A 72,089-nucleotide genomic window follows, 5' to 3' on the forward strand; every position below is an offset into this window, starting at 1 on the left:
ACGGTCCCCATGTGCTGTTTTTGTCTTTCCCTCGCGGTCCCCATGTGCTGTTTTTGTCTTTCCCTCGTGGTCCCCATGTGCTGTTTTTGTCTTTCCCTCGCGGTCCCCATGTGCTGTTTTTGTCTTTCCCTCGTGGTCCCCATGTGCTGTCTTTGTTTTTCCCTCGTGGTCCCCATGTGCTGTCTTTGTCTTTCCCTCGCGGTCCCCATGTGCTGTCTTTGTCTTTCCCTCGCGGTCCCCATGTGCTGTTTTTGTCTTTCCCTCGCGGTCCCCATGTGCTGTTTTTGTCTTTTCCTCGCGGTCCCCATGTGCTGTCTTTGTCTTTCCCTCGCGGTCCCCATGTGCTGTCTTTGTCTTTCCCTCACGGTCCCCATGTGCTGTCTTTGTCTTTCCCTCGTGGTCCCCCTGTACTGTGTTTCCCTCGTGGTTCCCGTGTGCTGTCTTTGTCTTTCCCTCGCGGTTGTCAGCTCTTTCACGAGCCTCGATTCAGTATAGAAAAAAAAAAGAAGAAAAAAAAAAAAGAAGCTGATTGGTAACTGAACATACCTAGATGAGCTCGACAGACCGAAGACCCTTTTCTGATTCCGCCGCTTGTGTAATGAAAAAAGTTAATTTCGGGTGATTTCAGCCCTTTTTTCTTGTTTACTTACCATTGAGCTTCAGTGGTCTGTCAAGGCCATAACTTGTTTTTTTTATCATCTGCGCTTTTGTCATCAAACTTCAACAAAACTTCATTATGAGAGTGTGAGAACAAATTCATAAAAATATACAATTTTTTTTAACCTATTATTTTAAATCACGTTTCGTTTGAGTAAAAAGCAGATGCAGATGGGCTTTGCATTTTGGGATACTTTCTAGTTCCCCTTGTATTACGACTGGGAATGGGGGATTTGCTGCACTTTGAAGCAAGCAGTCCCTTTACCCACTTATTAATTTTTATTTATTAAATAAACTCTTCAACTGCTTGTGATATTTCGTTTCTGCTTCATTTTATTTACAGTTATCAATAGAATGTTTTTCCTTTTCTGATTAAGTTAATATTTACCTCTGCCACCAAAGGTGGATGGAGGTTATATTTTCACCCCTGTTTGTCCGTTTGTCTGTTTGTGAACAAAAATCTCAAAGTTGTGGACGGATTCGGACGAAATTTGGCAGAGATGTAGCGTATGTAACAAGAACGAAATGATACGATTTTGGTGAAGATCCGGATTCGGATCCGGCTACTAGAATTTTAAAGTGATTCTTCACCATTGGGAGATAGAGCCAAAAACGATACATAGCAGGATATCTCAAAAAGTTGTGGAAGGATTTGGACGAAACTTGTTGGACAGGTTGTCTGCGTGACAAGAAAAAATCGATTCAATTTTGGTAAAGATCTGGATGCAGCTAGTGTAAATTTTTAAGTGATTCTTCACTATTGAGTGATATGGGTAACCAGGTGGAGGTATGCTCTCTACTGAGTGCGTTCTAGGTATTTAGTTCTCGGTATTTAGTTCCAAAATAGGTATTTGCTTTCTGCTCAGAAATTACACACGCAATTTCGATGAAACTTCACCACAACCTTCATCACCCGTAATGTACCAATGTTTGTTTCTGGCATTTAAAAAATTGGGGTCTGAGGAGGTATACGTGGTAAGGGGTGAGTGTGGGGGTGCCCCCCAAAATTGGTATTTGTTTGTTTGTTTAAAGTCTTATGATTATGTGAGTATGATTCGACATGCTGTCCTGTCTTCTAGCAACCATTCAAATTGTCCCAATTTCTGTTATTATTAATTTATATAATTAGCTTATTTTATGCACCCTCCCCTACCACTCACTAATCATATTCCCAGACTGTTCTAACCCACTGAAAAACTCACAACTACACCCCACCTTTATTCAGTATTTCGTCAATTTATGTGCATCTTGCAATCTGTGTTGCACTCCGCAAGGTGGGTGACTCCATACCTAACAATGGTTAATAATCAGTTTATTCACCAGCATGCAATAAACCATGTGGCCCACTGCTTGATACCCCGATTAGTTCAGGAGCCAAATCTCAAAAAGGGGGCAAGAAATAGGGTTTAGTAGCACAGCCAGTACACAGAAGGTTTGACTTCATATTCTGAAAGGCTGATGTCGAAGGAATATTTTCAGGTTATGATGTACAGTTAGATTGTGGTATAAAAAATTCTACACCTTGGTTTATGAAGGGAGGGCATGTTCAGAAAACGCCATTTTCATGAATAAGATGATACATGTGTTCAAGTGACCTCAAAAACGTTATTATCTTTCCGATTACACAGTCATGGCCACAAATATTGGCACCCTTTAACTTTTTTCAAATAATTCACCATTTCCTCCAGGAAATTGTTGAAATAAAAAAATATTTTAGTGTCCACATATGTATTTCTTTGGTTTGAAGTGGAACAAAACAAAAAAATCTGAAAAGATTACTAAATGTTAGCTTATTCCACACAGAAATACTAAAATGGCCTGGAGAATATTATTGGCACCTTATAGAAGTTATTAGAAACAATTATATTTCAAGCAGGTGATTCTCCTTTACTTTGGAATTAAACTCACCTGTGGTGAGTTGCAGGTGCCTGCGATATAAAAATCACTCATTCAACCAGTTTGAATAGAGAAAAGGAGTCGTTCTGCTGTTTTGTGTCACTGTGTGTACCGCAATGAGCATGGAGAAAAGAAAGAAAACCAAAGAATTGTCTGAGGAGGTCAGACACAAGATTGTAGCCAAGCATGGACAATCTCAAGGCTACAAGTCCATCTCCAGGGACCTTGATGTTCCTGTGCCCACCGTACGCAATGTTATCATGAAGTTTAAGGCCCATGGCACTGTAGCAAACCTCCCTGGATGTGGCAGCAAGAGAAAACTTGATCGAAGATTGCAGCGAAGGATTGTTCGAATGGTGGAGAAAGCACCTCGATCACCTGCCAAACAGATTCAAACAGTAAGGACGTTAATGGGACGTCAACTCACAAAGCATGCATAACGCATTATTACCAGTGACTATAATATAGGTTAAATGAGTGTACAGTAAATAATTTAACCTTTCTTTCCTGTGTGGCCTTTAAAAATTTAATGGTCACACCTCATTTATCAAATCTATTCTTTTTAATTTTCTCTTTTTGTGATGATATGCTTAGAAGACTCCAATTAATACTATGAATTAAGAAATTGACAACTGATCCGCTTTATATATTGGGTCATTTAACCTTTTCACTTTTGCCCTCCCCTCTACCCTGTCCTCTTTTTCTCCGCCCCACCCCCTTTCCCTCCACCCAACCCCTTTCCCTCCGCCCCACCTCCTTCCCCTCAACCCATCCCCTTTCCCTATGCCCCACCCCCTTTCCCTCCAACCAACCCCTTTCCCCTCCGCCCCACCTCCTTCCCCTCAACCCATCCCCTTTCCCTATGTCCCACCCCCTTTCCCTCCACTCACCCCCTTTTCCCTCCACCCCACCCCCTTTCCCTCCGCCCATACCATTTCCCTCTGCCCATCCCCTTTCCTACCACCCCCCTCCAATAATTGTTTTCTGGCTGGGTTTGTGACTAGTTTTCATCTCACAATCACCGATGTTATTACTAAGCTTTAAATAGCTTGTTATTGCCCATAATAACTTTTTGTTTCTGAAAAGACACAATGGTAAAAAGCCGATAAGACAGGAAATGCATAGTTATTTGTATAACAAGCTGCTGTCACCTTCCCCATATGTGCTCATCTAAAACTGTTTTACCCTGAAAAACTGCTTAAAGAATATAATAATTAATAAACGAGGAGTGAGCGTGAAAGTTTGTTAAGGGCACACATATTTAATATAGTAGGAGAGGCTTAATTATTTACTCTACAATTATTCAACCGATATTGTAGTCGGTGGTTTCATCTTATGCTTTGCGAGTTGACATCCCATTAGAGAAGCTCAGCAGAGATGTGTTGGTCAACAAGCGGATGATGAGAGGACATCAAGGCAGACACAAATTCGTCTCGACCATTTCGGGAGGTGACATTCAGCTCTACACAGACTCTCTGCAATATCTACCATATAAAACACGTCAGTTTGTGTGTTTGTACAGATCTCTGCCCCCCTTCATAATGTAGGTTTTAAAGACCAATCTTTTAACGCAAATGTGTGTTCACTACGGTCTATTTTTGAGGATGTAACAAACTCGAAAATCATTTCCATAAGAGTAATTATATCTCTTCTATTGGAATTGTAGACGGTGACTTGCAAACCGAGCCTCAATGGCGGTGTACAGAAGTGTTTTTTAAATAATAAATAAAAGGCGCAGGAGGTGAAATTTGCTGCACGTGATGTGCATGCACAGTAAAACGAGTGTCCATTCACGTCCATAGGATGTCTAATAAATAAAAAAGATATAAGCGTATTTGGCACGAGGCCTCGGCTTCAGACTTTGGCACGCTCACGAGGCTGCACCATCAATTAAACTGTTCCAACCCGTCATTTTTGATCGGCTTTTTACCAGTAGGATTACAAAGCATTACAGGAGTTCAGCACAGATTCGGCTCTGCATAGGAGATGGCATTCAGTTGTGTGGCGGGCCCATACCTCTTTAAAGCTGGCCTCCAAAGCCAGACACCGACTGGGCATCCTCCGTCATGCAAAGTCACCTGGACATCTGAACTTGGCACACCTGAATGCAACCACCTCCATGGCTTTCATCTGCAGCTTGATTGAGTGCTGCTGTCCTATTTGAGTGGGCACCGCTGCCTCACACGTTGCTCAGGTTGACAGCATGGAAACCAAACCTTTCAAGATAATTGGAATCTCTCACTATTAAACTCAGTCTATGGGCCTACCACTTCACCATTGCTGACAAGTCGGTAGTCGATCTGTCTTCTTCCGCCTCCTTTGTGGTCTTGCACCCTCGGCCTTCTCCGTGCTTTATCTCCACCAGGTATCTGCAGGACGCACGAGGTCCACCAGCAACCCCCTCCGAGTGAAACTGTCAAAATCCAGAACCAGTGCTCACCTCCACCCATTTGTTCCTCTTTTTTTTCACCACCTGTGGCACGACCTTACACACTCTCTTCAATCTCATTCTTCTCTCCAGGTCTTCAAGACAGCTGTTCACCACTATCTCAAATCAACCCCATCCAAAACCATGATCTTTTCCACATCCATTAAACCACCCCAATCCCTCTCAATTTTTTTTTATCTGCTTCCATCTTGTCGACCCCTTGCGTTCTTCCCTTCCCCTCATCGTTACCTGCATCCATTGTTTGTCCGTCTCCATCTATTTATCCGCCCTGCTGTTGACATTTTCCCCTTACCCTGCTGTTCCTTTTGTTATGTTTTGTCCTTATCTGTTCTGAGTTCTAGCTCTTCCATGAGCTTTGACTATGTACACAAAAAAACAGAAAGGACTTGATATTTTTTATTATGGTGTAACTTTTTTATTTGACATCAGAATGACATAAAACGGGCTTAATATTGTGTAGAGTAAGAGAATAACTTTTCATTTGAACACAAATTAAAAAAAGTTTTCAATAAAAAAAAAACGCCAATTATTATTAATGTGACAAAGTTACGCATATTAAAATATCTTGTCCTTTCTGTTTCACCTGTGTATTAAACTATTTATATTTCTTTAGGTACACATATGCATGTCGGTTCCTGCCATCTTTCCGAGGCTGACAATTTGGTTAGTTTAAATCCCTGTCTGGAAGTTTAATCAGGCTAATCCCTTTTTTTTTTGCCGACTCGCTCATTTTACTCATCCACGAGAGAGAGACACGTCTCTACCTCTGAATTGTGCACCGTCAAAATGTAGTGTCAAACTTGCTATCCATGGGATATTAGTTCCCAGAATATACAGTTTCGGTTATTACTCCCGCCAGGGAGTAATGCATTCGATCGTGTCCGTGTGTGTGTGCGTGTGTGTTCGTGTGTTTGTGAACAAGATATCTGGAAAAGTTCTGAACGGATTTGGATGAAAGTTGGTGGGATGATTGCCCTTGGGATAAGGAAGAATTGATTAGTTTTTGGTGAAGCTCAGGATATTATTCCAGATCCAGGAATTTTTTGAAGGATTGTTTACCATTGGAAGATAGGGCTCTTTTTTTTTTAAACATTATCTTCTATATATTCTATATTTAACATTGTGATATGAAAATAGTTTTCATATTTGTTGTAAATGTAGTTTAAACTCGTGGTTATGCATTAGAGCGGTGTATTTTGTTAGCAGCGTCATCTTCAATGTTCATTTTTTTTCTAATAAAGACATATTCTGTCATTTTAAAACCACCAAAGTGTGTATTCGGTTTCCCCGTTTCAAAAAATGTATCGTTTGATACGTATAATGCTTTAAAAAATTTTTTTTTTTTTTTAACCTCAGAAGAGAAATCAACATTTACCTTGTGGTGCGGGAGCACACACGTTGAACAAAGGTAGGCCACAACGCTTTGGTTATCATCGAGCTCTTTATTCATTGCTCACTCATCCGCACTGGAGCGCTCCGGGCTGCGCGCCCGGTGTATATCCCGCGGCCACGCCTACCCCTTGGGCGTGGCCGCCGCCCAATTGGTGCGTGGAATGATGCCCTCACGCCAGTGAGCTTTCGTGTCCACCACACATGCCACCACCGAATTACCGCGCACATGGAGGGCCAGTTTGCGGGGCAACCGGATGACCCGGCCGAAGCGCCCTCTGGCGACTGGCGGCGTCCGGGGTGCAGGGATGCCTCCGGTTGCACCCGGGATGGGTGCAGGACCGGGGGGCGGCGTGCCTGGGCAGTGCCGGGGTCCGCCCGCAGGGGGGCGGCCCCGACGCGGGGGCTGAGCCACCAGCGGTTGGTGGTCCACGTCGAGGTGGGCCGGCTTGAGGCGATCCACCGAGACGCGGTTGGGAGTGCCGCCGATGTCCAAGGTGAAATGTTTCACCCCGGTCTCCAGCACGCGGAAAGGCCCGTCGTACGGGGGCAGCAGTGGTGTCCGGTGGGCATCGTGCCGGACGAAGACGTACTCCGCGGTGCGAAGCTCCGGGGCGACATGCGTAGGCGGGTGCCCATGGTGCGCCGTCGGCACCGGGGCGAACCTCCTGCAGCGCGGAGCGCTTCTGCGCCGCGGACCAAGGTGCCGTGGGGTCGGGGAGGAACTCGCCCGGCACCCGCAGCGGCTGTCCGAAGACCAACTCCGCCGCGGATGCGCGCAGGTCGTCCTTGGGTGCCGTCCGGAGGACGTCGGGGTCACCAATGTGGTGCGGGAGCACACACGTTGAACAAAGGTAGGCCACAACGCTTTGGTTATCATCGAGCTCTTTATTCATTGCTCACTCATCCGCACTGGAGCGCTCCGGGCTGCGTGCCCGGTGTATATCCCGCGGCCACGCCTACCCCTCGGGCATGGCCGCCGCCCACTTGGTGCGTGGAATGATGCCCTCACGCCAGTGAGCTTTCGTGTCCGCCACAACCTCAGCGAATGTCAATCGTGGTGTCAGTATTTGATGAACTTATAAAGACTTAGGGTGAGTTATAAGTGTGACAAGCATGTGCACGGGATTCTTCCCAGAAGAATGAGTGGTCGCATTATCTTCTATGTATTCTAAATATATATCTGTGCAGTGTCTGTCTTGTCTTGTGTTGTCTTGTCTTGTGTTGTGTTGTCTTGTGTTGTGTTGTCACTGAACTACTCCCTCAAACTTTTTTGAAATCGTACTATTCCAGCTTGACCCACGGCGGGAGTATGCGCGCTACTGAGTGGAGTTCTAGTTAATCACTTGCAGTTTTAGGTTTCTGTGCCTAATCACGTGCGACAATATTTTCTGTTTCTTGTCTAACTGCACTTGCTGCTCGTCATTAAAAATTATTACCAAAACAAAATATTACATGAGATTGAACAATCGTAATTCTGACAAAAAGAGAATAAATTGTGGTTTACAATATCTGTTCTACAATCTGAATTATCTTGAGATGTAGGTATCACCTGTCAAGCTAATCAAGGTGGGGTATTATGGATTTCTGTTCTTGTATTTTTCATGTTGACACCGACACACCTTGTCAAGGTACGACGACCATTTAAGTAGTCTGTGCTATTTTTCATAATCATCTCCACCACCGAAGGTGGATGGAGGTGATGTTTTCAACCCTGTCTGTCTGTTTGTCTGTCTGTTTGTCTGAAATTTGGCAGAGAGGAACTGTATGTGACAAGGACGAAATGATTAGATTTTGGTGAACATCAGGATTCGGATCCGGCTAGTAGAATTTTTAAAAGTGATTCTTCACCATCGGGAGATAGGGGCAAAAACGATATATAGCAGGATATCTCAAAAAGTTGCGAGCAGATTTAAACAAAACTTGGTGGACCGGTTGGGTGTGTTTCGATTCAATTAAAAAAGTTATGGACGAGTTATGACTAAACTTGGTGGACAAGTTGGATAGGTGAAAAGAACAAGCCGATTAGATTTTGTTTCAGATCTGGCCTACAGTGGGATACAAAACATAAACTGTTCAGCCTGACGGAGGTTTGCGCTATACCCAGTGCCGTTGTCGTCTTTTCACCGTTGTCTGTCTGTTTGTTTGTTTGTCTGTGAACAAGATATCTCAAATATATTGTTGGAGAGGTTGGGTATATGACAAGGACGAAATGATTCGATTTTGGTGAAGATCCGGATCTGGATCTCAGAATTTTAAAAGTGATACTTCACCATTGCGAGGGCAAAAAATGATTTAAAAAATCAAGATATCTCAAAAAGTTGAGGACAGATTCGGACAAAACCTGGTGACAGGTTGGGTGTGTGACAAAGCCGAATCAATTCGACTTTTGTGAAGATTCGAATCTGGGTCCGGATGAGGAAAATAAATAAATTCTTAAGTGATTCTTCACCATTGAGAGATCTGGCGAAAAGCGATATATAACATGATATTTAAAAAAGTTATGGACGAGTTATGACTAAACTAGGTGGACGATTTGGTTAGGTGACAAGAACAAGCCAATTAGATTTTGGTTCAGGTCCGAATCCAGATCCGGCCGATCAGTGGGATACAAAACGTAAACTGTTCAGCCTGGCGGAGGTATGCGCCCTGCCGAGTGCCGGTCTAGTTACCCTTTGCTCGCGAAGCGAAAAGTGTGGTTAAGCAATCGGGCACGTACATGTGCCGTGTGCCGTACATGTGCCATGTGGCGTATGTGTGGAATGTATGCATTAAAAAAATTCATTTTCCCGGCAACGGTTGATCCGATTAACATGAAATTTTACCGTAGGAGCACCTCTGCCTGTACATTTTTTTTGCTGATAATTATGACGTCATATGTCACGTTGTACGGGCGCCATCTTGGAAAAACTTTACACCTCTATATCTCCCAAACCGCTTAATGGAAAAAATTTAAACATGGCTCATTGTCAAGTACACCCCATTAGGAATAAGATATGTTCATGATGATGTCATAGTTGCCTCCATTATGACGTCATAATTCGACAAGTACAACGCTTGATCTGATCAGTATGAGAAAAAATGATTCCTCTGCAACTGTTGGTCCGATGAACACGAAATTATCAGAATATGAACGGCTCCTCCTGTAGAGTATTTTAATGATAATTATGACATCAAAGGTCACGTGGTACAGGCGCCATTTTGCAAAAACCGAAAAACTTTGCCCCTTTATATCTCCGACCTCGCTCCATGGGAATTTTTTTTAAACATGGCTCATTGTCAAGTACTCCCCATGGTGAATAAGATATGTTAATGATGACGTCTTTGGTGCCTTCATTATGACGACATAAATTGACAGGGACAATGCTTCGTCTGATCATTTTGAAATTTATTGAGCGTGATCTATGCAACAATTATATTACAGAATGTAAATTTATGTCACGCGGTCTGGCAGCCATATTGGATCAAAGAGAAAAAAATCCTTCAAAAACAAACGAGTTCACTCACACCAAGTTGACTGCACAGGGTAAGTATTCTATGAATACCATCTAGTTAATACATGTGATATATAAAGCTCTTTCTAACTACTGACTGTCTGATATTAATGTTCGATACCTTCTGAGTGTCGTACAAAGCTGAAATTTGGCGTGCCCACAGACATCGAAGCCAGTACACCGGGAAAAATCACAGAACCGTTGGAAAGTGTCCGTAAATGAAAATTTATGTAAAAAACGTAAACACATACGTTAAAAAGGCAAAAAAACTCAATCGATATCTAGCATTTGAAAATTGCAATTTCTATATAGTCAGGTTCACTATGTTTTTTCGTTCAAAATCATGGTAGATTAGCAAACCTATACATTTTTGAAAACGTTATTACATGGAAAATCTGAAAATCAATGTTTACATTTGCCAATTCCGACCAATTCGACCAATTCGACCAATCGACCAATTCCATTCGACCAATTCGACCATTCGACCATTCGACCAATCGCTTCGATCGACCATTCGACCATTCGACCAATTCGATCGATTCGATTCGATTCGATTCATCGAATTCGATTCGATCGACCATTCGACCAATTCGATTTGCCAATCAATTTGACCGACCTTTGCTTGTGTGGAACGGACTGTGAAAACGATGCGGACTATATTGTCGGATACGACACACAGGACAGTGATGACGAACTCTAAATGGCATATTCTGTAATCGTGTATGTTTGATGCCATTGACTGCCTGTGTATATTTTGTCATCGACTGCCTGTGTAGATGTGAAGTTATACTGACTGCATGTGTATATATGATTTTGCTGACTGCCTGTGTATGTTTGGTGATATGAATTATTGTGACACATTTTGATGTTATTAACTGCCTGTACAAAATGATAACATGTATTTGATTATGCATCTTATCGCGAATATAAAGACAGTATTTTGCAATTCAAAACCTTTGATTCGTGTCTTACCATTCCCCATAGCACTAATTTGATACTTTCATTGGATTCCTTGTCCCTGAAAATATAGGTTTAGTATATTTTAAAAAGTTTTTAGGGTAATTAGAGGCAGAAATAGAACAAAATATGTATTTTACAGTGGCCATTTTGAAAATCCAAAATGGCCGCCATACAGGTATCTCTCCAAATGTAAACATTGATTTTTAGTTTCCTTATGCTATAACCTTTCCAAAAATGTATAGGTTTGCTAATCTACCATGATTTTGAACGAAATATAATTTATTGACATAGTGAACCTGACTAATAGCTGTAAACTGTGAAATAGGCCTCAAGTAAAATTTACATAAAAACTATAAATGCGTCCGTTAAACAAATAAATAAATAAACCTAAGTTGATATCTCGCAGCAGGTTGGTGATGCTTGCCTATAATGATAAAGCTTCTATTTATTATGTACCTACGTACGAAGCACGTTTGTTATTGCTTACTATGTGTAAGCATTCCGCAATTTTCCCCGATGTAAGCATACCCGTTTGTTATTGCTTACTAGTACAATTCTATTCTTCACTTAATCTAAATGTGCGGAATGGCCTGAAAGTCGCTTTACCCTCTCTAATAAAGCATTCGTTCTTAAAGTCTTTAAACATACAGGTTTTATTGCGCAGTATTTATAATAATAATAATAATAATAATAATAATAATCGATAATAATTAATTAGTAATTGTATCTAGACGTGCTTCATAATTATCTTTGCACGCCATGATGTTATGCTGCTGATTACCCCCGAATAATGTAGCTCATTCAGACTGGGCATCCATTGATGCAGCAATTATAAGTTCTGCATGAAGTGACTAAACGAATTTAAAATTTTTTTTCTAATTATAGTCCAGAACTCCCTTGAAATATTGCACCCCAGACTGATTGGAAATTAAGCCCCATATTTCACCCGTGTCAATACTTTGCCTCCCTGATTATATCGTTTATTACATCAATTTGTGCCACCCAACGCTTGCTCCATGAAAAGTTGAGTAGAAACTCCAAACTTTTTGCGATGGTGGATAAGATGGCGTTTCACTTCTCAAGATTAACCTACTCTTTACAAAGAGACCATTTCACAAATATAATCAAACTTTTGGATGAGAGAACCTGCATGTCGTGAGATGAGTAATTTCATTCACCTGTTCTAAATCATTGTATTTCTTATGTTATGCCTCATGATTTATTTCTTTATTTTGTTTCAACTTTCCATTTTCACTCAACTGCGAAATGCTAGGCCTCTTTTTACCGTCGATTACTCTCATCCTTGCTTGTACAGCCATGTGGTGCACAAGAAGGAATTTTATCACATATATTCAGGATCCTGACATTAAATGTAAAATCACAGCATAAAATACACGTAAACATAAATGGTTTTCGTGGTGCCAAGCATGGCTTCCAAGGTCGGAACTTCACTTTCTGTGGGATCAAACATGGCTGCCTCTGCACTCTGCTTCACAATTACTGGGCCATGTTCCATGTGGAACTTGCAATTCAGTCAGCACAGTACAGAGATCAGTGGTTTGGATCAACGATGTCAGTCTCACTCCCGTGAGCATTCACATTTTAGATGAAAACCTCTCCAAGGCAACGAAACTCAACTTTGCTTCTCCACGAGGCTCAACTCGCAAATATAAAAAGCATTTCAGTTGAGAAGGGAAAATCTCTCTGTGTGACCAAGCAAAGCGACCAGCATCTCGTAACGCCACTGTCGCCCCATCATCCCCCAGGTACAGTGGCGTCGTTAGGGTTTGGGGTGCCCGGGGCGAAGAGTAGCTTCGAGTAGAGTAGCAACACTCACTAGTGGTGAGTATGCGTAATTCGAGGCCACCCAGCCTGCCTGGAAACACACTCTCTGGAGGCCTCTCATCACGTTTCCCCTTCTGTCCAGACCCCTCGAGCCTTCTTCACTTTTTTACCCTCACACGCCTGTCCTCACCATATGTATGTCATACATCATGGGTCATACGCCATGGCATATCCTGTGTGTACACGTTGGCAGGGATTAAGGAAACTACCGTGAGAGAACACCAATCATGGTTACAAGTGACTTATTTGCAATAAAAATAAAAATTTCAAATTTCGTTATAAGTTACCCTTCCGTGTGTAGATTCAAAGTTCAACACAAAAAAGTATATATATACTGTATATATATCTTACTATAATTCACCAAATGTCCGTCTGTCTGTTCGAATATACCGTAAAAACTGCTGAACCGATCGCAAAGATATTTTGTGTGGGTAATCCTTGGGACCCCTGGGAGTAAAATAGGCTATTTAGTTTTTCCAATTTCAGCTTTGGTCTGCAGCATTCTCAGGTTTGGACTCCCGCATAACATTCGCATTTGCATAACGTTCATTGTGACGATGTTCTCATTGTGACGATGTTGTGACGATGTACAGTCACGTGAAAAAGTAAGTACACCCCATGTAAAGTTTTGACTTTTTCAACATATTTCAACATACAGCTTAGTTGATCTTCATTTCAACAATATTGATAGATAAAGGTGATATAATATAACAAATATCATGAAACATTTACATTTTGTAGTCCATTGTATAATTTAAATAAACATAAATGCAAATTTCGCATGTGGAAAAAGTAAGTACACCCCTACATTTATCACTACTTCAAGTACCTAAAATTAGAATCAGGTGCACCAGCTCAGGTGCAAATGATTAGAACATCGTTAGAGAGGATCTTGGAGGAACCTGTCTTATTTAAACCTCAGACATTTAGTTTGGTTTGCTCTTTGTTGTTGAAGTGTGCGGCGTCACCATGCCTAGATCAAAAGAGCTCTCTGAGGCCTTCAGAAAGAAGGTTATAGATGCCTACGAGTCTGGGAAGGGATTTAAAAAGATCTCCAAACAATTTGAAATCAATCATTCTACTGTCTGGAAGATCATCTACAAGTGGAGAAGATTCCAAACAACTGCCAACTTGTTCAGGCCAGGCCGCCCCAGCAAGTTCAGCCTGAGAGCAGACCGCAAGATGCTGAAAGAAGTCTCTAAGAATCCCAGAATGTCATCACAGGACTTACAGGTAGCTCTTGCCACTGTTGATGTCAAAGTGCACGAGTCTACCATTAGAAAGAGGCTGCACAAATTTGATCTGCATGGGAGGTGTGCCAGGAGGAAACCTTTGCTGTCCAGAAAGAGCATCAAGACAAGACAAAAGTTTTCCAATGAACACCTCGGCAAAGACCAGCACTTCTGGAACAATGTGCTTTGGACAGATGAGTCAAAGGTAGAGCTATTTGGCCACAGTACCAGAAGACATGTTTGGCGAAAACCAAAGACAGCATTTGACAACAAGAACCTGATACCAACTGTAAAGCATGGTGGTGGAAATATTATGGTTTGGGGCAGTTTTGCTGCATCAGGGCCTGAGCAGCTCACCATCATAGAATCCACTATGAATTCTTCATTGTACCAGAGGGTGCTTGAGGATAATGTGAGGCCATCTGTCTGGAAGTTGAAGCTCAACCAAAGGTGGACCTTGCAACATGACAATGACCCTAAACATACCAGTAAATCCACCAAGGAATGGCTGAAAAGAAAGAAATGGAGGGTTCTGGAATGGCCAAGTCAAAGCCTGGATCTAAATCCTATCGAGATGTTGTGGGAGGATTTGAAACGAGCTGTGCATGCAAGAAACCCCTCAAACATCGCACAGATGAAGGAATTCTGCATGGAGGAGTGGGCAAAAATTTGTCCCAGTCGATGTCAGAGACTGGTAGACAGTTATAAGAAACGCCTACTTGAGGTTGTTTCTGCCAAAGGGGGCAATACCACCTATTACAGCCAAGGGTGTACTTACTTTTTCCACATGCGAAATTTGCATTTATGTTTCTTTAAATTATACAATGGACTACAAAATGTAAATGTTTCATGATATTTGTTATATTATATCACCTTTATCTATCAATATTGTTGAAATGAAGATCAAATAGCTGTATGTTGAAATATGTTGAAAAAGTCAAAACTTTACATGGGGTGTACTTACTTTTTCACGTGACTGTATGTGTTCACGGTAGTGTTTGACGTGACGGTGTGAACGTATTTTTGTTATGTTTTTCGTTTCGTGATCCTTTAATGAACGTTTAATGTTTAATGAACGTTTAATGTTTAATGGACGTTTAATGCCCTCCGATGCCCGGGGCCGCACGCGCTACACTGGATGGGCCAGCGTGTACCTTGCCCTTTGCCGTCAGGCTCGGGTAAACCGCTGAGCCCCATCCGTGATGGGGACTGGGGCTTGAGACAGTGTCCCACGAACGAGGAATTCCCAGTAAGCGCGAGTCATCAGCTCGCGTTGATTAAGTCCCTGCCCTTTGTACACACCGCTCGTCGCTACTACCGATCGGACAGTTTGATGAGATCCTCAGATCAGCCCTTGCACGGGCCGTTCTCGGCTCGTGCCGGTGCACCGAAAAGATGAGCGAACTTGACTGTCTAGAGGAAGTAAAAGTCGTAACAAGGTTTCCGTCGGTGAACCTGCGGAAGGATCATTATCGGGACAACATGAGAGCGAGCGAGACGCGAGACGTACGTGGTACGTGATCGTCCATGTACTGTTTAGCCATGTACTGTTTAGATTATGATGATTTGCGTGTGATATGATTCGACGGATGTTTATATGAATCGTTTAAAATAAAAAAGCCTTCAATTTCTGATATTTTACCTTTTCATTTGGGCTTCCCAATTGAAGCCCCGCCCTTAGGGCGGGTACTGTTGCTCGTATGTTAAAGTACTAAAACAAAATTGAATATTCAGCATATACGTATGTGCATTTGGATTTATTTGTTTACCATGGCAACAGTGTGCAATGGTTTAAAACATTGCCCTTTCTACACCATTTTGAGCAAAAAGTTTAAACATTTTCACTCCCAATCTGAAACTGATACGCCTACCTGCAATTATAGCAGTCAAACACCAATCTTTGGGCTAGATTTATAGCATGTGCACAGCTCACAACAACAATGCACACAGTACGGTACATGTACGATGTATATGGGGAAACTGTGTACAGTGCATCACCAAATTGTGTGCAGTGCATCACCAAATTGTGTATAGTGTATCGCCAAATTGGGTACAGTGGGTCGTCACATTGTACACAGTGCATCAACAGATTGTGCACAGTGCATCACCAAATTGTGCACAGTGCATCGCCAAATTGTGCACCGTGCATCGCCAAATTGTGCACAGTGCATCGCCAAATTGTGCACAGTGCATCGCCAAATTGTGCACAGTGCATCGCCAAATTCTGCACAGTGCATCGCCAAATTGTGCACAGCGCATCGCCAAATTCTGCACAGTGCATCGCCAAATTGTGCACAGCGCATCGCCAAATTGTGCACAGTGCATCGCGAAATTGTATACAGTGCATCACCAAATTGTGCACAGTGCATCGCCAAATTGTGCACAGTGCATCGCCAAATTGTGCACAGTGCATCGCCAAATTGTGCACAGCGCATCGCCAAATTGTGCACAGCGCATCGCCAAATTGTGCACTGTGCATCGCCAAATTGTGTAGACAGTGCATCACCAAATTGTGCACAGTGTATTGCCAAATTGTGTACAGTGCCTCACCAAATTGTGCACAGTGCCTCGCCAAATTGTATACCGTGCATCCCCAATTGTGTACAGTGCATCACAAAATTGTGTATAATGCATCAGAAAAGTGTGTATAGTGCATCGCCAAATCAGGTACAGTGGGTCAGCAAATTGTATACAGTGCATCACCAAAATGTACAAACAAAATCATTATTAACATGTTTGTTTTGGAAGCGCATATGATTCCGCACTTTTAAATCATGAGCGAAGCTATAAACGTGTTTATCTCATAATCTATATTCTTATGGAATTTTTCATCATAAATTTTGAAGTAGAAGAGCAGTGTACTTCACATTCAGCACAGTTCATCTTTTCAGTGTATCAAATGTCCTGAACTATTTATAATGCGATCCAGTCCCTAACTTTTTTTATTTTTATGATGAGGTAAGCTAATTTACAAAGTGTTGAATGTATTTTTAAGTATGGCATTTCTATACATGTTGGTTAGTTCATGATAAATACATGCATATACACTGCAAATCTGACTAAATTTGAATAATGCATTCAAAAGTGAAGAAAACTCGGAAATTTTATGTATTGCTTTGAGTCGATAATCAAAATGCAAATTAGATGCGCAACATCACAAAACTGAGTCATGTGGTATGACAAAGTGAAATAAGATAGAAAAATAAAGTTTTGAAAGCAAACAATTTATTTTTCTTTATTGAATGGAAATTTATTTTCCTCTGATATATTCAGGGCATGCTCTTGCCTGTTCTGGCTTATCCATCGTACCGTGATCTGCTTTGACTCCAATTATGAAACTGGTTCACATGAATGGCTCTTTACTAAACGAATATTACAAATAATAAAATTTTCATTAAAAATAATAAATAATCATGCATGCACAGTGCTAAATTCTCAGTCTCGACAAATTAACATTTTAGTAAATTACAACAAAGTACAAATTTACAACAAATGCCAACAAAGTTGTAATAAATTACAACAAATTACAAACTCATTGTTGTTATGTACTGTATACATATATCTAGTTATGGCATCCATGGGCATGAAAAATTGGAAAAACAATATAGCCTATTTTACTCCAGGGAGTCCCAGGCCTCAGGCCTGAAAGGGCCTCATGCCTCAGGCTTGGGATGAAGCCCTCGCCAATCTCAACGTAAATGAATTGGAATTGACAAATACATCATTGGATAGGCATATAATTAAATAGACTAGTGAGGTACCTGTGCTACGCACGGGTGGGAGGCCAGAAGCAAACAGACAATGCAGAAACGGCGAATGCTAAAGGATGAAACCAATAAATTCCACATTACTGTAGCACCTTCAGTCGCCCTTCAGACATGGACAGCAAGTTCGTGAAGGACTTCCATGAAAAACGTACCCGTTCACAAACAAACGGGTACGTTTGTTCCATACCCAGTCAATGGCGAATCTGCATATGGCGATCCACGAATTCACGTTTACAAAGTAGAAACCATCATGGCATTCCGTCATTCACTTGAACTCGATATCTCTTTTTTCATTCCAAACAGCATCTATCTATCTTCTATCTATCTATAATTCCAGTAATCTCTGTGTGTTTGTTTGTCTGTGACCGCTGTTTCTCGACAACCACGGGTCCGATATACTTGAAACTTGCCAGGTATATTGCTGGGGACCCGAGGATGTGCCTTTTCAAGGTTTCATATTAATCGGACAAGTAGTTACCGAGCTATGTCCAAAAAACGATTCAACCAATCAGAGAGCAGCGAGTTATCACGTGTGCCGAACGTGGCGAACAGACTCTGCCTCGGACGGCACATTTGAGAGCGTATTCATTTATTTCACGTTGGCAAACTATGTTGCCGCTATGTTGGCGTTAAACTATGTTTTAAAACTAATTAAAACTAATTTGCGATTCTTTCGCTTTCCTGCGCGTTTGTGCACGCTATGGCGATTTCTTTACCAAACTCCGCAAGCCGTTCGCTTTGGACCAAACCATTTCATGTAAATAGAGGGGGGGGATTGTCACCGTAGGGATTGTCACCGTACTCGCAAGCCGTTCGCTTTGGACCAAACCATTTCATGTAAATAGAGGGGGGGGGGGGGGGGATTGTCACCGTACTCGCAAGCCGTTCGCTTTGGCTTTGCGAATGGACCAAACCATTTCATGTAAATAGAGGGGGGGGATATAATTTTACATATATATATAGTACGGGCATGCCCTAGTAACTCCAATGACAAATTAAATAACATTCATATAAAAAATTAACTTTTAACAACATTAGTGACATAAACAAATATTTAAATCCTGATGTGAAGTTCCGTACGGGTGGGTGAATACAATTACGAATTCAAAATCGTAATTGTATTCACTCAATTCCAATAAATCAATTGATACTTTAACAAAACGATTAACACGATTAACGATTAATGATTTAACATTACGATTGAATGACGGTTGTATTGGGATATTATCAAACCCGCGCATTGCAGTCATCTATCCACTTCCGGATTCGCTGCAGGTTCGTAATTCTCATCAAAATCTAAACAGTATTTGTAGAATTTCAATAAAAGCCACATCAGTGTTCATATCGGTAAATATTTTTCCATCGTGTTTGGAAAAACTGGAAAATTGGAAAAATTGGAAAAACAATATAGCCTATTTTACTCCAGGGAGTCCCAGGATTACCCACCCAAAATTTCGTTGCGATCGGGTCAGCCGTTTTTGCGGTACCTGGGAACGGACAGACTGACAGACAGACAGACAGATGGACATTTGGTGAATTAATTATAGTAATATGAACTATCATATTTTGACACTTTCCCCAAGTTTCAGTTTTGTAACGTGGATTTTGTAACAATCAAATTTATCGACAGGGGTCAGTACAGCACAAGCAAATGGAGCATATAGTCAGTTCAAAATTATTTCCTACGATTGCAGCATCTCATGCTTCAATCTTGTTTTGTGGATATCTTCTGACCTTGTCAACAATTGGATGTTTTCATGATTTCCGCATTTATTGTACGTCTGTGCCCTGCCAGTAAAAGTTCCGCAATTTTCAATCCATACCAATGGTACCCTGTATTATATATTATCTGCATTGTTGTCTGGTGGCAACTTCCCCCTGGTATTGTGTCATTTATTTGCTCATACGAGGTGTACCAAATGTATGCAAAGCTAATAACAACTCAAAAAGTCTTTACATTATGCAAGTACAGCACAATTAGGATGGTACTCGCTATTGAGAATTCTTCTGTGGGTTCAATCCTTCTGGGTCGAATTATAAAACTGCCATTTTGCTTGTTCTCAGCAGGAGGTGCTCTTTGGGCAAACTGTCTTACGGATCGCAACTAAAAGCAAGCAGTCTCGTTTGCGTTTAAGTTGTGGGCTTGAAAAATCCCATGGTGTATTTACAAAAATAATTTGCACAGCATGAGCTTATAGCTGTATAAATAATACTACATATATTAGGTGAGAGTGAGTACTGGAGTTCTTTCTTGTGAAATATATGTTTGATAGTGATTCACTTGTGAATTCAAAATGATTGTTCGTGCATTTTGGGTATAAAGTGTTGTTGAATTGTCCTTACACTTTGTATGTGGTTTGATTACAAAGGCTACTCGGTTAGTTTCTGCACTTTGCAAAAGAGTGACGACTTGTCCAAGTCTTTCTAACCTTGGAATGATCACGGTTTGTGGTGGGAATTCCAAGTGAGCATTGCAAGTTGATGTGGCACCTTAATTATGTCAAACTCTATTGGGCCTATCAATTTCCAAAAATGCTATTTTACTTTTTCTATAAATATCATTGATGTGATGCCTTTTTCGTCATAGGACTCATTCTATAAATGAAGACCCATTCCCACAATTCATTTCATTTTACAGAATTGCTAAAAATTGAAGTATCCAACTATATATCTGCGGTCACATCGTGATTGCCAATGGTATAAGCCTCCACTGGCTGGGAGAGGCTTACCCTTGGTGATCGCCTGTGACTTTCCTTTGGCCCACGATCCAATGATTGCCATATTTTTCTTGGAATACCATATGACCTTGCTCTTCAACATTTAGGGATAGAGTGTAGATTAAGAAAATGTATCCCTATCCATAAAACTCATCATCATGAATGTTGGAGGAAAGTTCATATTCACATCATACTTTCTATTCACATTATTCATTTAAGTTATGATCAAAAAGGTGTTTTTTTGTTAATTAGGTCACAATCCGAAAAAAATAGGTCAAGGATGCAAATCAGATTTCAGAGGCATAACTTCAGTGCAGAAACACTGTTATCTTAGAAGGTGAAACGGTCTTTGACATTCCGCATTGGCAAAATGGAGCAATGACAAAAAACTTTTTTTTTCAGACCGCCATTTGACCTTGACCTTTAACTCTGAGGGGTATTTAAGGGGTATGTACATTTAAGCGTAAATGCGCCTTCCTCCAGGTCTAGGCTATCTAAGGAAGGGCAATTTCGTTTAAATCGAGCAAAGCTTCATCCAGTTATGGTGAAAAATGTTAAAATGGCTATAATTAGGTCATGACCTTAATATTTAGGTCAAGGTCGAAATAATGATGTCAACCACACATACTTTATATTCCCATTATTGATGCAAAATTTATTCAGAATGTCCCAGCTGACAACTAAATAAACTACCATTTTCTACAACACATTATGTACATTGAGATACACATCGGAAATTGATAGTTCAGAAATTGGGAGTGCAGGGGATTAATTAAATTATTAATAATAAAATTAATAAATTAAAAATTAAAAATAAAACCCAAATGGTGGTTTAGTACTCGCAGGGGATTAATAAACTCGGGGGTCTGGAGTACCATAAAAATGCGTACGCTAATTGTAGAAACAAACCATACAACAGCTAGAAGCCCCCCCCCCCCCCTATCCTATCTGGGGGATGCTTAATTATAGTCATGATATTTATCTTTGACCAAGTTGTGAAACGTTGGCCGGGACCTCACATTTTCACCTTTATTCCCTTTTACAGTCGTTTTCTCAACAACCACTTGAAGGATTGACACAATCCCTCCCCTCCCCCTCCATCCTCTCCTCCTCCTCTCTCCCCCACCCCCTCCTCTCCCCCCCCCGACCCTTCATATTCCCGACAGGAAGCGACCCATTGTTACCCGGCAACGCCGGGTACTTTTGCTAGTCACAAATATTTTGAGAGCTTCAGATTCCACAGAATGCAGGATAGATATACTTGATGCTCCTTTCTCCAAAGAGCTGTCCAGCCCTTTGGGGAAAGCAGTACTCCACTGAAATTTGAACAAAGGCCTTGTAGACTCTCTATTTCTGATTTTTGAAAGAAAAACTTGGAACAAGGGAGGATACCCAATCTGCAGCTGGCTTTGGGGTCCAGTATTGCTATACTGATAGCCAAGAAAAGGTCATGGCTGATGGTGAGGCCTTGAAGTTCAAGAGATTGAACCTCTTTCAGGGTCTGACCATGGAAATAGACTGGTTAGTTCATTTGACTATCCTTCCAGAATGACAGAGTGAGACTGCAATTTCCCTGGATTGGATTGAAGGACATGTTACAATTATCAGACAAGCATCTAATAATATAATTTAAAGATCAGCAGAGAGTGATACAGCTGTTTATTTCCATCAGTGGGAAGGGATTTTGTGCAACATAAGTGTGGAGTCACATGCAAAAAGGAAGAGTGGGTTTCCAGAGCATCGGGGAAGTTTCTTATGTAGATGATGGCTAAGACTGGGCTGAAGTTAGAAATTCGGGAATGAAGGAGGCCTTGAATACCACAAGGCATAGAGCTGAGCAACAAAGCCGGATTAAACAAATTTCAATATAATAATAATCTACCATATAAAACACAATGTGTGTGTGTGTGTGTGTGTATGTGTGTGTGTGTATGTTTGTGTGTCTGTCCCCCTTCATTAGGCTAGGTTTTATAGGCTTTGAGCAGTGCTTTCGGAGGGATTTGAGCGGGAAAGGGGCTGGGTGGGGGGGTGTAAGGGTCAATCTTTGAACACGACTGTGTGTCAACCGGTTAAAAGACCTAAAAGACTCTGAGGACCCAAAATACCCCATAGACCCCAAACACCCAAAATTCCCTGTAGACTGTTAAGGACACAAAAGACCATGAAGACCCAGAAGACTCCAAGGACCCAGAAGACCCCAAGGACTCTGAAGACGCAAAATACCCCGAAGACCCAAAATACCCGAGGATCCAAAAGACCCAAACAACCCCAAGGACCCAAATGACAGAGGACCCAAATTACCCCAAGGACTCAGAAGACCCCCCCAAGGACTCTGAAGATCCAAAATACCCTGAAGACCCAAAATACCGAAAAGACCCTGAAGACCCAATGGACCCAAACACACAAAATACCCAGAAGACCCAAAATACCCTGAAGACCCAAACAATCCCAAGGACCCAATATGACCCAGAGGATCCAGAGGACCCAAAATACCCCAAGGACCCAGAAGACCCCAAGGACTCTGAAGACCCAAAATACCCCAAAGACACAAAAGACCCAATGGGCCCCAAACACCCAAAATACCCTGAAGACCCCAAATACACTGAAGACTGTTAAAGACCCATAATACTCCAAAGACCCAAAAACCTCAAAAGGCCCCAATATCCTTAAAGACCCAAAATACCCAAAATATCACGAAGACGCCATAGACCACAAAGACCCTTAAAGACCCTGAAAAGCCATAAAATCCCTGAAGGCCCAAATATGCTGAAGACCCAAAAGACCCCAAAGACCCAAAATACCCCAAAACCCCTTAAATACTCTGAAGACCCCAAGGACCCAAATGACTTAAAAGACCGACAAGTCCCTGAAAACCCAAAATACCACAAAGACACCAAGACCCTTAAAGATCCAAAAGACCACAAAAACCCAAAAGACCCCGAAGACCAAAAATACACCGAAAACCCTTAAAGACCATTAAAGACCTCGAAGACCCAAAGGACCCAAAGAACCTTAAATACCGAAAAGAGCCCAAAGACCCAAAAGATCCCAGTTACTGAAAAGAGAAAAAAGACCCAGAAGACTGAGAAGACCCCAAAGACCCCAAAAGACCTCAAGCCCCAAAATATCCAAAAGACCCTTAACGACCAAGAAGACCCCAAAGACCCAAACAATCCAAAAGACTGAAAAGACCCCGGAGCCCCTTAAAGACCCTAAGGACCCAGTGGACCCCAAATTACCCCTAAGACACAAAATACCCCAAAGACCCTTAAATACCCCAAAGATCCAGATCGAGGACCCAAAATACTCGAATGACTCAAAAGACTCAAATGACCCAAAAGACCCAAAAGACCATGAACCAGAAGACCCAAAAGACACAAAAGACGCTGAAGACATTGAAGACACAAAAGACCCCAAGGACCCAAAATGACCCAGATAACACAAAAGACCCCAAGGACTCTGAAGACCCAAAAGAAGAGTAATTTTGTCTCTTACATTGGAATTGTAGATGGTGGCTTGCAAACTGAGCCTCCAGGTCGGTGTACAGAAGCGGTATTTTTAAAATCACAATAAATACAAGGCACAGGGAGGTGAAATTTGCTGCACATGATGTGCAATGCACGCAGAGTAAAACGAGTGTTCATTTACGTCTGTAGGATGTCCAACAAATAAAGATGATATCAGCACCCCTGACACTAGGCCCAGACTTCAGACTTTGGCATGCTCATGTAGCTGTACCGTCAAAAACTGGTCCAACCCGTCATTTTTGACGGACTTTATAATAGTTTAATATAATATCCAACCTTTCCTTTTCAACTAGCCATAAAAGAAGAATAAGAGCAACAACAATGCTTGATGCCCAACGCCATGCCCACATACACACCACATTCAACGGAACTTCCACATATTGTGACCAACACGTCACCACGTTGAACCCAGATGCAAAAAGTAGCCATGTTCAAGCCCAGGAAACTCAAAAGCAAGAAGGAACACACACACATTCACTCACCCCCATCATATAACACCAAGTCATGAATGAGTAAGAGAGTAGTAATTTGCAATAATGCAATTTATGTGATTTACATTTTTGTGATTACCCCACGCACGTGAAGCGAAAAGTGGGATTAAGCAATTGGTTCATGTCCGTCCGTCCATTCACGTTTTTTTTTTTTTTTTTTTTTTTTTGAATACTGGATCGAGGCTCGTGAAAGAGCTAACATTTACTTCACAAACAAATCAACCAGACAAACAAAACACACAAAAAGCGGGAGCGGAAAACAAGATGGGGAGAGAAGGTGAAGCACACAAACACAACATTTGAGAGCAGGGAGATGTGTGGAAGGGAGAGGGCTTGGGGGGAGGAGGCATGGGAAGGGGGGGGGGGGGGGTGGAGGGAGAAGTATAAAACACAACGACACGAATGACTTCCAGGACAGAAGTTGGTATTTCAAAAAAGTGGAATTGGGGTGAAATTAGCGGGGGTAGAAAAGATCAAGGTTTTGGATGGGGGAAGATAAGAGATGGTGGTGAACAGCTGTTTTAAAGACCTGGAGGGTGGAGTGGGATTGAAGAGAGTGAGGGAGTTTGTTCAAGAGCCGGGAGAAAAGAGGAATGAAGGAGTGAAGGTGAGCAGAGAGTCTTGATTTTGGCAGTTTGACCATAAGAGGGTTGCAGGCAGATCTTGTGCGACCTGTAGGAATATTTGCGGGACAGAGCCCAGAGAGAGCTGGGGGGGCAAGGCCAGAGAGGAGTCGGTAGAAGATGGAAAGACCACCAACCTGCCTGCGGTGAGTGAGTGAGAGGCCCTTGGAGTTAGCTTCATCGCGGGAGATTCCAATGATTCTGAATGCTTTGGTTTCAACAGCGTGAAGACGAGCTAGGTGTGAGGCAGGAGCACCAGCCCAGAGGGGAGAGCAGTATTCCATTGAGCTGCGGATGAAAGCCTTGTATGTGGTGAGGAGCTCAGGTGTGCCAAGGAAGGACTTCGCACGACAGAGGATGCCCAGTCGGCGACTGGCTTTGGAGGCCAGATTTGAAATGTGGTTTTCCCAGGAAAGATCATGGCAGATAGAGAGACCCAAAAGTTTGAGTGACAGAACTTCTTGGAGAGGATTATTCAGAAAGTGGATGGGAGGGTTGTCCAGTCGGTCTTTTCGGAGAGACATCGTAAGAGTGTGAGATTTGTCAGGATTGAAAGACATGTTCCACTTGTTTGCCCAGTCTGTGATTTTGTCCAGGTCTGCAGAGAGTGAGGAGGCAGCAGACTGCCGATCTGAGGGATGAGGAATGGAGCGACAGAGAGTCGAGTCATCAGCAAAGAGATACAGAGGATTTTCAAGAGAGTCAGAGAGATCATTGATGAAGACCAGAAAAAGCACAGGGCCTAGAACACTGCCTTGTGGAACTCCAGCCTGAACAGGAAGAGGAGATGAGAGAAACCCATTCAGGGCCACACGTTGACTACGACTAGAGAGGAAGTCCGCCAGCCATGCGTGGAGATTTCCATGGATACCAAAAGAGGAGAGTTTGGTGAGCAGAGCGGGGTGCCAGACCGTATCGAAGGCACGTGATATGTCAAGGGAGACTGCTCTAATTTCCTGTTTGGCATTGAGGACCTCCATCCATTGTTGAGAAAGCAGAAGCAGCATGTCCAGAGTAGAGTGTCCAGGTCCGGAGCCCCTTGGAACATGCATGCAGCATGTCCAGAGTAAAGTGTCCAGGTCTGAAACCAAATTGATGATCAGAGATCAAGCCATTGGAGAAGAGGAAAGATTTCATATCTGAAGCAATGATGGATTCCATGACTTTGCTGATAATTGGGAGAAGGCTGATTGGTCTGTAGTTGCTGGGATCTGTTTTTGCACCTTTTTTGTGCAAAGCGGTGATGAAACTTTTTGTGCAAAAAGTGCAAAACTTTTGTGCAAAAAGTGCAAAATTTTTTTTTTTTTTTTTTTTTTTTTTTGTATACAAGATCGAGGCTCGTGAAAGAGCGAACATTAATCACACAGAAAGACAAACAGACACATAAAACAAATAACATCGGGAGCGGTAGACAAGATGGGGAGAGAGGGGGAAGGACACAAACACAACATTTGAGAGCAGGGACCGAGAGACATGGAGACATCGAGAGATCTGTGGGATGGAGAGGGCTTTGGGAGGGAGGCATGTGAAGGGGGGGAGGCATGTGAAGGGGGGGAGGCATGTGAAGGGGGGGGGGGTGGGAGAGGTATAAACATATGGACACTGCCAGGATTTCCAGGAAATAAGTTGGAATTTCAAACAAGGTGGATCTGGGGTGAATTAGTGGGGGTAGAAAAGATCAAGGTTATGGATGGGGGAAGATAAGAGATGGTGGTGAACAGCTGTTTTAAAGACCTGGAGGGAGGAGAGGGATTGAAGGGAGTGTGGGAGTTTGTTCCACAGGCGGGAGAAAAGAGGAATGAAAGAGTGAAGGTGAGCAGAGAGCCGAGATTTCGGCAGTTTAACCATCAGAGGGTTGCTGGCAGATCTTGTGCGACCTGTAGGAATATTTGGGGGACAGAGCACAGAGAGAGCTGGGGGAGCAAGGCCGGAGAGGAGTCGGTAGAAGACAGAAAGACCACCTACCTGCCTGCGGTGAGTGAGTGAAAGGCCCTCAGAGATAGCTTCATCGCGGGAGATTCCAATGATTTTGAAAGCTTTGGATTCAACAGCGTGAAGCCGAGCCAGGTGTGAGGCAGGAGCACCAGCCCATAGGGGAGAACAGTATTCCATTGAGCTGCGGATGAAAGCCTTGTAAGTGGTGAGGAGCTCAGGTGTGCCGAGGAAGGACTTCGCACGACGGAGGATGCCCAGTCGGCGACTGGCTTTGGAGGCCAGCTTGGAAATGTGGTTTTCCCAAGAAAGATCATGGCAGATAGTGAGACCCAAAAGCTTGAGTGACAGAACTTCTTGGAGAGGATTGTTGAGAAAGTAGATGGGAGGGTTGTCCAGTCGATCTTTTCGGAGAGACATAGTAAGAGAGTGAGATTTGGCAGGATTGAAAGACATGTTCCACTTGTTTGACCAGTCTGTGATTTTGTCCAGGTCTTCAGAGAGTGAGGAGGCTGCAGACTGCCGATCTGAGGGAAGAGGAATGGAGCGGCAGAGAGTGGAGTCATCAGCAAAGAGATAGAGAGGATTTTCCAGAGAGTCAGAGAGATCATTGATAAAGACCAGAAAAAGCACAGGGCCCAGCACACTTCCTTGGGGAACTCCAGCCTGAACAGGAAGGGGAGATGAGAGAAATCCATTCAGGGCCACACGTTGACTACGACCAGAGAGGAAGTCTGCAAGCCATGCATGGAGATTTCCATGGATACCATAGGAGGAGAGTTTGGTGAGCAGAGCTGGGTGCCAGACCGTATCAAAGGCCCTTGATATGTCAAGGGAGACAGCTCTGATTTCCTGTTTGGCATTGAGGACCTCCATCCATTGTTGAGACAGCAGAAGCAGCATGTCCAGAGTAGAGTGACCTGGTCTGAAACCAAATTGATGATCAGAGATCAAGCCATTGGAGAAGAGGAAAGATTTCATATCCGAAGCAATGATGGATTCCATGACTTTGCTGATAATTGGGAGCAGGCTGATTGGTCTGTAGTTGCAAGGATCTGTTTTTGCACCTTTTTTGTGTAAAGCGGTAATGTTAGCTGATTTCCAGGATGCTGGCAGATGACCTTGAGCAAAAGATAGGGTGAAAAGAACAGAGAGAGGGTGAGATAGAGCGGTAGAGCAGGATTTTAAGACCCGTGGGCTGATGCCGTCTGGTCCAGTTGCAGAATCAGAGTCGAGGTTTGACAAAAACTCCTCCACCTTGTCAGGAGAGAAGGACACAGAGTCCAGGAGCAGTTGGGTTCGACTGGGAAAGGTGGGAACAGAGAGAGATGGGTTTGGGACTAAGGATTTCGAGGCGAACACAGAGTTGAGGCATTCGGCTTTTATTTGTCACGTGCGATGTCAACTGTGTGGCCATTTGAGGTAAGGGAGGGGATGGAGGGGGAACAAACACCAGAAACGGATTTGACCAGACGCCACCAGGATTTGGAGGAAGGAGACAGGTTTGAGAGTTCATTTTGTGCAAAGAGTGAAAGCGGTGATGTTGGCAGATTTCCAAGCAGATGGAAGATGACCTTGAGCAAAAGAGAGGGTGAAGAGAACAGAGAGAGGGAGTGAAAGAGCGGAAGAACAGGATTTTAGGAACCGTGGGCTGATGCCGTCAGGTCCAGTTGCAGAATCCGCAACGTTCGTTTGTTTGTCTTATCAGTTTACGATAGTTAGTTTATGATCGAGGAAGAATTTATTTAAACAAAAGAAAGTCTGTTTGTTTGTTACTTGCAAAATCGAAGATTTATCGAAGATAATCGAAGATTTTTCAAGTATATTGGTCGGTTGCGTTTGTGGTTCTGTCTGTCTGTTTGTTTGTTTGTCTGTCTGTCTGTTTGTCACCGGCTGACAGGCCACAATTCTAAACCGATCGTCACAAAACTTCACCAAGTTGTCTAGGTCGTCCCAATTGAGAAGCTTATTGATTTTGAGGTCAAAGGTCACCTGGAGGTCAAATTTCGAAAATCGCCATTTTAAATCAGATTGACTTGAAAATTGAATAACATTTGTATATTGTGCCATTAAATAGGAAAACCAACTTTTTTTTCAGGTAAAAAGGTCAAAGGTCAACTCACGGTCACATTTTAAAAGTCATCAATTTTCATCTATAAAAGCCGTCAATTCTCAACCGCTTGATTTGAAAATTGAACAGCATTTGCATATCGAGTCACTAAATTGGGAAACATACTATTTTTGAGGTCAAAAGGTCAAAGGTCAACTGAAGGTCAAACTTCCAAAATCATCAATTTTCATCTGAAAAACGTCAATTTTCATCCGATTGACTTGAAAATAGAACAGCATTTGTGTATTGCCTCACTGAATTGGAAAGCCGCCTATTTATGAGGTAAATAGGTCAAAGGTGAAACTCAAGGTCAAACTTCTAAAATCATCATTTTTCATCTGAAAAATCGTCACTTTTCATCCTGTTGACCCGAGCTTTGATCAAGATCGTAAATTTTAATCTTCATGAAATGGACAATTTGCTGTATCAATGGAAAACTTGGGGGGGGGGGGGGCAGATTTTGCAAGTATCGTGCTACGCATGACTTCTTCTTTGTTTCTTTGTTTGTTTGTCTGCATGCGCTAATCTCCTGAACGGTGAAAGATAGGAGGAAACAAAAAATGTCGGGACGGGCCCCGGGAAGGTTATAGGCTAGGTGCTGAGGCCGGTCGAGGCCACCTCGGCCGGGCTGGGCCCATTTCGCAATTAAAAGCTGAGCTGAATTATAGTAGTCAATCTTCCACGGCCGCGAGTAAAAGCTGAATTATAGTAGTAAATCCATTCAAAAAGAACTAAAAATGTTGGGACGGGCCCCGGAAACGTTATAGGCTAGGTGGTGAGGCCGGTTGAGGCCGCTTTGGCTGGGCTGGGCCCATTTCGCAACTAAAAGCTGAGCTGAATTATAGTAGTCAATCTTCTACGGCTGTGAGTAAAAGCTGAATTATCGTAGTAAATTCATTCAAAAAGAACCTGGGCAACGCCGGGTGCTTTCGGCTAGTATGTTATATTTTGAACATGAATCGGAACATGAATCAGAACATTCATAGGAGCCAAACAAAATTGAAAATCATTCCAAACAGGAAGCCCACTGGTTTTAAGGATGTTATAAAGGACACAAAGAACAAGCACGAATAACTAATGTAACGTGTTAGAGAGGGTGATGTAATAGGCACTGGTTTGCATTAAACATCTTTAAACAATTATATAAATTGAATTATATACTTGAATACTTTCGAACACAAATCACCTTCATAATACTTCCAAGAACCATGATACATACACATCGATATACAGTCACGTGAAAAAGTAAGTACACCCCATGTAAACTTTTGACTTTTTCAACATATTTCAACATACAGCTATTTGATCTTCATTTCAACAATATTGATAGATAAAGGTGATATAATATAACAAATATCATGAAACATTTACATTTTGTAGTCCATTGTATAATTTAAATAAACATAAATGCAAATTTCGCATGTGGAAAAATTAAGTACACCTTTGGCTCTAATAGGTGGTATTGCCCCCTTTGGCAGATTTCAACCTCAAGTAGGCGTTTCTTATAACTGTCTACCAGTCTCGGACGTCGACTGGGAGAAATTTTTGCCCTACTCCTCCATGCAGAATTCTTTCAGCTGTGCGATGTTTGAGGGGTTTCTTGCATGCACAGCTCGTTTCAAATCCCCCCACAACATCTCGATGGGATTTAGATCCGGGCTTTGACATGGCCATTCCAGAACCCTCCATTTCTTTCTTTTCAGCCATTCCTTGGTGAATTTACTGGTATGTTTAGGGTCATTGTCATGTTGCAAGGTCCACCTTCGGTTGAGCTTCAACTTTCCGACAGATGGCCTCACATTATCCTCAAGCACCCTCTGGTACAATGAAGAATTCATAGTGGATTATATGATGGTGAGCTGCCCAGGCCCTGATGCAGCAAAGCTGCCCCAAACCATAATATTTCCACCACCATGCTTTGCAGTTGGTATCAGGTTCTTGTGGTCAAATGCTGTCTTTGGTTTTCGCCAAACATGTCTTCTGGTACTGTGGCCAAATATCTCTACCTTTGACTCATCTGTCCGGAGCACATTGTTCCAGAAGTGCTGGTCTTTGCCTCTGTGTTCATTGGCAAACTTCAGTCTTGCCCTGATGTTCTTTCTGGACAGCAAAGGTTTCCTCCTGGCACACCTCCCAGGTAGATCAAATTTGTGCAGCCTCTTTCTAATGGTAGACTCGTGCACTTTGACATCAACAGTGGCAAGAGCTACCTGTAGGTCCCGTGATGACATTCTGGGGTTCTTAGAGACTTCTTTCAGCATCTTGTGGTCTGCTCTCGGGCTGAACTTGCTGGGGCGGCCTGGCCTGAACAAGTTGGCAGTTGTTTGGCATCTTCTCCACTTGTAGATGATCTTCTGGACAGTCGAATGATCGATTTCAAATTGTTTGGAGATCTTTTTAAATCCCTTCCCAGACTCGTGGGCATCTATAACCTTCTTTCTGAAGGCCTCAGAGAGCTCTTTTGATCTAGGCATGGTGACGCCGCACACTTCTACAACAAAGAGCAAACCAAACTAAATGTCTGAGGTTTAAATAAGACAGGTTCCTCCAAGATCCTCTCTAACGATGTTCCAAACATTTGCACCTGAGCTGGTGCACCTGATTCTAATTTTAGGCATTTGAAGTCGTGATAAATGTCGGGGTGTCTCTCTCACTGTGGGTGTACTTACTTTCTTCACATGCGAAATTTGCATTTATGTTTATATAAATTATACAATGGACTACAAAATGTAAATGTTTCATGATATTTGTTATATTATATCACCTTTATCTGCCAATATTATTGAAATGAAGATCAAATAGCTGTATGTTGAAATATGTTGAAAAAGTCAAAACTTTACATGGGGTGTACTTACTTTTTCACGTGACTGTATATCTTGAGAGGGCATGTGAGAAGGTCGGGGTGAAGAAGATGCTGATTGAAGTTGTTTTCGATGGTGGTCAATAATGCCTCCATCTCCTAAACTGTGGCTCAACGTCGTCTTATTACAGTGTATAAGGGTGTTTTTTGTATACGTAGTTGAAGCTTGTGGAAGAGCTAGTACTGGTACACTGAAAGGAGCAGGACACAACAGGACAAAAGGAGCGGTTGAGAGAGGAGTGGGGGGAACTGCCAACAGCAGAGTTGAAGGCCAAGATAGAGGAAGACTTGGACAAACAATGGGTGTGGGGAAGAATGAGGGGCAGAAGAGGATGCATGGAGGGGACAAGATGGACTGAGAAGGAAACTCTCAAGAGGTAAAACTGGAAATTTGGAGGGAGGAGGGATTGGGATGGGAGTTATTACCTCCAAAGTTATTACCACCACAGGTGGATGGAGATTAAGTTTTCACCCCTATCTGTCTGTTTGTTTGTCTGTCTGTCTGTGAACAAAATATCTCAAAAAGTTGTGGACAGATTCGGACGAAATTTGTAAGAGATGTAGCTTCTGTGACAACAACGAAATGATTAGATTTTGGTGAAGATCCGGATTCGGATCCGGCTACTATAATTTTTTAAGTGAGTCTTTGCCATTGGGAGATTGGGCCAAAAACGATACATAGCAGGATATCTCAAAATCTTGTGCACGGATTTGGACCAAACTTGGCGGACCAGTTGGGTGTCCGATGACGACGATTCGGTTAGATTTTGGGGAAGATCTGAATATGGATTCGGATATGAGGATTATTTAATATTTTAAGTGATTCTTCACCATTGGGAGATAGGGCCAAAAACGATACATAGCAGGATATCTCAAAGATTTATGGATTGATTTGGACGAAACTTTTTGGACAGGTTGTGTGTGTGACGAGGAAGAATCGATTCAATTTTGGTGAAGATCGGGTTCCGGATCCGGCTAGTAGAATTTTTAAAGTGTTTCTTCACCATTGAGTGATATGGCCAACCAGGCGGAGGTATGCTCTCCACTGAGTGCCGTTCTCGTTAACGACTGCTTCAGAAGTAAAAAAAAACCTACGGATTATTTAATGATTTTAAAAATAATTATTTTATCAAAATTGACTTATATTTGAACGCTATGTTGGGTATCATGTTCTATGAACTCTCTAGTTGATGATATGATTGTCATTTTTGCTTAAGTTTGGCATAACAAAAGCAACCTCACACAGGGTATGTTTGCGTTTGTCTGTGAACAGGATATGTTTGTGGATTTAACAACAGCATTAACAAAAACATTAATTTGTTTTTAATGTTTTTATCTGCAGTAAAATTAACAAAACTTGATGGAATTATACTTTCATGCACCATGTTTTGGTTGTTTCTATCATGTGTACATCAAAAGTTATAAATGTTCAAAGTTGCAAAAGGGCTTTATGGACACGCTGTACAGTATATCGTACAAGAATGAGAACTTATAACCTGAAACATGAAGGAAAAGCATTAATAGATAATTAAACTGAAAAAGTAACCTTTCTCTTGTAATCGAAGTCTGATAGGCTTCAAGCTGTGACGACCAGATGTGGATGTTATGGAACCTGAATTTGTTTGTTTGTTTTCATTTAATGTTCATTTTCCTGATTGCTTCATCACTCTCCCCACAAGCTGTGATATTCCCCATGAATTTCACCGTCTTGCCTCCATGTCCGGTGTCGAAAAATATAGAGTTTTCTTTTTTTTCTCAGTAAATAATGAAACCTTCTGGAAATCAAGATACACAACCGCAAAAAAAAAATGGAAGCAAAAAAAAAAAGTCGATGGAAGCAAAAAAGCGACGCATGCAAATTGAATGTCCTTGCAGTGTAGCTTTTTAATGATAAGCCAGATGGGAGTTGTTGAGCAACAATGCATTGTTTATCTGCAGCCAAATGAATGGAAATGCCACAGGATCATTATTGCTGATTTCAACGAAATTCCACTTCAATTTTACCTGCGGAGCTAAAGGGCAATCAGTAAACCTCGTAGACGGTTTTGAAAATTAGTACAATTCAATTCTCATCATAATCAAATACCTTCCACTGTGTTATTCACATTCACCGACTCATTTGCACAACCCCTACTGTAGTGGAAGCGTTCCTGTAGTTTGTGCACCATTGTCACGTTCGATTTAAAATGTTACTGATGCTCGAATAACCACCATTAATTAGGCCGTTTAATTTTGCTAAAAATATGTAAACATCTTCACTCGAGAATTGAAATCCTCACGATTATTAAATTTGTAGTAATTTCATCTCCATTTATCCTTTTTTGTGCGTGTACGGTGTATCAGAATTCTGTTCAGAATAGTGCATCTGAGCCGCAATGTTGGCTCCAGGCAAGTTATTGCCATTGGCTTGCAACTGAAAGTGGGTGCGGTGGTGTGACTCCACATATAATTTAGTCTTGTTGCAAAAAGGAATGAAAAGGACAGAGTGTTTTCTGCAAGGCGGCAAAGCCATCCAGGAGCATGGGTATGCTGGGACCAACCTGTCGATAGAAAAATGTCTCAAGCTGATACTGTTTGCGAAAAGGTGAGGAAGCACAGATGGTTTCTGCTAAGATACACAAAGGATGTTCTGCCAACACCAGTGAACCTTTTCCAGGCCTTTCAAAATTTGGCTTATGCATCAATCTTGTCCACCTCTTGCATTCTCCGCTACCCCTCATCATTACCTGCATCCCTTGTTTGTCCGTCTACGTCTACTTTGTCCCTCCACCCAGCTATTGGTGTTTCCCCTCTCTCCTGCTGTTCCCTCTTTATGTCGAGTCCCGATCCTATCTCTGAAATGATTGTATGTTGTTTGGAAAACGATGACAATATAGCACGTGTTGTACAAGTTGTTTGGTGGCATTTTCGTCCCAACAAGGTGCTTGAAGACTTTCGGAATACCTTTGAGTGTACAATGACAGAACAAGAAAGTAGCTCTTCACATCCAGGAAGGATTTTTGTTACAGAAGGTTTAAAAACTAGTCAATAATATCAACCATAAGTGATTACAAGAACAGAATTAGCACCTGCAAAGTGGAAGGTACAAGGAGATATGGAGTGCAGGATGTTTTGCTTTTTTATTTAATCCACCATAAACAGTTTCTACCAATGTGCAGCATCTGATCTTTGAAAAACATATAATTCACAAAATGGATGTCTGAGTATAAGTGCACCTCAGGAAGAAGGGATTGGTGCAACCCGGTGAGAGAATGATTGCATTATGAGGCCTTATCTACAGTAGGTGGTCAACAAGGATGGTCTGTAGAGTTTTATGTAGTAAAGGTTAGAGGTTGTATCTTTGTCTCACATTAATTGGTTACATTCCTGATGGGGTGTTGTCTTTATGGGAACGGTATTTAAGAAGTACTCCATCAAGAGCTATCTTGCTGGTGAAGGCTCGTGTCAATCGGGGGACAGATAGAACACGTGATCTCGTATTATTACAAAAATATACAACTCATGATTGTTAATGATTTTGCTGCTTGTTAATCTATCTTTTGTCATTTGTATATTGTATATGTTTTTTTTTTCTTTCACTTCACTGTTTTTTTGTGTTGTTGCTGCTGTTTTTGCAGTTGTGCTTGTTGTTATTAAGCTTTTGTTGAAGCTTTTGTTGTTATTGATGTTTTATGTTGATGCTTTAATTTGTTCTTGCTGTTTTTGATGCTTTTGTTGTTGTTCATGATGATGATGCCTTTGTTATTATTGATCTTGTTGCTGTTGGTTACATTTACCATTTTTCTTTGTTGTCTTGTCAAATCATGACCCTTTTATTTCATTACAATTTCTATTTTGCTTTCACAACATTTTGTTCTTTTTCATGCACTTTAATATTTTCCTATTATTATTTGTTTGAATTATTGATAGTATCGTGTTCTGCATGACATTACGTCCACCACCGAAGGGTGGACCGCGGAGATTGTTATGTTTTCTGTTTGTTTGTCACTTGCAAAATCGAAGATTTTTCAAGTATATTGGTCGGTCTTGTACGTTATTCTGTCTGTTTGTCTGCCTGTCTGTTTGTCTGTCTGTTTGTCTGTCTGTCTGTCTGTCCGTCAATCGCCTACAGGTCACAATTTAAAACCGATTTTCACGAAACTTCACCAGATGGTAGAGTTGGTCATAAGGAAGAAGCTTATTGATTTTGAGGTCAAAGGTCATCTCGAGGTCAAATTTCAAAAATTGCCATTTTGCATCCAATTGACTTGAAAATTAAACAGAATTTGGATATTGAAGCACTAAATTGGGAAACAAACTATTTTGTGGTAAAAAAGTCAAAGGTCAACTCAAGGTAAAACTTCTAAAATCATCAATTTTGATCTGAAAAATCGTCACTTTTCATTCGATTGACTTGGAAATTAAACAGCAAATGCATAGTGCCACATTGAATTTGGAAACAAACTATTTTTAAATTAAAAACGTCAAAGGTTAACTCAAGGTCAAACTCCTAAAATCATCAATTTTTATCTGAAAAATAATAAATTTTAACCCGATTAACCCGAGCGTTGATTAAGATCATCAATTTTAATCTTAATGCAATGAACAATTTGATGTATCAATGGCAACTTTGTTTCGTAGGTGGGGGTGGTGGATTTTGCAAGTATCGTGCTCTGCATGGTTGTTTGTCTGTTTGTTTGGATGTGAACAGGATATCTCAAAAAGTTGTGGACGGATTCGGACAAAATTTGGCAGAGAGGTAGTGTATGTGACACGGAAGAAATGACTAGATTTTGGTGAATATCCGGATTCGGATCCGGCTAGTCGAATTTTTATGCGATTCTTCACCATTGGGAGATTGGGCCAAAAACGATAAATAGCACGATATCTCAAAAAGTTGTGGACGGATTTGGATGAAACCCGGCAGACAGTTTGGGTGTGTGACAAGGACAAATCGATTCGATTTTGGTGAAGATCTGAATATGGATTCGGATACGATTACTGTTTAATTTTTAAGTGATTCTTCACCATTGGGAAATAGGACCAAAAATGATACATAGCAGAATATCTCAAAAAGTTGTGCACGGATTTGGACAAAACTTGGTGGAGAGGGTGTGTATGCGACAAGGAAGAATGGATTCAATTTTGGTGAAGATCAGGATCTAGATAGAATAATTTAAGTGATTCTTCACCAATGAGAGATAGGGCCAAAACTGATATGTAGCAGGATGTCTCAAAAAGTTATTGACGAGTTGTGACATGGACGAGTTATGACAACACTAGGTGCATAAATTGGTTAGGTGACAAGACAAGCTGATTAGATTTTGGTTCAGGTCTGGATCGAGATCCAGCCTATTATTGGGATACAAAACGTAAACTGTTCAGCCTGGCGGAGGTATGCTCTCTACCTAGTACCGTTCTAGTTTTTTTCTGTAATTATTTGTTGACATCTATTGAGTCCAACAGGATGGTTCCACAGGATTACCCGATAGGACGAGTACTTATCATTGAGCTATCTCATGTGGGTTTGATTCTCAAACTGTTTTATTACAGTTAGACTGGTATTTCACAGGTAAGATGAAAAATTTTGAAGTGGTGTTTCATAGACAAGGTGTTGCATCACAAAGTTTCCCCAATAAGGATAAGTTGTCAAACTGGCGGCCTATCTGCCAGAATTGGTTTCTAAATGGACATAAAATATGCCGTAATTGTCTTTCAACAAAGTGTATTAAGCACCCTGGCCAAATTATGAATTATTGCTCTAACCATGAGCTCCTATTGAAGATCAGGCCAAGCCAACTAGTTCAGGAAAAACAGGCCAATCTTACCTGCACTCTACGAACCACTGACCTATACCAAACATATGATCTGTTGGCATGTTCTTGTCATCATTTATTTCATTTATTTGGAGTCCAGTGGTGTGACTTCCAACTGTCACTCAAACAGGTTTTATGTTGTCAAACTGTTAAGGGAGCTCGAAAACATACAAATCAGCAGCAAAGAAGCAGAAATTGTGTGAATTCATACTTCAGCATAAAAAATCACGTTAGGGCAAGGCTCTGGTCTGAAGGCTCCACAAGTATAGCATTCATCCCAGACAACACAATCAATGTGTGTGAGGTCTTGTATATCCTCACAGAGGAGAGTAGGAGGGGAGGGGGTCCGGAGAATAGAAGGAGGTTGTGCTGTGGGCAGGGGCGTATCTACGGAAAATAGCGCCCCTGTCCAAACATCTGACACCCATCTTTGAGATAACTTTACCATAAAATCAGAATAAAAATACAAGTCAATCTCGTTAATCTTTTAATTAACAAATTATGGCACTACATGAAAATTACAACTGCACCTTCCTTGCTTTCACTGATGCAAATTGGTCTATGATGTGCTCAAAGTCAGTTTTTTCAGTTTCTTCTGTTTCTACACTCAGCAGAGCAAGATCACAGAGTCTGCCTTGACCCATGGAGGCTCTCAAATACGAAAGTATTAGTTTTAACTTGCTGAATGATCTCTCACAGCTGGCGATGGAAACTGCGATGGTTAGCATTATCTGAATAGCAATGCGAAGATTGGGGAAGACGCTCTCATCTCCATACTGAACAATTAATTCGAGAAGCTCTTCAGGTCTTGATATTTTCATGTTGGCCCGACTTGATAGCAACATTCTGCAATCCAAAATTTCTTCATATAGCTGCTGTCCATCAACATCAGAGCTGTACAATTCGCCCAAATTTTCGCACTTCTTCTTTAGGTCATTACTGTTGGCACCCTTGACAGTCGACAGTCGAGTAACACATTACCTTGACATCGAGAAGGAACCCAAACTTGGCGTCAGTGTCGTGCAAACGAGCGAACCTTTCATCCATTTCTCTGTGAAGACGGTCGAGTGTTCCCTTCATGACTCTTTCCATTTCCTCCTTGGCTGTTAACCCAGCGTCTCTCGAGTTCTGATCAGCCATTCGTTTCTTGCGTCTCTGACGTCTTTCAACTTCAATATTCCATTCTTGACAGAGACCGAGTCCTTCTTCGAGTGACTCACTGACCAACACTTCTCTTTCATCATCAAAATGATCTCGGAGGGCTTTCAAATCCAGGGCAGCATCGTGGAAGTTCATGCTAGGATCATGCAGCCTCTTTTGAATACGGTCAATGCGAATGAGTACTTTGTTCCAAAATCCTAGCAAAGTCAGAAAATCGTAACTCAACATGTGGTTATACAGCTGCCTTGCATCACTTCTTGTTTCACTGGTCTCGTTTTCATTGTCTATCATGTCCTGGAGAACTTGAAGTATCTCCTCAAGGTACTTGTTGACGGGCTTCACTGCTTCTGTCCTTGCACTCCACCTGGTTTCGGACTCTGACTTAACAACCACAGGCACGGCGTTTTTGAGTTTTTCCCAGCGCTGTGTTGAACGAGAGAAGAACACGTAGAGAGCTTCGATGGTTCCAAAAAACGTGACCATCATTTTATCCTGCTTGGCTGCATGTACACCCACCAAGTTGAGTGAGTGATTGTCATAATTCACAAACACTGCCAGGTTGTTTTTCTCACTTGTTCTTTGATGAACACCACTTCTATGTCCAGCCATCACAGCAGCGTTGTCATAGCACTGTGACCGACAATCTTGTAGTTCCATTTCGTCCTTCTCTAGCTGTTTCAAGATGTCTTCAACCAAGTTCTCAGCAACCTCCTGGCCCATCTGGATAAAACCAAGGAAGGACTCTCTAACACGGACTGTTTTCCTCTCAAAATCAACTTCCACGAACCCCACTACTTCTGACATCTGCTGACGGTGTGCCTGATCAGGAGTCGAGTCGAACATGAGACCATAGTACTTGGCTTTACGAATGCTTCTCAGTAAACTCTGGTGAACAGTGGATGGCATCATGTGGATGAATTCGTTCTGGACACCCGGTGAAAGATAAGACGTGGATCCAGGATGACTTTCCACACGAGTGAGGTGTTCTTTCATGACAGGGTCAAAGATGGCCAGTAGTTTCAGTAAGCCAAGGAAATTTCCCACATTGGAGTCATCGTCCAGCTGAATTGACTCCCTGTGTCCTCGCAAAGACAGGTTCTGAGTCGCAAGGAATTTCATGCAGTGAAGGATTCTCGTCAAGACATCATCCCACTTCTGCTTTTCCTTCTCAATCTGTGACTGAAGTTCCGCGTCAATAACTCCTCTGTTTTCAGCTAAAAAAAATTCCATTTCTTTCCACTGTGTGAAGCACTCCTGATGATTCTTAGCATTTTCATGAACACTAATCCTTTCAGGTGCTTTCCACTGGTTGAATCCACTTTCCTGCTCCAATGAGGATTGATGGTCTGACCGGGAACGGGAATAGAGAAGACAACAGGTACAAACTGCAGACTTTTTAGAAGGGGAATAGACCAGCCATGAGTGAGTCACTTCCTCACCACGACCATTTCCCAATTTCCTCTTGAACCAAGTTTTGTTCATTGAGCGGTTGTTTGTTGGTAGGAAAGGCCCCTCACTGTTCTGGAAATACTTCAAACCCAGCTTTATTATTTCTGTTCTCAACGCGTCAGGCAGAATTGCTTTTCCAGTATCCTTGTCGAACTTCAGAAGTCCAATGTCATGCTGTTCAATCACTTCTGGTATGACAGTTCGAGGCTCTTCAACACCATCCAGTTCTCTAGGTTCAGTGTCGTCAGGTTCAATCTCGTCAGGTAAAATCTCGTCAATAAACTCAACATCACCACCACCACCACCATCGTCGTCTTCCCCTCCTGTCATGTCCACGTTCTCTCTGGCAGCCTCACTTTTAATCTCATCATACTCGGATTTATCTGACTTGACTTCCTCCTCGGCTTGTGACGCATTTGTACTCGATCCACCTTCGGATTCTAACAAACTTGTAGCAGGTGCAGGCGACTCCATGGAACGTGACGAACAACTTGTTCCGGGCTTTTCAAAGAAGGGAATGAAGAACTTGCTCGACGTCTTGGCTTCCTCCGTCTCCAACTTTCGTCTCTTCCGTCCTTCAGCTCCACTTTCCTTCTTCTTCGTGAAGAAACGTTTCATGGTCTTCTTACACAATGCTCTGAAATAAGGAAATGGCACTTTTAATAAGAACATTAAATTTCACAGATTTTGCACAAAATTCGAGACTACCTCCCTAGTTTGCGCAGGAGAATGGTCTTACTGCCAGTTGGCACTGAGCAGTGGTACTGTGAGGTATGTGGTCATGTAGCTCCCAGCACTGTATTTTTACCTAATAATTTATATAAGTGGTTTAACAATCTAGCCATCCTCGTGCTTCTCACCCATGATAATCAAAGACACATCATACATCTGAAGAAAATTCTTTTTTCACTATCCGAGGATGGATTGTCTGACTTTAATAGAAACTGCTCAGTGGCGCTCCCCTTCAAGTGGCGCCCAGGCCACGTGCCATACCTGCCATACCTTAGGTACGCCACTGGCTGTGGGGCTGGTGTCACATGCCTATGATAGATTGTGAGACCCACGTTTTCATCATTGTCCCAACATGTGTGTGGCATTACAGCAGATATAGTTTGCTAAGTGTACAGGTTTGGTATTCATGTGGTGGGTATGATTCATGCAGCCACTTCTGTGTGTTTGTGGCTATCTTGTGTAATCTGCAGTTACTATGCCTAAGGCTCACCAAAACATATACCATCACAGCAAAGGGCAAGGTATCAATTATTTGCTCATTCATTATTACCAGCAATAGCAATGATAAGGCCAATAATCATTTATGACTTGTGGTTGGAGCCCAGAGGTATATATTTTATGTGATCTGGTTTATTAATTTTTGCATTTAGACATATCGATTTTATTTTATATACTTCCTGTATTTGCTAAGTGAGACTATACAGGGTGGACCATAAAAAAGGACTACATTTGATTATACAAAGATTTTATTAGTGTTGTGGTTGTGAATAAATTTCAAATTTCCTTCGATTGCCTGTGACACAGAGTGTCCTTATTTAGAGTATTCAAAATATTGGGCCAATTTCACATCGAACAGCACATCTCATTTATGGCACGCACATTGAAACAAAGTCACCTAAATATCTGTGACATCAGATCGTCATCTTTACATGCTGAAGACGTAGTTATGAAACAGGGTGAGAAACAATGAAAACTTGTGGTTTCAACAAGATGGAGGCACATCCAACACTTCTGATGGATTTCTTGCTTGCTGAAGGAAAAAAATCCTAATAATCTTATCAGTCACAGAACTTAATTACTGCGCCACCCTCTTCTTTGCAGCAATTTTTCTGTTCAATCGACTGTTTATAACTCTTATAAAGTACAGGATTGAATAGCAATCGACTAGGATAACCTCAGTTTTCATTCTTTATTGATAAATTTCAAAGGTGATTGGATCTGCAATTTACAATGTCCATTTCCAAAATTAACTTTCCTTGTACTGTCCAGTAATTCCAACATCAAGGCACTTTGTAATTGCTTAGAACATTTTTTTGGATCGTTCATGGCAGATTGATTCGAATTTAAACTAGCACATTCACCATAGTTTGATTGTGTCATCCCCCCACCCCCGACAGTGGCACACACACACACACACACACACACACACACACACACACACACACACACACACACACACACACACACACACACACACACACACACACACACACACACACACACACACATTTTACTGTAAGTAAACGTACACATTGTTACGACCTGGCCCTTGGGTAGAGGGCTCGGGGTACGGCCTATTGCTCTGGAGGTCCTAATTGACGTACTGGGGAGGTCAATACGTTCACCGTGTGTGGGTCGCACTGTTTAAGCAGTCAGATGTGACCGAGCAGAGTTATCATCCGAATGCTGATGCAACTTTACACCCCCACTCACCAATACACAGTATGCAAATGTATACAAATCCATTAATGCAATGCAAATTCAAAACAGTGGAATGAATGCAAATCCTTTACCCAGGATTAAACCAAGACACAGGATATTATATAACCAAGCAATAAAAAAAACCATAGGGAAATCCCACAGACACTTGGGAGTAAAGTATAAATAATTAAATAAAGATCGACAGGCGCCAAGAGAATGCAGACAAGACAATCAAACGACCCACCAAATATCCCTATCTAATCCCAAAGAGAGGAGGGAGGAGGGGGAGAGGGAAAATCAAAATAACAAAATAATATTTGGCAGGGTATAAAGAAAAATAATACATCAAATAAAAAGAGGGGGGGGGGTGGGAGGAGTCAGGCCTGTTTGAGATGACTTCCAATGACCTTGTCTCAGCCGCAAGCCCCAAAGATGGCGCCTCACCACCTTTCTGTCTCGCTGATGGGACGTGGCCTCAAACTTCACAAACCAATGGATCAGAGCAACTCTTTTAACACCAGGAAACAGCATGTTGCCTGAGGTTGGCCAAGACTATACTCGATGAGGAGCACTCATTTCTGCTACCTCCCTCTTTGCTACATGATCCCCCATGCACCATCCAATAGGCTCTCCTCCACACCAGTTCCACACCCGTTCCTTCCACGCAGACGGTGCCTCCAACTGGCAGCCCTTGGGGTGAATCACTGAACTCCTCCATAAACCCTCACAGGCCGAGTTACTCGTCGCAAAAACTGGGCGTGCGTCTTGCCTTTTGTTCCCGCCTTTTTCTCTCTCGAGGATGTTTTTCTCTTCTCTCTTTTTCTCTCTTTTTCTCTCTCTCCTTTTCTGTTCCCGCCTTTCCAGCTGCCACTTCCTCATCCTCTCTTAATTCCCTTCTCAGACCACTCATGAGATTCTCACCCATTAAGTTATGTAGAGGCCTCGAAGGGGGGAAGAAGGTAGATAAGGAAGGTCTTTTAACAGAGGAATGAAAATAAAATTGAAATAAAATAAATAAAAGGAGCTATTGTGGTTCCACAGCCGACCCAGCACTCCACCCGAGATACACCTTGACCGTCACGGCTTACCAACATTACCAAGCAACCAGTCCCATGAGCGTACCTTCATTATTAAGCAATCATTAAGCAATTATTAAGCAATTAAGCAATTATTAAGCAATTATTAAGCATGAGCGTACTCCTGCCTCACACCTTGCTCGGCTTCACGCTGTTGAGGCCAAAGCTTTCAGAATCATTGGAATCTCCTGCGATGTAGTCAACACCAAGGGCCTTTCACTCACTCACCGCAGGCAGGTTGGTGGTCTTTCTGTCTTCTACCGACTCCTCTCCGGCCTTGCTCCCCCAGCTCTCTCTGTGCTCTGTCCCCCCAATATTCCTTCAGGTCGCACAAGATCTGCCTGCAACCCTCTTATGGTTAAACTGCCAAAGTCTAGGCTCTCTGCTCACCTTCACTCTTTCATTCCCCTTTTCTCCTGCCTCTGGAACAAACTCCCCCACTCCCTTCAATCCCACTCCTCCCTCCAGGTCTTTAAAACAGCTGTTCACCACCATCTCTTATCTTCCCCCATCGAAAACCTTGATCTTTTCTACCCCCGGTAATTCACCCCAGAGTCCTTGCAGTGTTCATATGTTTTATTCCTCTCCCACCTCCCCCCAAGTCCTCCCGATGTCCCTGCTCTCAAATGTTGTGTTTGTGTCCTTCCCCCTCTTCCCCCTCTCTTTTGCGTCCTTCCCCCTCTCTCCCCATCTTGTCTGCCGCTCCCCTTGTTTTTTGTGTTTTGTGTGTCGGTTTGTCTTTTTGTGTGATTAATGTTAGCTCTTTCACGAGCCTCGATCTTGTATACAAAAAAAAAAAAAAAAAAAAAAAAAATCGTTATGCAATAAACCCCATGAGCAAAACAACATGTAATTCTGCCAACTCTTCAACAAAAGGCCTCAGCCTCCAAACTCTATCCCACCCAGAGCCACAGAATACTAGAGTTTGGCAAACTTAACAATAGCTGCCTTGTAGTTACTCAACTGTTCACATGTAGGTAACGTTAATTAAGTGATATTGGAATGCAAATTAGACTTTTAAGATCCCTTAGACCTTTTTACAGACCTTTGACTTTAGTCCCACAGACCCTAAACATTTTAGACACTTTGACCCTCAAAGCTTTAACTTTAGACCCTTATTGAAAGACCCCTTTAGACCCATTAACCCCTCAAAACCCTCAATACTGTCAACCACTTTGCACCATTTAACTCTCACGACCCTTAAGACACTTTAGACCCTCAAGACCCCATTATACCCTCAAGATCCTTGACATTTTAATCCCTCCAGACCGTTAAGACACTTCAACCCCTCAAGATCATTAAAACCCATTAGACCATCAAGACACTTCAGACCGTTTGACCCCTCAAGACACTTTCGACCCTCAAGAAAATTGGGACACTTTAGACCATCAAGACCCCATTACACCCTTAATACCCAATTGTACCTTCAAAACCCTTTTGATCCTCAAGACACCATCAGACCCTCAATAACCTTTTCTATGAGCCTAGCTTTTCCATAACCTATTCCATAACCTTGAATGTCCCAGACAAGCCACCTCGAAAGCCTCAATCTCTCCCTTCCTAAGCTGTCATTTTTTAAAATGGAAATCGCCCCAAGCAAAGCCAAAAGCCACTCTAGGAAAGGGGCTAAAATATCTTTGATCTCACCCTCCCCTCGCTCAGAAAAGCAAACGGGCATCCCCACGTCAAAACAGCGGAATACTTACTGCGTTTTGCTCCCCTATCAGGTTATCACAGACTTCACAGAAATCCATCAGTCACCTGTTGAACTCGCAATTTTAAGAAAAAAATTGTCAGAAATAATAGCAATGACCTGCGTACCCCGCTGCTTGAGTAAAAGCACTGAGAAAGAGAGGAGGTTCAAAAGGGAAATTTAAAAAGGTTCTTCAGGGTGAATTCTAAAAGGTTTTAAAAGGGTAAATTCGAAGAGATTCTAAAGTTTCTAAAAGGTAAATTCTAAAGTTCTAAAGGGTTCCTAAATTGACAGCAATATTATAGAGACGAGCGTGACTCGGCGTGCACCGCGCACCTCGCCACACGTCGTTTCAGAGGGGTAGGCATTTTTGACCATTTCGGTGTCTTTTGGGTCTTCATGGTGTTTTGGGTCTCCAGGGCCATTTGGGTCTTCAGGGTCTTTTGGATCCTCTGGGCCTTTAAGGGTATTTTGAAATGTTGAGGTGTTTAGGGTCTTCAGTGTCTTTTGGGTCTTTGGTGTCTTCAGGGGCTTTTGGGTCTTAAGGGTCTTCGGTGTCTTTTGGGTCTTCAGGGCTTTTGGGTCTTAAGGGTCTTTTCGTTCTTGGTCTTTAAGGGTATTTGGGGTCTTTTGGGTCTTCGGGGTCTTTTTCGTCTTCAGGGTCTTTTGGGTCTTTGGGGTCTTTTTGGTATTCAGGGTGTTTTGGGTCTTCGGGGTGTTTTGGGTCTTCGGGGTGTTTTGGGTCTTTGGGGTGTTTTGGGTCTTCGGGGTGTTTTGGTTCTTCGGGGTGTTTTGGGTATTTGGGGGGTTTTGGGTCTTCAGGGGTCTTGGTGGTCTGAAGGGTCTTGGGGATTTAAAGGGTCGTCAAAGGTCTGAGGAGTCTCAGCAGTCTTAACGCAATTAAGAGGGTTAATTAAGAGGGTGGTAATTTTATTTGAAGAAAAAGAAGACGTTTTCGTCACATATAAACATAGCGACAAACATAGCGACATAACGACATAACCATATACGTTTACTCTATTATAATAAGATTGGGGGTGGAGTCAGGTGAACTGTCCAACAGTGGCGTATCTAAGGGGGGGGGGGGGGTGGGGGATGGGGAGGCTATTTGAAAATTCCCCCCGGACCCCGAATGGAAGGGGGCCCCCAAATGCATCTCAGGATCTGTATTTTTTTAATTAAACAAAAAATCAAAGGAGGTCTTGGAGGCCCCCTCAAAATACCCTGATGTGAATGAAAATATTTTTTTAAATTCAATAATCGTATGGACCTTCTGCACTCTCCTTGTGGGGGCCCAAAACATTATTTTTTGGCTTGTAAGTATAAAAGAAAGAATAAAAAGTTCCATACCTAACAATCTCTTTGCGATTTCACTGAATCTATATGCGACTAGATTCCCAATCGAATGTTAAATTTCTTTATTTCAAGTTTATTCGGACCTAAAAAACTGTCTTAGTGTCTTATAAATTATAATATATATATTTTAAATCTATGCTCTAGAAAATTTATTAACAAAGCCGGTGGTGTATAATTTATGCAAATAACCACAAATTTTCCTCGAGAAAAATAATATTGAATAAGAATATTCGCGCGCCTGCCGCCTGCATAACGCTTATGGGAGGAACCGGCTCGGCGGCCCTGCAGGGAACCAAGCTTATTAAGTTTCCAGCCGTGAGCGGTGAGCAAGAGGGTTAATGTTGTCTTACTATAATTCACCGAATGTCCATCCGCCTGTCTGTCCGTCCGTTCGAAGGTACCGCAAAAACGGCTGAACCGATCGCAACGATATTTTGGGTGGGTAATCGTGGGATGCCCTGGAGTAAAATAGGCTATATTGTTTTTTCAATTTCAGCTTTGGCCTCCAGCATTTTCAGGTTTGGACTCCCACATAACGTTATTTTCCCGGGTGCCGCACAAACGGCTGCACCGATCGCTGCACAGCTGCACCGATCGGACTCAGTGACCTGACCTTTTATAAGGACATGGGTTGAATCCCTGCTTGAGAAAATGTCAACCCCCTCCCCGCCATCACGGTCGTCTCTCCAACTCGCAATCCCACGAGATATGCGGAAAGGACGACCCAAAACCAATTATCTTATTTTTGATTCGTAAATAAACATCATTAAAAGTAAATAATGACCTCGGCCAAAGTTCAAACGACATGAGTTTAATCTCTACATGAGAGAATTCCACATATCTATGTGGGTGGTGTAAACGCTAACAGATCGCTGTCTCCATCGATCTTGCTAAGGCCGGAACACCTATCGGCCTTTTTTAAACTGTTGACTTGGTAGTTTTTACAATGAAGAAAACATTAACAATGTTGTTAAAAGTTTATTTTGTGATTAATTTGTGATTGGAGATATGTTGTTTGGAATGAAAAAGAGATATCTAGTTCAAGTGAATGACGACATGCTGTGATGGTTTCTACTTTCTAAACGTGAACTGCGCGAATCGCCATATGCAGATTCGCCACAGACCCACGATCGATGTTTCCATACGTGAACGTACCCATTTGTTTGCGAACGGGTACGTTTTTCATGGAAGTCCTTCACAAACTTGCTGTCCATGTCTGACGTGCGACGGGGGTGCTACAGGAATGTGGAATTTATTGGTTTCATGCTTTAGCATTTGCCGTATCTGCATTGCCTGTTGGCTTCTGGCCTTCAAACCGTGCGTCGCACTAGTAATTCAAATTATAATTTCTATCTCATTTTATTGTAAGTTTGTCGTGTTTATTTGCATTGTGGGTGAGCTGTAGTCCTTGCTGTCTGTCATCTAACTGTCATCCTTGTGAGAATACAGCTCGGCCTAGGCATATAGGCCCAAATAGCTGCGTGTCACCAAAATAGCGTAAAATTAATAAGTGGGCGCCAAATAGTTGGGTCAATCAACGTGAAAAACTGCCCATATTATAGCGGCACGCAGCTTTATAGGCTATGAGTAATGAGTTAAACATCCATATTCCTTACTCTACGGTCTCTACCTTCCTTTGTCAGTCGCCTCCCATGCACACGTGACACAGTGACAACTACTCCTCATCTCTCACGCATTTCTTCTTGCTGGCTGCATACGGCAATGATGTCTGTCCTAACCTGGCAACTGCAGTCTGAATTTTGATCACTATGACAATCTCTATTGCATCCTGTGAGAGAAGCTTCTCAAAACTGAAAATGATCAAAACCTACCTGCAGAGCACAATGGCCCAAGACAGGCTCAGCAACTTTGTTCTGATGTCGCTTGAGTCAGACTTATTGGATAAAATTGATATCAATGATGTGAGAGATGATTTTGCTGCAAAGAAAGCATGATGGGAGGCAATATGAAGATGAACTGATATACCCATTGTAACTCTTTGCTGTTATGTGGTTTTCCAAAAAAAAGTGTACAACTGATGTTTTTTTACTTGTGTTATTATTTGAATTTGTCTTGTTTTGGTGGCATGAGGAAGCTACCGTATTTTCAAATTTGCAGTTCAAATAGAAATTCAAATACAAAAGATTTATTGTTGCAATTTTTTCCATTTTTCATCAAACCTCACCAAATGTTGAAGGGGGCCCCTCAAGCAGTCACGCCCCACGGGGCCCCAAATCTCAAGCTGCGCCTCTGCTATCCAACCAATGGGTTGAACTCGCACACATACACGGACGGACAGACGCACGGACAGCTTCTTTTATAGCATAGATTAATAGCAAACTTGCTTATATGATTAAAAATAGATTGAAAACCTATATTTGCTGATTTATTACCCTGCACTCACGAAGCGAAAAGCAGGGTTAAGCATTCAGTTGCGTACGTGTGCTGTGTGCAGTACATGTCTGCATTTTAAAATTAAGTTTCTTGGCAATCGTTGGTCCGATTGACACGAAAGTTTACCAGAGAAGCACCTCCGCCTGTAGAATTTTTTTATTCATGATTATGACGTCATAGGTCACGTGTTATGGACGCCATCTTTGAAAAATGTTACACCTCTATCTCCCAAACCGCTCAATGGAAAAAATTGAACCATGGCTCATTGTCAAGTAATCACCATGCAGAATATGATATGTTGATGGTGATGTCATCGGTGCCTTAATTATGACGTCATAATTCGACAAGTACAACGCTTGATCTGATCAGTATGATTACAACCAAAATTCCTCTGCAACTGTTAGTCCGATGGACACTAATTTTTCAGAATATGTGCGGCTCCTCCTGTAGAATTTTTTAATGATAATTATAACGTCATAGGTCACGTGGTACAGACGCCATCTTGGAAAAAATCGAAAAAAGTTGCACCTCTATATCTCCAAAACCGCTCCATGGAAAAAATTTAAACATGGCTCATTGTCAAGTACTCCCCTTGGGGAATAAGATATGTTAATGATGATGCCATCAGTGCCTTCGTTATGACGTCATAATTCGACAGGGACAACGCTTAGTCTGATAAGTTTGAAATGTATTGAGCGTGATCTATGCAACAATTATATTAGAGAATATAAATTTATGATGTAATCGCTCACGTGTTCTAGCAGCCATATTGGATCAAAGAAAAAAAAGGTTCAAAAACAGAAGAGTTGGCTCGCAACAAGTTGGCTGCGCAGGGTAAGTATTCTATGAATACCATCTAGTTATTACCCTGCGCTCGTGAAGCGAAAAGCGGGCCTAAGCATTCAGTTACGCACGTGTGCCGTGTGCTCTGTGCCATATGTGTGTGTGCCGTATGCGTCTGCATTTTAAAAATTCATTTTCTCAGCAACCGTTTGTCCGAATGACACGAAATTTTACCAAATAAGTGACTCCGCCTGTAGAATTTTTAAAATCATCATTATGACGTCATAGATCACGTGTTACGGAAGCCATCTTGGAAAAACTTTACACCTCTATATCTCCCAAACTGCTCAATGGAAAAAATTGAAACATGGCTCATTGTCAAGTACTCACCATTGGGAATAAGATATGTTAATGTTGATGTCATTGGTGCCTTAATTATGACGTCATAATTCGATAAGTACAACACTTGATCTGATCAGTATGAATAAAACAAAAATTCCTCTGCTACTGTTAGACTGATGAACACGAAATTTTCAAAATATGTGCGGCTCCTCCTGTATAATTTTTTAATGATAATTATAACGTCATAGGTCACGTGGTACAGACGACATCTTGGAAAAAATCGAAAAAAGTTGCACCTCTCTATCTCCAAAACCGCTCCATGGAAAAAATTGAAACATGGCTCATTGTCAAGTACTCCTCTTGGGGAATAAGATATGTTAATGATGATGCCATCAGTGCCTTCGTTATGACGTCATAATTCGACAGGGACAACGCGTAGTCTGATAAGTTTGAAATGTATTGAGCGTGATCTATGCAACAATTATATTAGAGAATATAAATTTATGATGTAATCGCTCACGTGTTCTAGCAGCCATATTGGATCAAAGAAAAAAATGTTCAAAAACAGAAGAGTTGGCTCGCAACTAGTTGGTTGTGCAGGGTAAGTATTCTATGAATACCATCTAGTTTTTTTTATGTGTATTAGTCAGATTTTAATTTCAACTCCTGGAACAATTTTTGCAAGAGCAAGGTGTGATTCAGAGGAGCAAAGGAAAATCCCTCGATGGGTAAATTAAGCTGTCCATGACACAATTAAACCAGATGGTATTCATAGAATACTTACCCTGCGCAGTCAACTTGTTGCAAGCCAACTCTTCTGTTTTTGAACATTTTTTTTCTTTGATAAAATATGGCTGCCAGACTACGTGAGCGATGACATCATAAATTTATATTCTCTAATATAATTGTTGCATAGATCACGCTCAATACATTTCAAACTTATCAGACTACGCGTTGTCCCTGTCGAATTATGACGTCATAACGAAGGCACTGATGGCATCATCATTAACATATCTTATTCCCCAAGACGAGTACTTGACAATGAGCCATGTTTCAATTTTTTCCATGGAGCGGTTTTGGAGATATAGAGGTGCAATTTTTTTCGATTTTTTCCAAGATGTCGTCTGTACCACGTGACCTATGACGTTATAATTATCATTTAAAAATTCTACAGGAGGAGCCGCACATATTTTTAAAATTTCGTGTTCATCGGTCTAACAGTAGCAGAGGAATTTTTGTTTTATTCATACTGATCAGATCAAGTGTTGTACTTATCGAATTATGACGTCATAATTATAGCACCAATGACGTCATCGTTAACAACACCTATTCCCCATATGGAGTTCTTTACAATGAGCCATGGTTCCATTTTTTCCATTCAGCGATTTTGGAGATATAGAGGTGCAACCTTTTTCGTTTTTTTTTAAGATGGCGCCTGTACCACATGACCTATGACGTCATGATGTTCATTATAATATTCTACAGGAGGAGGCGATCCTATGGTGAAAATTTCGTGCCCATCAGACCAACAGTTGCAGAGAAAAACAAATCACAATGATCGGATAAGTGTTGTACTTGTCGAATTATGACGTCATAATGGAGGAACCAATGACATCAGTATTAACATATCTTATTCCTCATGGGGTGTACTTGATAATGAACCATGTTTCAATTTTTCCCATTAAGCGGTTTGGGAGATATGGAGGTGTAACTTTTTTCCAAGATGGCGTCCGTACCACGTGACTTATGACATCATAATTATCAGCAAAGAAATCTCCAAGCAGAGGCGCTCCTACGGTAAAATTTCATGTTAATCGGACCAACGGTTGCCGAGAAAATGAATTTTTTAAATGCCGACACGTACGGCACACATACGTAACTGAATGCTTAACCCCGCTTTTCGCTTCGCGAGCGCAGGGTAGCTATTTGAGATATCCTGCAAAATGTTAGTTTTTACCCTATCTCCCAATGGTGAAGAATCACTATAAGAATTGAACAATTGTCATATTCGAATCCATATTCTGATCTTCACCAATATCGAATCTATTTGTCCTTGTCAGACACCCAGCCGGTCGACCAAGTTTCGCCCAAATCCGTCCACAACTTTTTGAGATATCCTGCTATGTATCGTTTTCGGCCCTATCTCCCAATGGTGAAGAATCACTTTAAAAATTCTAGTAGCTGGGTCCGAATCCGAATCTTTACCAAAATCTAATCATTTCGTCCTTGTAACTTACGCTACGTCTGCCAAATTTCATCCGAATCCGTCCACAACTTTGAGATATTTTGTTCACGAACAGACAAACGGACAGACAGGGATGAAAACATAACCTCCATCCACCTTTGGTGGCAGAGGTAATTAATTATTAATTCGAAATTATAATTATGAAATTATTAAATATAATTACAATTATTATTATTTATTATTATATAATTACAATTATTAAATATAGTTATTAAAGAAAATTAAACGTTACTCATACTAATTTTCAATATAAAATGAAACTATTTTTCACACTTGTCTGTTTCGTGTGCATTTGTGGATGAAGCTTGAAAGTTCAACCCATTGAACATGAAGAAGCTATTGGAAGGTTTTAGCTGTTTAGCACAAGCCTGTAAAAAGTTTATACCTGTAAAGTTTTGTCCCATTGTGAACGGTGCTGCTTGATTGCATTGGCAGGGAGCCTTAGACAATCATGGCAATGCGAATTACATCATGTCATCCTTCACACAGCGGCTGTCCTCCACTAAGTGCATGGAGCACTTTCAGCAAGTCGTCTCTGTGTTGACCTGTCCTGTGGTTGCTCAAGCTGTGACAAATTCCAAATCATGTCACAACTGTCCTGGCTAGTTTCGAATCACAGCAATCTGCAGTGGCAACGTTCATACCAATAAAACACCAAACACTTTTCTACAGAAAATAACACCGTGTGGTGGGGGTGTGATGTGGCTGGCACATTTTGTCACTATGAATTGGCATGACAGACATCTCGCTTAGAAAATAGTAGCCAATATGGCTTTCAAAAGCTGGCATTTTAAAATACGAATCAAATCATGATTTTTACTTGTACAAGCCCCTTAAACTTAAACTTAAAATCAGAAATACCGATTTCATTTCCCTGCGCTCGCAAAGCGAAAAGCGACGTTAGGCATTTGGTTGCGTCCGTACGTGTCGCGTGTCTGCATTTATAAAATTCATTTTATCGGTAACCGTTGGTCTGATTGACACGACATTTTACAAGAGGAGTGCCTCCACCTGAGGAATTATTTTATTCATCAATATGACGTCATAGGTCACATAGTACGGATGCCATCTTGAAAAAACTTTACACCTCTATATCTCCCAAACCGCTCAATGGAAAAAGTTGAAGCAAGGCTCATTGTCAAGTACTCCCAATGGGGAATAAGATATGTTGATAATGATATCATCGGTGCCTTAATTATGACGTCATAATTCAACAAGCACAATGCTTAATCTGATCAATATGAAATATTTTCTTTCCTCTGCAACTGTTAATCCGATGGACACGAAATTTGTACCGTAGGAGCGCCTCCTCCTGTATAATTTTTAATGATAACTATGACATCATAGGTCTCGTGGTACAGGCGTCATCTTGGAAAAATCGAAGAATGTTGCACCTCTATATCTCCGAAACCGCTCCATGGAAAATATTGAGACCTGGCTCATTGTTAAGTACTCCCCATGTGAAATAAGATATGTTAATAATGATATCATTAGTACCTTAATTATGACGTCAAAATTCGACAAGTACAGCACTTGATTTGATCAGTATGAATTTTTTTTTCTTCTGCATTTCATGGTCTGATTGACACGAAAGTTTCACCATAGCTGTGCTTCCTCGTGTATAATTTTTTTATCATAATTATGACGTCATAAGTCACATTGTACAGAGGCCATCTTGGAAAAATCGAAAAACGTTGCGCCTCTATAATCTCCAAAACCGCTCCATGGAAAAAATTGAAACATGGCTCATTGTAATGAACTCCGCATGGGAATAGGTGTTAACTATGACATTATTGGTGCCGTATTTATGACGTCTTAATTCGACAGGGACAACGCTTAGTCTGCTCAGTTTGAAATTTATTGAGCGTGATCTACATAACAATTATATTATATAATATTGTTGCAGTTTTGAGAATAAAGGCAAACCCCCCCTCTTAGTTAGTTGCACCACAACATGTAGCCTCGCTTTAGCCAGTTATTTCTTATTCAATGTTGAAGTATAGTCTCCTTTCCTGTGTTAGTATGCGTTGAGACAGGCAAGTAAGTGTAGGTCTCATTGAGCTGGAATGCCATGTGCTAGGGCCTGGAACAAGTCTGGGAGGCCCGAGGGAGGAGCTACAGGGGAGTGGCCGGTAAGCAGCAAGCAGCCAATGGGAGCTAAAGGGGAGTGGCCAGTGACGGCGGCCAGGGGCGGTGCTTGGAACATTCTGGTGGGACTCTGGGGGGGGGGGGGAGGCTATAAGACCCTGCCCCGGGCCCCCAAACTCGCTCAGTCTCTGTCCCAGCGCTCTCTGTCCCGAGATTCCGAAGCGACTGTGTGTGTGATTGAGGCTCTCTGTGATCAGCTCTCTCTGCGCTCTGTGATCGAAAGCACGAACTCTCCCTGTAGTCTGCGTTCTGCCCCTGTTATAAGCGCTTTCGAGGACGATCTCTCCCGGGGCCCGAGACTCCAACGATCTCCCTGCCCGGGGCTCCCTGCACGTGCCGCAAACATCTCGAGGGACACGCCCAACAAGCTGACCGGGGCGAACGGCACCAACGGCCGCGCTTTGAGCATGTCCTTATTCATCCTTTTCCCCGCGTGAGTGAGTGGGCCCTTGTCCGGGGAATTAAGTTAAGGACATTAAGTTCTACCCTGTGTCTCTTTGCCCTGATCATTTGTACAAATTGTAATAATAAACCTGTGTTCTTTTGCTTCCATTTGGCCGTTCACGTCTTTTCCCACCATTGGCTTTGCATTGTCCGAAATAAAACCACTCAATCGGGTTCAATAATAATTAACGGCACGAGTCACGTGACACGCAAACCGCTTGGGCATATCAGACCAGCGTGACTCGTGCGAGGTCCAGTCCCTGTTCTCGTGGTGGCGTGTGTATAGAAGGTACTTGGGGATTCGACAAGATACCCTTCCACACTCTCGCTTCGGGGGTGGCGGCTGGAATTGCTCCGCAATCCGCCCCACGAGTGTAAAGTGGGTAGCGGCCTCGTGGACTCGAAGGCCCGAGGGGGAAAAGGGTTTAACCCCCCTTTGTACGTCGACGGGCTCGAGATCCGCAACAATATAAATGAATGATGTTATCGCTCACGTGGTCTGGCAGCCATATTGGATTTTTAAAAAACATTCAAAAACAGAAGAGTTGGCTCACATCAAGTTGACTGCGCAGGGTAAGTATTCTATGAATACCATCTAGTTCAGCAAGCATTTGACATTAAGTCAGAATTTGGACAGATGCTTGTTGGGTTGGAGAAAAACATGGACAGGAAAATGAGGTGAATAATCCTGTGTTTACATTAAGCTAAGCATACATCCAACCACAGGTACAAATTTAATGTAGGCCCACAGTTTAATGTTGATTAATTAATAATCATGTCCTATTGTCTCCTCCACCTCCCAATCCTTCCTCACAAGACAGCCTGCTTAATTCCTGAGGGTGATGATGATGATGGCCAATAAGCGAGAAAAAGGTTTGATTTATGCTGCAGTTATTTTTTGTTTATCCACAAGATGGAGGCTCAGGGAAGGACAATTAGGTGGCAATTCTTGGACAGAATAAGCAAGCGAGTGAATGAACAGAAACAAAGAGGGAGAAGAGTGAGAAGGAAAGGAGGAGAGAATGAAACACTGTAATCTGCAAGTAATATGGGTGGGTGAAGAAGGGTTATTGGGAGTAATAGAGATTGTGGGTAACAGGGTAAAGATGGAGGATTCAATGTAGCAGCTGAGAAAGTGGATGGTTCTGTATCTTTTACAGACTGCAACTGAGTTCATATTCAATTTTGATGCATATATATGCACATTGCGCGCACACACACACACACACACACACACACACACACACACACACACACACACACACACACACACACACACACACACACACACACACACACACACACACACTACATGCAGCCTTGAACGATCATAACTGCCGAGATGATAAACTTCTCCCGATGAACCGAGGGAGGGTGGGAGAAGGGCAGTGGAAGGGGAAAGGTCTTCAACAAAGCCGGGCGGGTAGGAAAGGGGGTGGGGAAGGGCCTGGGGAAGGGAAAAGTCTTCGAAAAACGAAACGTGTGTTGGAAGTAAAGGAAAATAAAACGCATTATGGGACACAAATGCCTTATACTCAGTCTGTTCACCGGCACCGAGCAGCCGGAATGCTCGCTGAAAATAATGAAGCCTGCACATCCTCCAGAGAGAAGAAAGACTAACTCACAAGGGGACAGGGATTTGTACCAAGCCATGAGGCTGTGGATGTGTTACCTGCCTCGAAAACAAAGCTCAACAAGAGGAAAAAAAAGAAGAAATGTTGTAGCATGGAGAAGGAGGCCATTTACTACTCTAAAGTCTATTGAAGACATGAACAGTGGGGGATGGCCGGTAGGGGAGCTAGAATTATGGACCAGCTGAAGAAGACCAGATTGATCACCAGAACAGAGATGGTGCCATCCATCAAATTTGAAAGAGTTATGTCAACGACACATAAATTCCTAAATAAAAATAAAATAAAAGGGATAAACGTGAAAGCCAGAACACAAGGAGAGAAAGATATGGGGAGGATGGGATTTCCTGTATATGCAATGAAGTGGACTATAGGTTGTCACATCAAGTATTGCGTCAACACATCTTTAGATGTCACAAACGGCTTTCAAAATTAACAAGCTGAATACATAAAAAATTATGATCTCTAAAAGATTGCTTTTGATGCAGCAGTCATAATTTATGTAATAGATCTGTCAGTATTTACATTTATAACCGAGGAACAACTCATATTATTATCAATCTATCAAAATTTTGGTGCTGAATATAAATGTTTGCCAAAGTTCCACAAATATGTAATTTAATGTGAGTAGAAACAAAACCCCATAAATGTTTCACATCTTGTCTATTTGTCTGTTCCCAGGTACCGCAAAAACGGCTGAAACGATCGCAACGAAATTTTGGGTGGGTAATCCTGGGACCACCTGGAGTAAAACAGGCTATATTGTTTTTCCAATTAGGAAAATTTTTACAATTTTCCAATTTTTCCAAACACGATGGAATAATATTTACCGATATGAACAGTGATAAAATTCATTTCAGTTGAAAGACAGTTGAAATTCTATAAATAACGTTTAGATTTTGATGATTTGCGTGCGATATGATTTAACTTAACGGATGTTTATATAAATCGTTTAAAATAAAAAAGCCTTCAATTTCTGATATTTTGCCTTTTCATTTGGGCCTCCCGATTGAAGCCCTGCCTGTGGGGCGGGTACCGTTGCTAGTTTATTAAAAGCAGTGTCATGTTTGTGACTTTACGTCACAGAAAAGCACAACTCATCAAAGCTGTAATTGCATTAGCTTCTGCTGCTGGGTAAAGAGGTCACGTGACAGCATGCCGCCTGGGCACGAGCTGGGGTCTCGGAACGGTCCCAGAGGTCCAAATTAGTTTTTCAAGGAATGATGCACTGTCGCCCCAAAGGGTCAAAATAAATAATCGCTGCAATCAAATTGCAAGGGATAATCGAGCAATATGGCCCCCTTGCAAAATGGTGATCATTAATTTACTTGTGTAAGTTAAAAGTCACACCTCAGATGTGGACAGAATAAAGATGGAAGCGAAAACCCAAAAAAAACTGCACATGTATTTGTGCAAATACATGTGCAGTTTCAACTGCACATGTATTTCCAATCCCAATTCCTGAGTAATCCTATTCAATTACTGTATCCATCAAAAGTTATAACACGTGAATTCTACCAAAGGACCAGCTCATGGACTTGTGGCAGGATCACGCCTACCTGTATGACTATATAGGCCACAAGTTGAGACCATTTATCGTTCAGTTCTGTTCGGAGGTCAGAAGTTTTATAATGTCAACAATCGTCATCAGAGAACAGGATAATATCTAGCATATACCGTAAAGTTTAAGTCTCAATTTCTGCCAGGTTAGAAGTTGCATAAGCTTTGAGGTCAGACTATTTTGGTCTAGTGGAAGTATGAGTAGGGAGCACTAATTTTGAATCTCCACCAATCGGAGTGCTTGCCTGTGTCACATGACATGTAAAGTGGCAGTGCCCATGCACCAATAATTGGTTTGTCATGTCGACAAGAAAATTGTCTTTAAAGGTTATTTATACATTACAAAGCAGTGAAAAGTGGACTTATACACCCAGTTACTCCACTAAGATGAACTAAGTATCATGAATGTTTGAATAAGTGATTCAAATTAGATGGCGATTGCTAGGTTATTGCAAGGAATCAAAGGGTCATAAATGTTACGGATCCGTCACTTCCACCTTTGTTGTTATTATATACTGTTAGGATTTTTAGTTTCAAGTAACATTGTTGTTAAGATTTTTGTGTGATATGGAGATGACTTCAGTAAAAAGGTAAAAATAAATGTTTGTGAAGGAGAAAGGAAGACGCGGCAAAGAAGCCGGAAGAGGAGAGAGGAGATGGGAGGAAGAGGAGATGGCGATGATAGAGACAGCCATGAGGCGCATAGAGGCCACGAGCGGACTTTTTGGATATTTGTCACAAATGAGTGGAGGCTTCCCGGGAAAGGGATTGCCCACGGCATCGTCACTTATTGACATTGCAATTACAACTGCGTCAGGTTTTATTACCAAGCGCGAGTTATTGTTGGCGGGAAAGCAAGAGCCTCCATTACAGGCCGATCCGACATTTTGTCCTCAAATACACCATCTGCTTGATGCATCGTGTTTGGTCATTGGGATTCCCATATCGACATCATCGTGTTGATTGCCATTGGATTTCATATCGGCTCAATTCCCGTATTGACCTCTCACCTTCTAACTCCTCATTCACCGCCGTGCCGATACCTGCCTGTTCTCGTCGTTCTGCACGCCTTCAACTTTCACCCCGTGTTGGGATTTGTGCAAGGAATTGGGGAATGTTACATTCCACTCACATTTGGTGTATCGTGAGTTTATTGCTTTGAGAGCATTGGGGAATGATGGTACCATCATATGTATTGTTATGTCGGTGGGGTCGGGGGATATATAGATCCAGGTAGATCTGCATAGGTAGGTGCTTCGGCTGTGGTGATAGGGAACCTCACCTGTAATAAGTTCAGTTTAGGCGGTTTGTTCGGATTAAGGTGTATCGTCGTCCCCATTACGAGGAATGGGGCATGTTAAATAGTTCTAGGTTTCATGCTAATTCCCCGGTGTGTCGTTCCCTCTGTGATCACCCCAGTGTCCCTTATGGCAACACATCACATACATTAGCTAGGCCCAATAGAGCACCACATTAATTAAATCCCACCGCCGCCACAATGACTTACGGACGAACAAACAGCAAGCGAACACGCACTTGGGCTAACAACACCGGCAGGGCAGCAAACATCGAACAGGCAAGCGGAGAGCCACTCCCAGGAGAACTCTTGATTGACAGGGGGGAGGGGCGAGCAAAAACCAGGGTACCAATTGGAGAGGAAGGAAGATGAGAGACATGCGACACTGATTGGCCACCGACCGATGGCTTGACAAGGGCAAAAAGCGCTCGGCCAATGAGAGGGGACGGACACAATCGGAAGATTCAAGAGGCCAAGGGGCGCCGCGCTGGTTGGAGGAGAGGGCGGCTGACGTCACAAGATGGCTAATAAAACCTCTCGCTCGCCGTCATTTTGTCTCTTCTCTTTGCCCTCTTGCTCTGGACTGTCCTTTTGTGCTGGACCTTATCTTGCTTCGGACTTTGGTGGAGGAACGAGCAGTTCGAAAGACGGTGGAGAGAGGAAACGCTGTCGATTCTCTTCCCTGCGTTGGTGTGCGAACGACGAGCATACGGGCGAGGCTTGCCACTGAAGCATAACAAACAAGGCTGCATCGAGGCCGGGTGAACGGGGGGCACGGGGAGGCCTGTTTCGTGCCAACACCAGAGCCGCGTCGGACGGAGCCTGACCGAACTGACTACTGATTGAGATAAGCCCAAACACAAACGCACCACACAACGTTTTATTTTATTCATCCTTCCATTGTCTTGTATTGGAAGTCTGTGAGTGGGATCCCAACCTAGGTTTTAGTTTTCACCCCTCAGCCCAAATTGGTCACAGGGGTATTGTCGTCACGGGCGTCGTCCAGGCGTCCGGGTGTCAGGGCGTCCGTCAACTTTTGGTTTCCGTCAATTTCAAGGAGAACGGCTTGTCTGATGAAATCCATTTTTGCAGTGTGTTGGGGTTGAGTAGAGGAAGGTTCCTTTCGAAAATGGGCGTGCTGTAATTTTCAATATGGCCGCCACGGCAGCCATCCGGGCGTCCGTCAACTTTTGGTTTCCGTCAATTTCGAGCAGAACGGCTTTTCTGATTAAATTCATTTTTTCAGTGTGTGTTGGAGTTTGGTAGAGGAAGGTTCTTTTCGAAAATGGGCGCGCTGCGATTTTCAATATGGCCGCCACGGTAGCCATCTCGAAATTGATTTCCGTCAATTTCGAGCAGAATGGCTTGTCTGATTAAATCCATGTTTGCAGTGTGTGTTGGGTTTGAGTAGCGGAAGGTGCCCTTCGAAAATGGGCGTGCTGCGATTTTCATTATGGCCGCCACGGCAGCCATCTTGAAATTGGTTTCTACCATGCATGGGCTGAGGGGTTACGCCCGCTTTGCGGTGCTATTTATTATCATTGTGTTTCCCTGTCCCAATAGTTATTGTAAATAAACCCTTTTGTTATTTTATTTTCTGTTCGAAATCCCGTGTTCGTGTGAGTTGCTTTTCAAAGGGGCAAGACATCGACGCGGACCGTCAGGTAATTCGGCATTCTTCCCCAAATCCCCCTGCTCGTGTATGATCCGCCATTGAATTGGATAACGCCTCAAAGTAAGCTCGATTGCTATCCATGGACGCTCTGTCTTAATAGAGTCGTCCACAGGACAGTATTGTTCATGAGATGCCAGTGATATTTTATTGTACTTTCTTCAAGTGTCATTATTGTGTATGTGAGTTCTGAATGCAATTACTTGTTTTGTTCTACACAATTGTATTGGTGTGGTTTTACCATGGTTTATTAGAACACTCAGAATAACAAATCTTTCTGATGTGTTCCCGCTTGAGGCTCTGAGGGGCACCACCGTAACCGGAGTTTGGGGAGGTAACACGTAACAATAAACAAAATCCAAATCTCTTGTAATGGGCATGAATATTCGTCATTTGACAGGTTCATCCAAGCTACTCTTCATCGTCAATAATATAATAGAATAATATAATATAATATAATATAATACTGGCCTCCAAAGCCAGTCGCCGACTGGGCATCCTCCGTCGTGCAAAGTCTTTCCTTGGCACACCTGAGCTCCACACCACATACAAGGCTTTCATCCGCAGCCCAATGGAATACTGCTCTCCCCTCTGGGCTGGTGCTCCCGCCTCACACCTACAGTCACGTGAAAAAGTAAGTATGTAACTTGACGACCCCATGTAAAGTTTTGAATTTTTCAACATATTTCAACATACAGCTATTTGATCTTCATTTCAACAATATTGATAGATAAAGATGATATAATATAACAAATATCATGAAACGTTTACATTTTGTAGTGCATTGTATAATTTAAATAAACATAAATGCAAATTTCGCATGTGGAAAAAGCAAGTACACCCTTGGCCTCTAATAGGTGGTATTGCCCCCTTTGGCAGCAACAACCTCAAGTAGGCGTTTCTTATAACTATCTACCAGTCTCTGACATCGACTGGGAGAAATTTTTGCCCACTCCTCCATGCAGAATTCTTTCAGCTGTGTGATGCTTGAGGGGTTTCTTGCATGCACAGCTCGTTTTTTTTTTTTTTTTTTTTTTTTTTTTTTTTTTTTTTTTTTTTTTTTTTTTTTTGTATACAATATCGAGGCTCGTGAAAGAGCGAACATTAATCACAGAGAAAGACAAACCGACACATAAAACATATAACATAGGGAGCGGTAGACAAGATGGGGAGAGAGGGGGAAGGACACAAACACAACATTTGAGAGCAGGGACCGAGAGACATGGAGACATCGAGAGATCTGAGAGAGGGCGAGGGCTTTGGGGGGGGGGGGGCGTGGGAAGGGGGCAGTGGGAGAGGTATAAAACATATGGACACTGCCAGGACTTCCAGGAAAGAAGTTGGAATTTCAAACAAGGTGGATCTGGGGTGAATTAGCGGGGGTAGAAAAGATCAAGGTTTTGGATGGGGGAAGATAAGAGATGGTGGTGAACAGCTGTTTTAAAGACCTGGAGGGAGGAGTGGGATTGAAGGGAGTGAGGGAGTTTGTTCCAGAGGCGGGAGAAAAGAGGAATGAAAGAGTGAAGGTGAGCGGAGAGCCGAGATTTCGGCAGTTTAACCATCAGAGGGTTGCTGGCAGATCTTGTGCGACCTGTAGGAATATTTGGGGGACAGAGCACAGAGAGAGCTGGGGGTGCAAGGCCGGAGAGGAGTCGGTAGAAGACAGAAAGACCACCTACCTGCCTGCGGTGAGTGAGTGAAAGGCCCTCAGAGATAGCTTCATCGCGGGAGATTCCAATAATTCTGAAAGCTTTGGTTTCAACAGCGTGAAGCCGAGCTAGGTGTGAGGCAGGAGCACCGGCCCATAGGGGAGAACAGTATTCCATTGAGCTGCGGATGAAAGCCTTGTATGTGGTGAGGAGCTCAGGTGTGCCGAGGAAGGACTTCGCACGACGGAGGATGCCCAGTCGGCGACTGGCTTTGGAGGCCAGCTTGGAAATGTGGTTTTCCCAAGAAAGATCATGGCAGATAGTGAGACCCAAAATCTTGAGCGACAGAACTTCTTGGAGAGGATTGTTGAGAAAGTAGATGGGAGGGTTGTCCAGTCGATCTTTTCGGAGAGACATAGTAAGAGTGTGAGATTTGTCAGGATTGAAAGACATGTTCCACTTGTTTGACCAGTCTGTGATTTTGTCCAGGTCTTCAGAGAGTGAGGAGGCAGCAGACTGCCGATCTGAGGGAAGAGGAATGGAGCGGCAGAGAGTGGAGTCATCAGCAAAGAGATAGAGAGGATTTTCGAGAGAGTCAGAGAGATCATTGATGAAGACCAGAAAAAGCACGGGGCCCAGAACACTGCCTTGGGGAACTCCAGCCTGAACAGGAAGAGGAGATGAGAGAAACCCATTCAGGGCCACACGTTGACGACGACTAGAGAGGAAGTCCGCCAGCCATGCGTGGAGATTTCCATGGATACCAAAAGAGGAGAGTTTGGTGAGCAGAGCGGGGTGCCAGACCGTGTCGAAGGCACGTGATATGTCGAGGGAGACAGCTCTAATTTCCTGTTTGGCATTGAGGACCTCCATCCATTGTTGAGACAGCAGAAGCAGCATGTCCAGAGTAGAGTGACCTGGTCTGAAACCAAATTGATGATCAGAGATCAAGCCATTGGAGAAGAGGAAAGATTTCATATCAGAAGCAATGATGGATTCCATGACTTTGCTGATAATTGGGAGAAGGCTGATTGGTCTGTAGTTGCTAGGATCTGTTTTTGCACCTTTTTTGTGCAAAGCGGTGATGTTGGCTGATTTCCAAGCAGATGGCAGTTGACCTTGAGCAAAAGAGAGGGTGAAGAGAACAGAGAGAGGGTGAGATAGAGCAGCAGAGCAGGATTTTAGGACCCGTGGGCTGATGCCGTCGGGTCCAGTTGCAGAATCAGAGTCGAGGGTTGACAGAAACTTTTCCACCTTGTCAGGAGGAAAGGACACGGAGTCCAGGAGCAGCAGGGTACGACTGGGTATGGTGGGTACAGAGAGGGATGGGTTTGGGACACAAGATTTAGAGGCAAACACAGAGTTGAGGCATTCAGCTTTTTCACGTGCGGAGTCAGCTGTGTAGCCGTTTGAGGTAAGGGAGGGGATGGAGGGGGAACAAACACCAGAAACGGATTTGACCAGACGCCACCAGGATTTGGAAGAGGGAGACAGATAAGAGAGTTCGGTCTTGAGAACGGAGAGATATTGTTTCCTGGCTCTCCTGAGGGTGGACACACACTTGTTTCGGGCTTTGTGAAAGGAAATGAGATTTCCTTCCGTTGGATTTGCTTTCCAGGAGACGAAGGCAAGTTGTTTCTGGGCAACAGCCTCACCACAAGATTCCGTGTACCATGGACGGGAGGAAGGGTATGACAACTGAAGACGAGATGGGATAAATCTGTGCATGAGAGAGAGCAATTTACTTTGGAAGAATTCCCAGGATGAGTTGATGTCAGAGGTGGTAGAGATGGGAGACCAGTCCAGATGATTGATGGCTGCTTGAAGACCGTGCCAGTTGGCCTGAGTGAAATGCCAGACTCGTCGACGCTGAGCAGGCTCCCTGAGGATGGTCAGAGAGATGTCCACTTTAACAAGGACATGATCAGATGTTCCGATCGGAGCAGAAGAAGAGCAGCAGACATTTTCAGGGAAGTTAGTCATAACCAAGTCCAGAAGAGAAGATGTTCCGTTGACTGAGATCCGGGTCGGGAAATTGACAGATTGTGTCAGTCCCAGTGAGTCGCAGAAGTCCTTTGCTGAGGAGCCATGGCTGGTGAGAGAGGTACCCACACCCAGCCAACTGGCATGATGACAGTTGAAATCACCACATATGAGGAAGAGAGAGTTGGGATGAGTAGATAGAAGTTGGTCCATATCATCAGACAGCGAGATGTAGATGGAGTCATCACTGTTTGGTGGACGGTACAACACACATATGAACAAGAGGTGGGAGCGAAGGGGAAGCCGTAGCCAGAGGTATTCCTGGGGGTGAGGTGGAGAGAGTGCAGTGCAGGGCGAGTGAGGAAGAGAGTTTTTGATAAAGATAGCAACCCCGCCTCCAGGACGAGGCTCAGGTCTATCATACCGGAGGAGGGAGTAGCCCGGGAGAGATACTATGGAATCAGAGACATCATAAAGGAGGAAAGTTTCTGTTAAGCAGATCACGTCTGGTTTGACAGAAGCAACCTGTATGGAGAGATCGGTTAAGTTTGAACGAAGGCCCCGGATGTTTGAGGTCCATACCATTAATGAAGAGGAAGGGGGAGCATCAGATACAGAACAGGGGGGAGGAGGGGTAGGGTAAGATGTGGAAGAGGTGGAAGAGGTAGGGAGAGCTGTTGAAGGTGTGTCAGAGATTTCAGAATAGCTCGGAGAAAGGGAAGGATGGGGCGGACAAAAGGTTTGATGGTGATTGGGTGAGCCACAACGAGGTGTTATTTGAGGAGGGGGAAGAGCGAGGCAGAAGGTTGGGGGAGATGGAGGTGAGAGTTTGAAGGGGGAAGAAGCGGGGAGGACGCTTTGAGGAGGGGGAGTGAGCGGGGGGAAATTGAGAAGCAATGAGGGTGGGGAGATTTGAAGGGGAGGGGTGAGGGGGGAGTTTGGGAGGGAAGGGACAAGGGGAGGGATTTGAAAGGGATGGGATATGGGGGAGATTTGGAGGGGAGGGGTGAGGCAGGATTCTAGGAGGGGAGGGGCGAGGGGGCGTCTTGGCGGGGAGGGGTGAGGGGGTAGTTTAGGAGGGAGGGGGCAAGGGGGGAGATTTGAAAGGGATGGGTGATGGGGAAGATTTGGAGGGGAGAGGTGATGGGGAAGATTTGGAGGGGAGGGGTTATGGGGAAGATTTGGAGGGGAGGGGTGAGATTGGATTTTTGAAAGTGTACAATTTATGGGAAACGAACATTTATTGCAAAATGAGTTTCTTGTGACCTTCGAGTTAAAAATACGTTTAAGGACGCTGGATGGAGGATGGAGTGCAGGAGAGTTTAGGGAATGTAGAACAAAGGCACTATAGGAGATGGATATTTTTTTTGGGATGAATTGATTTGGTGAGCAAGTCGAAAGCAGCCTTTTAAAGAAGAAGAAGAAAAAGGTGTTATAAAATATGACGGAATACATAACTTGAGGGGAAAGTGTAAACATTGAAGGTTAATGAGTGAAAACTATCTGGGGAAATGGTGGAGAAACACGAGGTCGAAGAACGAACGAACGAATAAGAATGAATAAACGAATGAGAACAGAGAAGGAAATGTTTTTTTTTTGTTTTTTTTGAGTTGAGATTTACACAAGGAAGTAGGCTATGGGTGAAAAGACTGGGAATACAGAGAACGAAAGTTATTGGATCACAAACGACGGACCACTGAGAGAAAAACAAAGCCTCAAGGTTGTACAGTGCACACTGTACAAGGCCTTGCTCGCGACACGGCAAACAGACGATCAATTTATGAAAGATAAACACCGAGAAACAACCAAAGTTGCACACAATAACTTCACACACCGAAAGATAAATACAGTTTCGACAAAATACAATTGTGAACAGACTTAACTTCGAAAAACGTGGAAACCGTTTGGAGCTTCGAAAATCCCTGCCGCCGTCTCCAAGATCTCGTTTCAAATCCTCCCACAACATCTCGATGGGATTTTGATCCGGGCTTTGACTTGGCCATTCCAGAACCCTCCATTTCTTTCTTTTCAGTCATTCCTTGGTGGATTTACTGGTATGTTTAGGGTCATTGTCATATTGCAAGGTACACCTTCGGTTGAGCGTCAACTTTCCGACAGATGGCCTCACATTATCCTCAAGCACCCTCTGGTACAATGAAGAATTCATAGTGGATTCTATGATGGTGAGCTGCCCAGGCCCTGATGCAGCAAAGCTGCCCCAAACCATAATATTTCCACCACCATGCTTTACAGTTGGTATCAGGTTCTTGTGGTCAAATGCTGTTTTGCCAAACATGTCTTCTGGTACTGTGGCCAAATAGCTCTACCTTTGACTCATCTGTCCAGAGCACATTGTTCCAGAAGTGCTGGTCTTTGCCTAGGTGTTCATTGGCAAACTTTAGTCTTGCTCTGATGTTCTTTCTGGACAGCAAAGGTTTCCTCCTGGCACACCTCCCATGTAGATCAAATTTGTGCAGCCTCTTTCTAATGGTAGACCCATGCACTTTGACATCAACAGTGGCAAGAGATACCTGTAGGTCCCATGATGACATTCTGGGGTTCTTAGAGACTTCTTTCAGCATCTTGCGGTCTGCTCTTGGGCTGAACTTGCTGGGGCGGCCTGGCCTGAACAAGTTGGCAGTTGCTTGGAATCTTCTCCACTTGGAGATGATCTTCCAGACAATCGAATGATCGATTTCAAATTGTTTGGAGATCTTTTTAAATCCCATCCCAGACTCGTAGGCATCTATAACCTTCTTTCTGAAGGCCTCAGAGAGCTCTTTTGATCTAGGCATGGTGACGCTGCACACTTCAACAACAAAGAGCAAACCAAATTAAATGTCTGAGGTTTAAATAAGACAGGTTCCTCCAAGATCCTCTCTAACGATGTTCCAATCATTTGCACCTGAGCTGGTGCACCTGATTCTAATTTTAGGTATTTGAAGTAGTGATAAATGTCGGGGTGTACTTACTCTATCCACATGCGAAATTTGCATTTATGTTTATTTAAATTATACAATGGACTACAAAATGTAAATGTTTCATGATATTTGTTATATTATATCACCTTTATCTATCAATATTGTTGAAGTGAAGATCAAATAGCTGTATGTTGAAATATGTTGAAAAAGTCAAAACTTTACATGGGGTGTACTTACTTTTTCACGTGACTGTAGCTCGGCTTCACGCTGTTGAAACCAAAGCTTTCATAATCACTGGTATCTCCTGATTCCGTTTTCTTTCCTGAAAGTCCTTGTAGTGTCCATTTTGTTTATCCCATGTACCCCGCCCCGTCCCTCTCCCTTTCACAGATCTCCCGATGTCCCTGTTCTCTACTGTTGTTGTGCTTCCCTACCTCCTCCCCCTCTTGTCTCCCACTCCCTTTATTATATGTTCCATGTGTTATCTCTTTTATGAGCCAAGACTTCGGATAGAAAAAGAAAAATACAGGAGGAAGCCAATGGGCCATCAAAATCTGTGCATTGGTTGTCAACTCATATTTGATTGTCCATGCTCTATCCTTTTTAAAAGGTGTCAGGCAAGGAAGCAGCAAGTACCATTTTCATGTCTTTGATATGACTTAGCCAGTGTTGGGTTGAACTGCCGACCTCCCAGACTCAGAGCAGATGCTGCAACATCACATAATCTAGATCAAATAATCTCGGCCATTGTGCATCATTAGATGCGATCATTGACTTAAAGTCTAATTTGGCAGAACTTATTCTCTTGAAAGGACAGGATAGTATTCCCCAGGAATTTGTTAAGAACATGCTCACTATTCTTATTTGGAACAATATTGATTTTGGTGGAAGAGACCCTATCCGGGCGAAGTACGATCTACCATACTGACGGTATTATGATTCAAACTCGTATTACAGAGTCTGATCGGCTGATCGAGAGATCTGATCTGATGATTATCGTGATTATCGAAATCATCTTGACGACAATCACGTGATTATCGTGAGATCTTTTGGGTCTCACTATCTGCCATGATCTTTCCTGGGAAAACCACATTTCCAAGCTGGCCTCCAAAGCCAGTCGCCGACTGGGCATCCTCCGTCGTGCGAAGTCCTTCCTTGGCACACCTGAGCTCCTCACCACATACAAGGTTTTCATCCGCAGCTCAATGGAGTACTGCTCTCCCCTCTGGGCCGGTGCTCCTGCCTCACACCGAGCTCGTCTTCACGCTGTTGAAACCAAAGCGTTCAGAATCATTGGAATCTCCCGCGATGACGCTATCTCCGAGGGCCTTTCACTTAATCACCGCAGGCAGGTTGGTGGTCTTTCCGTCTTCTACCGACTCCTCTCCGGCCTTGCTCCCCCAGCTCTCTCTGGGCTCTGTCCCCCAAATATTCCTGAAGGTCGCACAAGATCTGCCTGCAACCCTCTTATGGTTAAACTGCCAAAATCAAGACTCTCTGCTCACCTTCACTCCTTCATTCCTCTTTTCTCCTGCCTCTGGAACAAACTCCCTCACTCTCTTCAATCCCACTCCTCCCTCAAGGTCTTTAAAACGGCTGTTCACCACCATCTCTTATCTTCCCCAATCCAAAACCTTGATCTTTTCTACCCCCGCTAATTTCACCCCAAATCCACTTTTTTGAGGTGACTTTTGACTTCTTTCCTGGAAGTCCTTGGTGTCCTTTCGTTTTATAGCTATCCTGCCTCCCCCCAGGCCCTCTCCCTCCAAAAACATCTCCCGATGTCCCTGCTCTCAAATGTTGTGTTTGTGTGCTTCCTCCCCTTCTCTCCCCATCTTGTCGACCGCTCCCCTTTTTATATACTTTGTTTGCTTGTTTGTTTGATTTGTTTGTTTGATAAATGTTAGCTCTTTCACGAGCCTCGACTATGTATACAAAAAAAAAAAAAAAAAAAAATCTGATCATCGTGAGATGATTCTGATCGTGAGAAGGGAATTGCTAATGAATGGCAGCCCAGTATTTGAAACCTTATTAGCCCTCTCATGAACAGCAGGAGACGGGGGTTTGCAATCGTGTGTGTGTGTGTGTGTGTGTGTGTGTGTATGTGTGTGCTTGTGTGTGTGTGTGTGTGTGTGTGTCATAACTTGTTTTACCATTTTGAGCTACTGTCAGTAATTTTTCACCAAAGGTTTCTTATGATATACGGAGAAGGCAAATTAATTTGGTCAAAAGGTCAAAGGTCAAAAGTCAGCATCACCTAAAATCATCAATTCTCATCCAATTGACCTGAAATTTCAATTTATCATTTGAGTTTTGTAATCAAATTTTCACCAAGGGTTTATTATGATAATACGGAGAAGGCAAATTAATAGTTTGGTCAAAAGGTTAAAGGTCAGCATCAAATATAATTGTCAATTTTCTTCCGATTGACCCCAAATTTTAAGAATTTGTATATTGGATCACTGAATTGGTTCACCAATCAAAAGCTAGAAGCTGGTTGTTTTTGTTTTTTTTAGATCAAAAGGTCAAGGTTGCACAAAATCGGCAATTTTCACCCGATTGACCTTAAATATAAGGAATTCGCATATTGGATCACTGAATTTGTTCACCAATGAAAAGCTACAAGCCCGTTGTTTTTTTTTTAAATCTAAAGCTCAAAGGTCAAGGCTCCATAAAATCATCAATTTTCATTTTCTATTTTTTAAAAAAACTGTTTTCGTTATTTTGAGCATATGAAAGAAGAAGAAGAAGATGTCTGAATACAAACGTACGCGGACGTGATTTTATGTTTCATGTTTATTCTAATAAAATTTATTTCTTTATTTATATAAACAAGTTTATTCTTATAAAATATGCTTTCTAGTTTTGGTTAGGTTGAAGAGTATTGTCTTAAAACAGGCAGGGGCCTCTTCACACATCTCGTGAAACTAATGATTCACTCTTTCATGACGATTTCTATGGCAAAACTTTAAAGAAGGCCCTTGTCAGAGGAGGAACATATAACAAAAGTAATCGTTGACGCATTTTCCTCAATTCCTGGATGGACTGAATTTCACTCCATTCCAGGAGGCTGAGACATTAAAGAAATCCTCCAATCACTACCTGCCAGTAATTTAATCCCTGCCAACGAAAATGTCAACTGTGAAAGAAATCCTGAACAAACTTTGAGAGACAGCCGATCAATTGGATTTGTCACACATGGCGCTCGTTATTTATCAGGCAATTTATTCTGAGGTCCAGCAGATCGGATGGAAAGATGAGGTCCTAACCGATTGATTCATTGTCAGGCGAGAGGAATTTCATACCTGCATGGCCTTCCTTGCTCTTATAGGAAAGGGATTCGCTGATGTCAGTATAAAGTAGATTCTGATTAAACCAGAGGGCATAGCTGTGGGGTCCATCAATGTTGTGGCAAATGGTCATCACTTTAACAAGCGCAAACAATGTCTTCTGCCTTGCAACATATGGGAGCAAAGTAAACCTCAAACGAAGGATGCTTTGAATCAACACACTCGGCCTGCTTCGTAACAATCTGCGACATTGACGGTCACTACAACCCACGATCAACCCCCATGCCCTGATGGACATGGATGAACAGTATCCAACAACGAACTGTCCATCACATGGGTGACATTGGCACTAGGTCAAAAGTGTGACTTAAGAGTAGTTTTATTTATTTTAATGCAGCCTGTGGCTCCTTGGCACATCATTTTATGAGAAGTATTCCATTGAGCTGTGGATGAAAGCCTTGTATGTGGTGAGGAGCTCAGGTGTGCCAAGGAAGGACTTCGCACGACGGAGGATGCCCAGTCGGCGACTGGCTTTGGAGGCCAGATTTGAAATGTGGTTTTCCCAGGAAAGATCATGGCAGATAGTGAGACCCAAAAGCTTGAGTGACAGAACTTCTTGGAGAGGATTATTCAGAAAGTGGATGGGAGGGTTTTCCAGTCGGTCTGTTCGGACAGACATCGTAAGAGTGTGAGATTTATCAGGATTGAAAGACATGTTCCATTTGTTTGCCCAGTCGGTGATTTTGTCCAGGTCTGCAGAGAGTGAGGAGGCTGCAGACTGCCGATCTGAGGGATGAGGAATGGAGCGACAGAGAGTA

The sequence above is a fragment of the Myxine glutinosa genome, chromosome 2 (assembly GCF_964187855.1).
Source record: "Myxine glutinosa chromosome 2, kmMyxGlut1.1, whole genome shotgun sequence".
Taxonomy (NCBI): Eukaryota; Metazoa; Chordata; class Myxini; order Myxiniformes; family Myxinidae; genus Myxine; species Myxine glutinosa.